The sequence below is a fragment of the Rousettus aegyptiacus genome, unplaced genomic scaffold (assembly GCF_014176215.1).
Source record: "Rousettus aegyptiacus isolate mRouAeg1 unplaced genomic scaffold, mRouAeg1.p scaffold_m13_p_11, whole genome shotgun sequence".
NCBI lineage: Eukaryota > Metazoa > Chordata > Mammalia > Chiroptera > Pteropodidae > Rousettus > Rousettus aegyptiacus.
Genome location: NW_023416286.1, coordinates 78663302 through 78735390, shown reverse-complemented (window position 1 = coordinate 78735390; position 72089 = coordinate 78663302).

Below are 72089 nucleotides of genomic sequence, written 5' to 3'. Positions count from 1 at the left end.
TAGTGCTTTTTGATATAGTGAAAGTTGTTTCCTCAGGCTTTGATGTTTCTTGGTTCTAGGTGGACAAAGAAATTTTCTGGCTTGCAGGGCTACATAGTGCATCCCAGACTTCTTACTTATTGTGAAGGAGTAAGCCATGTCTGAGTCTCCAGGGTGTTTTGTTTTCTCTCAGGGGTGGCAGAATTCTTTGGCCTGTGGAAGTGAAGATTGCTTCCCATTCTCGATTGCTTGTCTCGTGGTATCCTAACTGCCAGTCTCGTCAGGCTATTCAGTAGCTCTAGCTTAGGAATGGGATTCTACGGTCCATGGAGACAAAGAACATTTACCAGACTTCTTATAGTAGTGGATTCCTTCTACTGAAGTTTCCCAACTGCTTTTGTTTCTCTAATTGGGGGAAAGGGTTATTAGGGTCCCAAAGAGGGAATGCACTTCCTAGTTGGGCACTTACTGTGGTAGAATTCCCCTCACTCTTGCTTTCTGACCATCTAATGTCTGAGTGAGAAAGGATGCTTGTAGCTGTTTTTTTGTTGGTTTGGCTTTTGATTGATCTATTTTGGTGGTACTCCTGTGCTTTTCAGGACACCCATTCAACCTCATGAAGGAACGAGCCTACCTAGGCCACCTTCTGGCTAAGTTGGAAGTCAGGAGATGTTTGGCCTTCTGCTGTTGGATGAAGACTATAAGAGACTCTGCCTGAACATTGGTCCTCCAGTCCTGGGGTCCTTAACCAGTGTGTCTTTCTTCTTCTACTTTTCAGAATACCACTTTGGCTGCCTCTCACATTGTCTCACGTCGTTTACAGTGATGCCTGCTAGTTCAAGGGTCAGAGATGGCAGGCATAGATAAGTCTGTCAATTTGTCCTGATTGACTTTTTAATTAGTTTCCTCAAAATTTTTGCTTTACCTTTGCTTATATATTTTATATCAAAGCAATATTTTCTGTAATTTAAAAATATACAAGATATTTTGATATTTAGTATTCTAAAAGAGAGGAACAAATCCCTTTACATTCTATATCTTTTACAATAGTAATTACTAAATTATTTATGATATTCTTAATCATTTAGGTAACAGTAGAGGTTTCACATGCTCTAATAATATGCAAAATAATCAATATCTCACATGTTGCTCATTTAAAAATCTAGTTCCTCACATTCTGTTGTTTTATATGACTTGTTATCCAAACATGTCCCCTATTAAATTATGCCATAATATATTGCATTTAAATTGCTTCATATCAAATTATACTCCTTTTTTTAAATTTTGTACTCCATAATTTTATTGATAAAATATAGCTTCTGGGTGCTTCTATACTGTCTGGATATTTAACATTCTGGGACATAAAATTGTCCTCTATGTAACTTATGAATCAATCTGATGATCTATTTATGCTTGGATTTATTACATCACAGATGTCTGTGTAGTTAGACACCCTTATAAATACTATATCCCATGGCTTATAATGCTTCCAGGTGATCAATTGTGATTGAGACTAAAACATTTTAGTTTAGGAGATAATTTATAAAAAAACATTAATAATGGCAAAATGATAATTTTGTTTTTCACATATTGGTGATTCTAAAAAAAATACTTTATGCATATGTATGCAAAACTAAAGTAAAAAAAAGCAGTCTGTACTACTTTTATTATGATGATCTAAAGTGCTAGAGTTTAAATGACTGAGCACCTTCGTACATCTGATACTATCGTCACTATTCTACATGCATTTTTTTTATTAATATGAATTTTACATAACAGCAAACACCAACTATTAAGCAACTACATTTAAAAAACATCAGTACCATCTGCTATTGAAAAATATAGGACAATTTAAATTTTATGTTAATTTATTTTATTCTAATTTTAATTTTTAGTTATTGGCATGAAATTCTGTGAGGAACGAATATAGATTTTCAAAAATTATTTAGGTAGACTAAGCAAATCAATTTGAAAACAACTGTTGGCACATTATATCCTTAGCTAAGTATGTATCTCTGTGGTTTGGTACATGGATGAAAATATCCTAAAGACAAAATTGAATCTAAATTTGGAACATAGTAATGTATGGAAGGAAATTTTTACAAGAAAAAATGGGCAAAATTGTTGAGATTAGAATAACCATGTTTGAGGGAAACATTTACTAAAATCTATTTGTCTAGATTGTGTTTGACTTATTGCTTTTGAGCACAGTGTGAGGATGATATCTGAACTATAATGTACTGTGGAGATTATAGATAAACTACTATGCCAGATTGCTAATAAATTAAATTGAATTTTAAATTTCATATCTAATAATTAACTTTTATAATTAAATATTAGAGAATAATTTAGAGTCCATCAGGAAAGACATGATAAAAAATTTTGCTTTAAAATGCTAATCTTGGACATTAGCAAGATGGTGGGCTAAGAAGCCCCAGACCTTACTGCCTTCCATGGAAACATCAATTCAACAACAAAACACAGACTGGTTTCCTTTGTGAGATATTCAGAAATCCACTAAGAGGCTCTTATACCCAAGGCAAGTGTAAAACTAGTTTTTTTGAATTCTGTTAGGAAAATTCCTGGCATCTTATCACCATAGTCTCTCACCATAGTCTCTCCATGTGATCAGAAGAAAACTTTTACCTCCCAACATAACCATGGGATGAGAAAAAGAAGACTAGACCATACATCAAATATTCTGACTTTTAAAGGGCTTGCCCAAGAGATCTGCTTTTTGTCTTGTTTCAGATTGTGGATGGGATCCAGCATATTATAAATGCTTATTGTTCACTGAGAAAAAGTAAAAAGAACTGGACAGCACGCTGGGCTCCAGTAGACTGTAATGGAGCAGACAGAACTTGACACAGTTTGAGGGTCTCTCCCTTTAGAGAAAAGAGTACATGTGTCCAATGTTCCAGCTTTTCAGGAGACTACCCTCGGGACTGATTTTCGACTAGCCCATTTTAGGCACTGACAAGACTCAGCATACTCTAGATGCCTGATAATAACAACAATGAGAAGAGCGGGGTGGTGTGCTGCTGCTTTAGGGCACCCACGATACAATAGGCACACACCAGAGGGAATAAGATATTACAAGCTCCTGGAAAAAAATTAAATTGGCCAGTCCCTCTACGGACCTACATGCACAAGTCTAGAGAAGACTCGTTCACAGAAAAGGTTTGAGAGGCCCCCAGAATCCTTAGCTAAGCTAATTGTGGAGGATGTTTCCTGTACCAAGCAAGTAGCTTCTTTTTTTTTTTTTTTTTTCAAATACATGGATACCGAAACAAAGTTATAAGGAACATAAAGAAACAGGGAGAGATGGCCAAATAAAGGTACAATATAAATCTCCAGAAACCAACCCTAAAGAAACAGAGGTATATTAATTAGGTGAGAAATAATTCAAAATTATCATCACAGAGATGCTTAATGAGCTCAGGGAAACAATACATAAATAAAATAAGAATTTCAATAAGGAGACAGAATATATTAAAAAGAACCAGTAAGGTTCTGGAACTAGTAAAGAGATTGAATCAATAATCCAAAAATCTCCCAACAAAGAGAAGCTCAAGTCCAGATGGCTTTAGTGGTAAATTGTACCAGACATTTAAAGAAGAATTAACAACAATAATTTTTAAGCTATTCTAAAAAAACTGGAAATAAGAGAATAATTCCATATTCCTAAGGCCAGAAATACTCTGATATCAAGACCAGCAAAGACATTGCAAGAAACAAAAACTACAGGCCAATACCCTTGATCAATATAGATGCAAAATCATCAACAAAATATGAACAAACTGAATGTAATGCAAGCAAGCAAGGGGGATTTATACCAAAGATGTAAGGGTGATTCAACATCCCAAAATCAATCCATATGATACATCACATTAGCAGAACAAAGGATAAAAATAATACGATCTTCTCATAGATGCAGAAAAAGCATTTGACAAAATCCAGCACCCTTTTATAATAAATACACAAAAAGTTAGAATGTAGGGCATTATCTTAACATAGTACAATCCATATATGACAAGTCCATAAAACTGAAAACAATTCCTCTAATATCATTAATAAGGCAAGGATCCCCCCCCCCCCGCTTTGCCACTTTCATTAAACATAGTACTAGAAATTCCATCCAGAGATCATTTTACATGGCCTTTAATAAAACGCAGTGCCACATGTCTTCATGAAGTAGGTCATAACTCCTGCTGCCCTGAGCATCAGAGGTTTATGTGACTCAGGTAGCAGGAAACTTGCTTTTAAATTCAGTCTCTGTATTCTTGTATTCAATATGGGTTGTGCAATGGAAACCATCTGGGTCCAACTTCTGAGAGCTTCCTTGCCTCCATTTATTATCCCTTAAGCTATTTCGGTGAGGTTTCAGGTAGAAAGTATCATCTTAAAATGAAACAATTTTTATTGCATGGTGCTTTAAACACATAGTATGTCCTGAATGAACAAGATATGAAATTCATTTTACAATTTATATACCAAAATGTGGATTTTTCAGTATTCAAAATAGCAGGCATCAGTTGGTACTCAAATATTTTGAAACAACTTCCCTTGATCACTACCATTCAAAGCTTTTTTTAAGACATGCATCTCTAAATACACGTGGGATATATCTTGTACAAGTAAATTCGATTTAACCCACAACCCTTAATAAGGTTTCAGCTGATTTTTTAAGACTGTAATTTTGATTTGGTTTGCAATTTGTAGAATATGCAAGCTTGAATTTACAGTGTGCTACCAAGATTATCAAAAACTCAAGTAAATATTGTGAGGAGCCTCAGATATATACCATTCAAGACCAAAAAAAAATAGACTTAGAATTGTAGTTTTAATTTTAAAAAAAATTTAAAATTCTACATAATTATTGAGTTAAAAGAATTTTTTAAATGACTTTAAAAATCTTGTAAAATTAAATTACATAAAATCTGTTCTTTATGATTTTTAAATATTATATTGTAGGATTTATCAAAGTCTTTGATGAAAAGTTTTCAACTTATATGTGCTGACTCAACAGCAATCTGTACATCTCCTTTTGGCATCTCCTTAAACATGGAAGTTAAAATGATATATGATTATTTGGCTTTTATTCTAGGACGTAAATTGTCTCCCTTATTCAAACAACGAAACAAGAAAGTCATAGTGTTTAAATAAGTATACATCAGTCTATTTATTTATTTGATAATTTTATTATATGATAAATTACACAGTTTCATTTATGATAATCTATTTCTTAATAAAAGAAATAGGGGCTTATAGAAAATATGCTTTGTAACTATTAAGTTCAATATCTATTAAATACTTTTTAAAACGTGATATATATTACAATAGTAAATATTTCTTAATATTAAATATTTTTAAAAGAAAAAATATGTAAATAATGCCAAAATATAGGATCACTGTAGAAGTCTCCTCTACTCTCCATTTATTGTCACATATATGACATTCATCCAAAGGCATCGTACTTAGAATACATCCACAATCCAAACAGTGGTCTAGAAGTATTTAATATTCCTCAGTTTGTATGTAGATTTTATTTCTATATTTTGACATTAAATGGCTTATCTTTTAAAGAAATATTTTTTCTCTACATTATTTACATCTCTGCCAGGAACTTAAAATCTTGCCATGTGTAAATTAGGCAAGTTGAGATGTTAGAAAGTCTAGGTCATGTCTTCAAGGAGTATTAAGTTTTGTTGTCCTTGTGTCATAAATATAAGGACATCTAAAATATAAGCATTAAATTACCAGACCTACTTGCCTAGTTTTCAATGTATATAAGGAGATGGGTCAGTGGTTATAGGTTATAATATACATTTTTATATTATAGGTTATAATATATATTTTTAAATAAACCTCAAATATCACAGAAATCCATAATCTTTGTTGTTCTATTTTTTTTGAGTTATTACTAACAAAGTATGTTAGCTAGGGATACACAGAATATAATGATTTCTTGTAGGTCAATAAGTAAAATAAATATAACATAACAATAAAATGTTACAGTTACATGACAAATATTATGTATAAGAAATATATATCATCAATAAAATATATAAAATGTGCCTTCTATAATTCCAAGTCAAACTTTTATCTATTTTTTCTTTTATTAGGGACTGATATTCTAATTTTCTGTTTATTCACATATTAGGTAGAGTTGTTCAGCAGCAGAATGCCTTCTGGAAAATCAGATAGTCACTTCCATTTTTATAATATAATTCTCTAGGAAATAACACTGTATACCATTTATTGAATAGTACATATATTAGTTTCAACAAGATATATTTAGAGGAGTTTAAGGGAAATGTTTTCAGTTTTAAAATAACATTAAAGGGAGAGAAACAGACATTTTTAAAAACGATGAAACAATAGTTTAATATTCTTGGAAAAGCTGTACACATTTTCTAGTTTATCTAATTCTACTACTTTCGGAAGATATTATTTTCCTTAGTAACAGCAAACGTGTTATCAATAATGGCAGCTATATTACAGGAAATTATGGTGTAACAGGTAATATGAATTTAGTAATGTTACAAGGAAATAGGCCTTGGTTAATTTAGGTCGTGTAGAATTTTTAGTGTCTTCAAAATGCTGACAGAAGCAAACGATGTGTCTCTGACCTTCTTTACTCATTCAGCACAATTAATTGCATTTCTGCATGATAGACTGTTACATTCTCTATTTATCTAAACATGAATTTGCCTTATAGTTCATCTGACTTTGGAAATGCTTTTAGCACTGAAAATTTAGTGCCGTGCTGGTACTTTATTATCAGTCTGAGGAACTTAATTAGAACCCCAATAGACCAGATTGAAGGCTGTAAATACTTTATATGATGAGATCATTTCCATCAACATATTCAAGACAGTCTTACTTTTTACATTATCACACTGTGTGTGTATCTGTATGTGACAGAGAGAGAGAGAAAGAAAAAGAGAGAAAGAGAAAGAGAGAGACAGAGAGAGAAAGAGAATATGAAAAAAGAAAAAAATTTGACTTTCGACTTAGATTTAAACAATCTTTTTGTGAGTACTCACCTGAAAAATGCCATAACATTTTCCTAGTTCTTCTCTGTTTATGAAGATGTGATGATGTGATATCTGGTAGAAGTTAGACTATATGTATTTGAAATTACAATTCATAAATCGATAACATTAGTGTATGGAGAGCAATAAATGATAAGGAATGAATCTTTTTGCAATCTAGAGAGAAAATATTAATAGAATTCAATGGAGAAAATATCAGCTAAATTGGTCAAACACAACAGTTTTCCCATTAACTCACTGTAGTACCTAATCAATAAAGTAGAATGCTTCGAATAATTACTTCACTTTAAAAAATATTCTGAAGATGAAAGTGGATAATAGAGAAAGTCTTTAAGGTTTTACACTAGTGTAGATATTGCAGGTTTTAACACCTTCAACATTCTCAGGTTTAATTTTCTCTAAATGCTAGACTGCCAGGATCCCCAAATATGTTATCAATTTTTTAAAAAAGAAGAGAAACACAGTATCACATATATTTATAGAATATATATATTCTCTCCATATTTACCCAAAGTTTGTTCTTATATTGTTCCAGTTACTCTTTAGGGAACTCTAAAGAGTCTATTACTGTGTAAAACAATTTTACAATAATATCAATAATATTACTTTTTTGCACAAGAACAAACCACAACCAAATTAGCAGTTGTGATTGCAGACTCTGACCCATGTCCCATTGTCAGAAAACAGTGTCTTTATCTGTTCATTTCTCCCCATGATAGATACATTTGATTTCATTTATATAGAATATTTTTCTTATTACAGTTCTTTTTAAATAAGTATAAGGTATAAACTAAATGAGATCTTTAGTATTAATCATATTTTCTAAATAAATAGTTTTCATATATCAGCAAGAGTAACTCTTCAGTAGAATAAAGTTACATAGTCTAAAATTAATTTGTACTCGAATGTAATATTGGAAAAATTAATTTTAATTAAAATTTTATTGCTTTAAAAATTACTTGTATTTAGGAGTTAAGAATAAATCTCATTTTTTTTTTTGTATCTCACATCTCTGACATTTCTAGGAAAAAAGTTAATAGCCATCTATAAAATCAGGAAATATATATAAATGTTTCACTATTTGCTGATGAACAGTGGCAGAAAATGTCACCCTAGAATATACCATTTCAGCATAGGTACTTGAAAAATAGCAATTGCAGAAACAAACAAACAAACAAACAAACACCACCCTGACCTTAGTTTTCAAAGCAGAAGTTGAAATTCCCTTGTGTAAAAATGTCCTCCCTGTTCCAGAAGAAAAATAATAGTCTTATCAACAAAGACAAGGATCAAGAAAATTTTATACAAAGAAATCTATACACACAGAACTTGTTAAAATGATTCTGATCTTTAACTTCTTCACTTAGATAGTTTGATTACCTTTCCATTGTTCAAGCTACTGTAAAACCACATAAGTTCACCATTTCTTTGGGTCTTCTTTCCTTATGAGGGCTCTGTGACATGCAAAACTTATATGAATTTGTATGCTTTTCTCCTATTAATGTCTTATGTCATTTTAATTCTCAAGCCTAGCTGAAAAAAAACTTAAGAGTTTAGGTAAAGGTACAATTTTGCCTCCCCTACACTAACAAGCTATTATTTTGTTGATTATATATGGATTTTTTCTTATGTCAGTTATTGGTATTTTTTTCTATTTAAAACAAGATTGTCCAGTATTGATGAAACTGATATTTAATTGAAGTTCACGCTGTGCTGATAAATTAGAAGAAACAGTATTTTATAGAACCATGTTTATAGAATATCTATGGAAAAGTAACAGAAAGAAATCCTCAAAATGTGTATGCATATATTGTTGAAATATTTAAGGCTCATAAAGCTTTATAAAATGTTACTCTGGCCCTTCTGAAGTTAGTAGAAATCATCATGAAAAGGGATTAAGGGTAGATAAGGAATGGTGTGAAATCAGACATTAATCATGGAACTAATATAAAACCTTTCTATTTTACCTGGCAAGAATTCTAATAATATTTATTCATAATATTTCAGAATCTCGTATATTTTCATGACTAGGTGTATCAATATACTGATATATCACTTGAAAAGAGAGTATCAGTTGTTTTCTTATTAAAAGTAAATTAAAACAACTAAAGTTAAAACTTTTTTTTTAATCTTAGACTTCCTATAACTTCTTGCATATGATGGACAATCAGCCAATTCTGTTCTTTTGTGTGAGGAGGCATAGATTTTTTGAATAAGCAATTTCAATTTTTGTCATATTTTCATTATAATGAAAGATAAAATAAAATAGAAGGGATTATATAATTTTTTCTATAAAAATATTGCTAGAGAAACATTCTATCATTCTATGTTGTAGAGGTAATAACTCATAATTTGTTTGAGCAACTGCAAATTGCCAGCATAACATTTGCAGTTGAATATTTATGATGATACTGCCTGATGAAAAGTCTAAATATTTGACATACTTACAGATGTATAATGGATTGTTAGAATGCTTTATTTCCTCCACATTCTGGATTTTTAATTAAGCTAAAATCTTAACACTAGACGAGAGATTGTACCCAGGAAAATAAAGAAGAACTTAGTAATACTAAAAAAACATTTGAATACTTACTACTACAACCTATGATCATTTAGATAACAACAATTCAAGTTATTTTTAAATGTATTTTTTGAACAACATTATCAATATCACTGGAAAACTAAGCTCATTTATTTTTTTTAACTGAAGATTTTAGTTCGGAATCATTTTATATTTGAAGAAAAACTGCAAAGATTGAATAGTGAGTTCCTATACACCTTTTACCCAGTTTCCCAAAGTTATTATTTTATAAAACTGGAATACTTAATCAAAATGAAGAAAAATTTTGCTACATTACTATTAACTGCACTCAAATCTTTATTTTGATTTCACCAGGTTTCTACATTATAGCCCTTTTTTTCTGTTCTAGAATCATCCAGGGTTCTCTGTTGCATCAGTTAGTTATCGTTATCTTCACTGGGCTATGAAATATTCCCATTCCTTTCTTGTTTCTCATGACCTTGACAGTTTTGAGGAGAACTCGTCAGGTGTTTTGTAGAATACCCCTTAATATGGATGGATATGCCTGTTGTGTTTTCATGTTAAGACAAAGGTTATGGGTTTCAAGAAATAATGTCACAGAGATTCAGTGTCCTCATTACATCTTATCAGGGTTTACATGATACCCACATAAGAAAATTGGTGATGTTAGCCTTGGTCATTTTGTTAAGGTACTGTTTGCTAGGTTTCTCCACTATAAAGATACTGCTTTTCCATTTCTTTATTATTTGGAATTACTAAGTCAAGCTTGCATTAAGAAGAAAGGAGTAACCACACATATTATTTGAAATTATGTAAACTTTGTCTCACCTTGTTCATTTGTTTTTGTGATACTGTATTCATGTCAGTATGGACTTTTGCTTATTTACTTAATTTTGTGTCATTATCTAATACTATGTTATTTATTGTTTGCTCAAATTCATTCATATTTGACCATTCGGTGCTCTTAGAGTATGGTGCCTGAGTCCCTTTGACATGTCCCCCTTGTTTTACTTTTTGAGCACATCTTTATTTCGCTCCAGCTTTATTGAGGTATAATTGACAAATGAAAGTTGTATATATTTAAGGTATACAGCATGATGAATTGGTACCGCTTCCTTATTTCTAAAATGACAGGATTCTCCAGAATCATCTATGTTTCCTCCACCCTGCCCTAGAATCTGTTGTTTCTCCAAGGAGTAAGTTTTATCTTTGTAGCTTATTCATTTTGAACACACTTTCTGAAAAAAAAATGTGAACTATAATAAAATCCATGAGTATTTACTAGTTAATGAGCATTAAGTTGATTTTATTAATAGGAGAATATCTTCTGTAACTTGGAGGATTGATGGAGACACTTTATTTATTGAAAATAATATAAATGAATGAGAACACAACCAAAAAGTTCAGTTATTGATCTGCATTTTGCTGGACATTTTTAGAAATAGAAATTGTAAACCAAGTTATTTTTTGAAGAATAGGAATAATACTAATAATGCTATTGATGATGATACATGATATAACAAATGACAATTAATGACATTGAAAACCTGGTTTGGCAAAATGGATAAATGGCACATTAGTGTATGAATGGTTTATTTTGGATAATATGGATTATAGGGTCATATGATACACCTGTACTATATAGTGATATAACGTCCCCAGAAGGACAGATATTCTTCCATTGCCATGAATCAGTTTTTTTATTCAACAAATAATATGGTAAGACTCTAATATGCACCTATACTGTGCTATAATCTTAAGATCTTACTGTGAATAAACAAGCCATAAACCTCCTTCGCATAGAACTTAAGTGTACTGAAACAAGGAGTCATAAAATAATAACTCAAATAAATATAAAATTAAAAATGATATAAGTGAATCAGTGGAGATATATATTTCCAAGTCAGGGAGATCAGGAAAGGTATCAATGATAAAGACTGACCTGATAAGGGATGGTGGAGAATTTGTAACCCCGTTTCAGTGAGAGATTCCCAGCAGCCAAAATAACAAAGGTCTATAAGGGGCATAGGAGGAGACATAGTAGTTATTATAACGAGAAGGAAATCAGAGTTTATGGAGAATGAGGACATATGATGCTAGATAAGCCAAGGAAAAGAGGTTAGGTTGTGTAGGACCTTGTCGTCATTTTAAGAACAGTTGACTTTTCTTGGTTTTTATGACACATTCATTGTTTTGAAAGATTAGTTATATAGGTGACTACGATTTAGAGAGGCTACAGAAATTATGTAATAAAACCAGTTATCAGACAATTACAGTAGTTTGAAAGATGATGGTAGTTTAAGCTAGGGTAATGCCAAGGAATTATGAAGCAGTCGATGGACTGAGAAGTTATATAGAAGGCTGCCTGACTGATGACAGCTTCATTATGGGAAACTGTGATATCAAGGATAACTCATATTAATGCTTTCAGTAATTGGAATTTGGAGAATTGGTAATATTGGCACTATTTTTTTTTTTAAGCAAGCTACTTCATTTTATCACCTCTCAGCCTACTTGTGGCTGGTAACCCTGCTAAAATCATTGTTTCTTGGGCAGATTTTTCTTTTCTTTTATCCTAGAAGAGGACCACATTTTTAAGGGTTAACATACTATGAGGCTTTGTGTGAACATTTTGATGTAAGGTAAATTTAGAACCTCACATGAAAAAAATCAAGTTAAAGTTGTACATACAAACATGAAACCCGAGGGATTTTGAATGTCTAGACTAGACATATTTTTTCTGGGCATGGTATGGTACTCAGGAAGAGGGTGTTGAGTAAGGAAAACATTTGATAAGTAATGATTCATGCCAGTGACAGGAAGTGATATCAAGAGTTCAGTCTCATATAAAGACCAGAAAGCATTGAAATTGCAAGTTTGGTTTTGTTTCTAATTATTAATGATGAGAAATCATTTTCTGCAACTTTTGGCTTTTTTTAAATATAGAATTTTTAATTATGCATGGTATCTAAGTGAATTTATCTTTTTTTTTATTCCATTAGTTATAAAGTTTAATTATTTTGAGGTTCAGAGGGATCCCATTTTCTTGGAAAAGATGATCTGCGTGAAGACTGCCATAAGCAGGAGTCTAGTGTCCTGTGTGCTCAGAATACAGAATTTCTGTATCCCTGGAGACACTTGCCAGCAGAGTCCCATAGCTCTGTGTGCTTCTGGCAAGACACCCCACCCTTTCCTTACTGCAACACTCAAATTCTTTCCATTAATATCTGTTAACAGAGGACTAATTAATCATTCCCTTTATCATGTTTATGTCAGTTTATTATAAACTTCCCTAGAAAACCGTAACAGTTATCTGCCCTTGACCAAATGTGGTCACCTGTATGAGTTCATGTGTCCCTATTTAAAAATATTTTCTAGATAATATTATTAGAAGAATTAAAATAATGAATGCAAATGGTCCCTTCATGTGGGGTGTTTATAGTAAAAAGTTATTAATATGGTCCTATAATCTTGACATAACTGTAATATATCAGTGTGTATCTCAGTGTTGCATGTATGTATTATATATGTGTGGCTGTTGATTAAATCTTATTTAGGGCTGTATTAACTGATTCGCATTTCCATTCCACCACACATAAGCTATGTGATCTAAACCCACTCTGCCTCAGTTCTCTCGTCTGCATAATGAAGATAGTTTCCATCTCAAATGATTGTTGGGGAAAATTAAAGTGTGTGTGTGTATGTGTTTGTGTATGCATGTGCACACATATATAGTTGTAGCAATTAGGTAAGAAAGTTTATACACTTAAGTTAGAATGATACAATGTCGATGTAATAAAGGAGTTATTCAAATGTCAGAGAGGGATGAAAGAAATTTACAAGAGATATTTCAGCACCCTATGACCAGTAATACCAGTGCTGTTACCACGTCAAATATGAAAGCTCCAGGGGAATGTACAGTGACTACAACAACTACAACTTTATAGAGTCATATAGACTTTTCACAGTTGTATAGACTGGCAACCTTGAGAGGATCTCAGAATTAGAAGACCCACCAATTCCAAAGTGATCATATTGGAATGAAGCTATTGGAATAAATACTCTCTCCTTACTGTCTTAGTTCCTTTTTATATTGTGCTGTACCTTCCCATGGTTGAACCAAGCTGGAAACCAAATGTGACTAAGCCCACAGATATACTCCAAGAATCTTAGGTTTCCAAGATAGAGATTGGAGAATTGATCTAATGGAAATGCATGATCAATACTGGCATAAAAGCACTGAGAATCTTGTCTGCTTTATAGTAAGTAATTTAAGTGTTAACTATTATTCAAATTCACCTACACTAGAATTATAGACCTTTATAACTTGTCTGCCATTCTTCGCTCTACCTCTATGTAAATGTTCAGAGACATTTAAAGTATATGTGATTAACATTTATATATTAACTGTGTTATATCATTTCATAACCAACTTTGATAATCATATAGATTCTAGTTGAAATAATTTTCCCATGGATGCTAGTAATTTAAAAATAATAGCAGTAAAAATGATGTAAGCTTTCATTTGTGAGACAGTCTAAACATTTCCAACTCAAAGAAAATTAGAATTTATTGAATTTCTAATTTTTCCTTTAGAAGTTATTAAAATATTTAATAGCATTAAATGTACAGAGGGAAAAAAAACAAAATCAAATCAAATTGTCTATACATTTTATATTCCCATACTAATTATCTATGATAGTGTTTTTAGTTTAGAGGCATTAGTTAGCTGTAAATCTAATACTTTAGAAACATTGGATAGCTGTAAATCCAATATTTTAGATAATAGAAAAGGAATACTCAGTTGAGAAAATGGATATATCTCTAGGAAGTCTTCAGGATGAAAATTATACTTATGTTGTTTTATTCAGAATAACAATTAACTGTTTTTGTAACTGGCTAAGATAATAATTTGGATTCTAAATGATGTATTTTAATATCAAGATAAGCAATTTAATACTAATTATATCGATTGCTTATCTTGATATTAATATATTTAATATTAAATTACTTCTAATTTTCACCATTGATGGATTGAAAATGTAATAGTACAGGCAGTCATATTAGGTTCTCAAGCCAAACACTAAGTACTAGAAATTTCCATTAGGAGAAATTTTACTTTATAACTTTCTGAAGGAAGATTTTCCTTTCTTCTTTTTTTATTATTTTATTTTAGTCATGTGAGTGAATTCTCCGTAATTGTATGTGGATATTATGGAATTCTCTTGTGTATATGTGAAGAGTAACAGCCCACAGGTGGCATTTACATATCTAGGAAGTGTAGAGAGAGAAAATATGAACTTAAAGGATAGAGTCCTGAGAAATTCAGGTAACGAAGGAAAAAACAGCATATGCTAGGAAAGCTGAACTATTTATATATGGAAAGCCAACAACAAACCACACACGAGATAGTATTGGAGCTACCAAGAAACGAAGGTGGTTTGTAAAGAACGGTTTGATGAACCACATTAAAAAACCCTGATAGTAGGAGTAGGAGATGACAGAGTGGGTCCGTTGCTTTTAAAACCTGAATATTGTTGGTGACATTGGTGAAAAGAGCTTTAGTGGTTTAGTAGGTGCAAAGTCAGATCATGTTTTGTAAGATGATCTCTAGGAAACTCTCAACCCAGCAAATTATTACAAAGTGAAGTACTAAACAGAACTTGTAGCTACATAGAGACGTGTAGGTAAGTTTTAAGAGATTTTTGTTCTTTCTATATCATTATACTAATGGGGATTATACAATAGAAAAGTAAAACAAGTAATACAGAGCATAGAAAAAGTAACAGAGCAAAGTTCTTCAGAAGGCAGAGGGTAAATTCCTGAGCATAACTGTTAGGCGCTCTGTCCCTTGTGAGGGAGAGAACACTTTCTCCCTTGAAAGAGGAAAAAAAAGATAGAAGTACAGTTGGTGACTTCTAAAGCTTGTCGAGAACGAGATGAGGATAGTCTATTAATTTTATTTTAAGTTTTTGATAAAATTTTAAATGTTAAAAAATATATTAAACTTTTAGAGACTTAAAGAAAGTGGGAAAGTATAAAATTGTCTTTCTCAGATGTGAAAAATAGAAGCTATATTTAATTGATTGAATAAATCTGAGAGCCAATCTCAGTACCAAGGTAATGTATGTGTGCAAAAACCAGTCTGCTTAAAATGGAATTTTTGCATAATTTAACAACAGTTAACTCCTTGGATGAAAGAGTCAACAAGTAAGGTCAGGACTAATTTGATATTAAGATATTTGGAGAAACCCTATGGGTGCTAGACTGGACCAGAAATGTGCTTATAGATAGAGATATAACAGATCCATTGAGCTATGGTTGAAAAAGTGCACTCGTGATCAGTTGAGCCAGTGGAAAATATCAGTAAATGGTCAAATATAGGCTGTATCAAAGATGGGCAAATATAAGCTATGCTAGTTAACATTTTGGAATTTTTCAAGTTACTGGTAAAGACAGAGATCAGACGTGCTCATGAGACATGTAGCACATGGATCTCAGAAAGTAGCAGCTCCTACAGAAAAGTTCAAGGATCTTATGTTGGGATATAGCAGAGGGATTTTAAGATCCTGTCTAAACAAAGTATTCTGTTGTGATTCAAGTTATTTGAAGAGTAAAAGAATTGTAAGAATCAGCTGTTTGTAATCCATACCCTAGGAAGACGCGGTTGCTTTTCTAGTCTCTTTCTTTTTTGGTAAATGGTTCATTACTTCAAATCATTCACCCGTTCCTGTTGCCACATGATTTTGCTTTGAACAGAATTAGTTTTATCTTTGGACTTGACCATCTGACTTATTACGGCTAGCGGAATATTAATAGATGTGAAGCAAACAGAGGCTGTAAATGTACATTCACATTTTATCCTGCCCTCTTTTGCACTCCTGTAGTTAACCATGTAAACCCAAACAAATAGCTTTGTTTTCACTCTGCTCAAGCTTGAGATAGGGCTAATAGTAATAACCTCACAAGATTCTTGTGAATTTAAAAAATGTAATTTATATAACACTATGTCTCAAAGAAAATAAGCGTAAACAAAATAGTAGTCATAATACTTATAATTCTTGATATTTGAAAGGAATAGTCAACCAATCAGAGGACTCAAATCCTCATTGCTTATATAGGTGATAAATTTAGATACAACTTCCAACTGAAATGCCTGTTTACCTTTTTGCTGATTTGCTTAATGGAAGAAGTCTGTCTAAATTTAGGAGAGAACAAATTATTGAGTATATTAGTCTGTCCCACAGATTACTTAAGCGAAATATGCCAAGTAAGAATCTTTATTTCCAACTGATCCTTTTGCCTAAAGTAGATCAGTGATTGTTACTATCACTCACAAAGTTGCCAAAGTCAGAAATCTGGGACTTATCTTTGATTTTCTCCTCCCTTATGACAAAAGCCAATCACCAAATCTTACGTATGTATGCTTTACAAGGAGTTATATTACCTCAATTCTTTGCACCCTCTTTCCATTCTTTCTGAACACACTCATGTTTTCTCATCAGGATTTTAACAGTTACCTCCTAATGGTTTTCTTTGCTTCCATTGTTCTTTTCTTCTAATTTATTCTTTAATTTTAGCTTTTGTGGTCCAGTCTCTCCCATGAAATCCATTGAAACAATCATTTGATGAAAACTAACTCAAAAGTAATTTTTATAAGCAAATTTTGTCAAGCCACTTCCTACACAAAGTTTTTCATAATTAAAAGTAACTTCTCAACATTACTGAAAGACTTATTATGGTGTTATTCAGTGTCCAACTTCATCCTTCAAATTTATTTTTTTCCCTTTACTAAAATTATTATAAACTATTTTTCTCTTCATTGAATTTACCTGTATAATGCTGTTTTGGGTTTTTTTGTTGTTGTTTTGTTTGTTTGTTTGTTTTACAAATTCTCTGTCTATAAAACATTAGCCTCTATACTGGGCTTCCAGAAATGAATGTGTGCCCTACCCAGCAAGCAAGCAGGTTCTCTAATTCAAAAGTTACCATATTACTCCTTTACATAAATTTTTAAACAATTTTTTAATATTCTTGGAATATAGAATATATTTCATATGGCTTTTGAATACCTGTATAACCTAGTTCATGCAAACTTCTCATTTTTGTATCATTTTTCTGGATTTCTACCATTCTTCCATAATGGCCTCTTTTAGCTTCTCACAAATTGCAAGCTCCTTGTAAACTTTGAGCTTCCTTTTACCTACTTCAAGCTTACCTGTCTTTGCAACCTCAGTATTAGCATCACTTTCTAAGAAAACACTTTTGTGACATGGCCAGAAGTTTATATAATAGTATGATATTGACAATAATGAGAAGTAACAGTTTTATAGCACTAACTCTGTGTTCCTAGATGTGTTCCATGTACTTTACATGTGTTGTTTAATACTCACAGCAGCCTTGTGAAGTATGAGAAAGTTGATGCAGGATGGGAAAATCAGGGCATCAAGTGATGTAATTACTTGGTCCAAAGTCCCTCATTTAGTAAATAATAAAGACTAGATTGAAACCAGGCCATATAAACTTTTTTTCATTGCATACATATAACTCATAATTGATTTTGAGATCTATGAGAGGATATATCCAAATCAGGGTAATTACTGATACCAAAGTCAGACAAGGACAATACAGGAAAAGAAAATCACAGGTTAATATCCCTAATAAATAGATTAAAAAATTCTCAACAAATATTAGCAAATTGAATACAACAGTTCTTTAAAAAGATTATACACTATGATCAAGTGAAACTTTTTCCTGAAGATGCAAGGATGGTTCAATATAGCAAATCAATCAGAGTGATGCAACCACATTAACAGTAGAAGGGAAAAATTCATATCATCATCTCAGTAGATACTCAAAAAGCATTTGATAAAATTGAACATCCTTTCATAATAAAAATTATCAACGAACTTGGTATAGAGGAAATATACTTCCATATAATAAAGTAGCCGAACATATTTTAAAGAGACTGGCCTTCTTTATGTTGACTTTAGATCAAACTAGGTTGTACCAATTTGACATTTGTCTTTTAACTTTGCTTTTAGTGATTGTCCCCCATAAAGAATTTTTAAACTTGTAAAAAAAATTAAAATAAAGATGATATAAGCCCACATCAAATGTCATACCTAATGATGAAAAATTGAAAGCTTTATCTTTAAGATCAGGAACAGAGTAGGATACATGCTCTCATCACTTTTGCTCAACAGTGTCAGAAATCCTAGCTAGAGTAATTAGCAAGAAAATAAATAAGATACATCCAAATCTGAAAGTAAGAGGTAAAATTCTCTGCTTACAGCTGATGTGATATTATATATAGAAAACTCTAAAGACTCCACCAAAAGCTGTTAGAACTAATAAACAAATTCAGTAAAGATTTAGACTATCAATAAACAAAAATTACTTGCATTTCTATAAACTAACCACAAACTATAAGAAACAATTTAATAAAATGATCTCATTTACAGTAGCATCAAAAACAATAAAATATATAGAAAGAAATTTAACTAAGGAAGTGAAAAATCTATACACTGTAATATATAAAACATTATTGAAATAAATTGAGAAGAAACAAATAAATAGAAAGAAAGTCTTTGCTCAAGGTTTGGAAGAATTAATATTGTTAAAATGTACATATGACCCAAAGCCATCTATATGTTTAAACATAATCCCTATGAAAATTACAATGGCATTGTTTTACAGAAGTAGAGCAATCTTTAAATTTGTATAGAATAACAAAGGACTTCTAAGCTGAAACAATCTTAAGAAAGAAGAAAAAACCTGGAGCATCATCTTTTGTGATTTCAAACTATATTTCAAAGCTATAGTCGGAACAGTTGGCATAAAAACAGACATATAGATCAATATAACAAAATAGAAACTCCAAAAATAAACCAGCATGTATATGGTCAATTAACTTTTGACAAAAGAGCCAAGAATATGCAATGGGAGAAAAAATAGCCTCTTCAATAAATGGTATTGGGTAAACTGGCTAGCAACATGCAAAAGAATGAAACAGGATTCTGATCTTACACCATACACAAAAATCAACTTAAAATGGATTAAGACTTGATCATAAGACCCAAAACCATAAAAGTCCTAGAAGACGACATAGAGGGTGAGCTCCGTAACAGTGGTCTTAGCAGTATATTCTGGATTTGACACCAACAGCAAAGGCGATGAAAGCAAAAATAAAGAAGCGATTGCTAGGGATGTGGCAGGTTTGGGGATGGAAATGGGCAGAGGTTGGTAAAAAGCTACAAAGGTTCAGTTATAAGATGAATAGGGTCAGAGATATATAATGTATAACATGGTGATTATAGTTGATAATACGCTACTGCAGCAATCCTTTTTGGCACCAGGGATCAGTGCTCCTATGAGAATTTAGTGCTCGATGATTTGAGGTGGAGCGGAGGCGGTGATGCTAGTGCTGGGGAAGATTTGCTCACCTGCCCGCTGCTCACCTCCTGCTGTGCAGCCTGGTTCCTAAGAGGCAACAGACCAGTACTGATCTATGACCCAGGAGTTGGGAACCCCTGCTCTACTGTAATATTTAAATTTTCTGTGAAGCAAGCTAAATATGTGAGATAATGGATGTGGTAAATAATTCAATTGTGAGAATCCTTTCACAGTGTATACATATATTAGAGCATCATGTTTTACAATTTGAATATTTTATAATTTTAATCATCAATTATACTTCAATAAAGCCGAAAAAAATTAGGGTAACTGTCAACCTCATAAAACTCCCTCAGGATGATGTCGGTGCTATCTGTTCCTTTCTTCTTCTCAAAACAAGTTTCAACGCCCCAAGCCAAGGTTGCTACCCATGACATAAACTGGGCAAATCATAACTTCTTACTTCTCTGACACAGTGATTAAAAGAAGGCATATGAAAGTGACTCAAGTTTTAACATTCTAAAAAGTTTTCCAAGATTTTCTGAAATGGAAATTATTTTTTTAACTTCCTCTTTGTCTTCTTCTTGTCTCAAAGAAGACATATATAAACATGAAGATTCCAGCAGTCACATGTGTTTGTGTGATTCTAACAGATCTGAGAAAATGAAGCCGAAAGGCAGATAGAAGCAGAGAAGAAAAATCAAGATGATACTTGAGATTTTGTTTGAAATGATTTATAAGCCAGTGACAGTGTGCCAGCCTCAGATGTGCAGGGCAAGATCCTTTCGTGAACAATAAATTACCCTGCCCTTTGTTTTCATTTTATTTTGTTAAACTATGTTTCCAACTTTTAGGGAGAGTCGTGATGTAGATCCTTATGTCTGAAGTGTATGTAGTGTTTTGAATACTAGAACTAAAATATGATACTTCCTAACTGAGAGTGGGATAAGAATTAGCAAGGTTCTCTCCATGCCAGGTCAAGGGAGCCATGCTTGTTAGGTCACAGTGACGCACACTGAATTATTACCCATTATCTCAGAATTCTGACCATGTTCTTATAATAGAAAAGGTTATAGGTACAAGAAGATGTTGGCTATTTCTTACAGCTGTAAAATGTAATACTGAAAAAAAAAATGACACACACACACGCGCACACACACACACACGCGCGCGCACACACACACACACCTTTTCTAACTTTGCCCCTTGGAACGAAAAGAAAGTAACCTTGTTAGGAAAGGACTTTGTTGAATATAGACTGTGATCCAAAACTAATGGGATTCAAGAAACCATGTGCTGTGCCACTTTGCAAAAGAAAAATTTTTGTTCCTTGCTGAACATATTATGCAAACTAATAATGTGGATAATCTAAAATAATAAGGGGAGTGGAGCCCTTTAGTGCCACATTTAGGTCACTTTTGCATGCTTTTAGTTTGTCATCCTCTTCCTGATGTCATCTATTATAAAGAGAAACCAAATAGGACACAACCCGAGGCCAATATTAGATATACATAAAGGTGTTAAGGCATGTGCACGTAAAATAAGGGCAGTGTAGTGCAGTAAAGCTCTTACAGCAGAGGATAATGAAGAATAATCAATAAAGACCAAAGAAAAAAATGTTCCTAATAAATAAGATTCTGAAATTGATACTAGTTAAGAGCATTCTCAGAATTGAAAGGAAAGGGCAGCTAAATGTGGTTAATTTCTGAGAGGTTGTAAAGCAGATTGGCTTTTAATGGACTATTAAAACTTCTGTAAAGTTTTTCCATAGTCACTAGTCTTAGATATCACCATGGAGAGCCGTGAACATAGAACTCTCTCCCAAGCATAATTAGGGTCTGTCAGATTTTCCATTGAAGGATTTTACTTCACTGCCAACAAAGTATCTGTGTTCCTGACTATATTCTGTGTTACCATAGACTGACTTGGAGTCTGTTATTTGATGCTTGAATGAACCTTTATACTGTTACTTAATTTTCTTTCACCATTGTATATTTGGTTTGTTTAGCCTGAAAGATAAGGATCATGAAAAACTGCATCAGAGATTAAGAAAAACGGTTTCAGCCAGAAATCTTAGCACCTGGGGAGTAATGTCCCCTGACACTTCTTTGAATTCTGTAGCTAGATGTGAAATTAGTTGTCACCTATTGGGAAATCTGTTGGTATACATTTGCCCATGTATATCTGATTAGCTTATAATATTAAGAGATGGAAATTTCTGATTTGCAGATATGCAAACAAGCTTGTATATGACTTATGCATGTTCTTGTCCCCATATCTGGCAACCAACATGTATGTGGAAATGGCAGAGATGGGGGCTGGTACTCAAATTAACATGTTTGGCACATTCACAGTGATTTTCCCTAGGGACTAGGGAAAATCACTGTGAATGCACCTCTCATTCATATATACATACACACACCCACCTCTGGTAATATGATAGATGCTCAATGTTTACTTGATGACTGACTTAATAGAACCTATTTCTTTCACTGATTTCTTATTTGCAGAATTTCTTACCATTCTCAAAACTTATGCAAGATTTTAACATTCTGGAAAGACCCGACTTTTGGAAATGAAGGTAGTACATACACATCCTTATCAAATAAATGCTTGATTATGGTTAAACCATTATTTATAGGTTGGGTTCTTGTTTAGCATAAGCTCCAAAAAGATAAACTGTGCATTCTTATCTTGTATTTTTAGTCAATACAAAGTCTGGCATAAAAAGCACTAAAAAATGTGTATCTTATCAATGGATGAATGTCCGCATTTCCCAAACACAAGGTGTTTGTACCTTCCAAAGAGGATAAAGATATAAAAATATAAAACTAAATTGTTAAAAATTAATTCTCTTGTATTTTTAACAGAAGTCATTCGTATGCAAAATTAGCTAGTATTGTCTAAGAAGAAATGATTACTTCTTACATATATAGAGAGATATAGATTAGATATAGATAGATATAGATATAGGTACAGATGTTACAGATGATACAGACACAGATACAGACAGATATGGAAAGTTATAATGGGAGTGATAATTCAAGAAAAATATAAAAGTACTTAAATCATAGCTGTTAACACTCAGCTTATTGACTAATTCGAGAATGCAATATTCAGGGGAAAATATTTAGTCAAGTACAGAAAAGGTTTTACTAAAATATTAATTACTTTGTTCTTTCCAAATGTAAGAAAATTGAAAAATAGATGTATACAATTCCAAGAAAGATTAAATGAATATAACAAAATATCTCTCAAATACAATTATCATTTTGGTACTACAGATTATAGATCTAAGGTGGGAACAAAAGCCTTAACTACTGCTTTTGAAGCTTATTTGAAACAAATCATTCCTTCTGGCGTGAATAGAATCTAATTAGTTGTGACCCATGTCAAAAATCTAGTGCTTTTATTAATATATCTTCAGATAAATGTAGTCTCTTTATTCTTTTCTTACTTTGAAGGTATTAGCCAAAATATATTAATAAATTTGATGAATATTTATGGACAACATGTCATTCTTAGGCACATCCATAAGAGGTGTGCTATATTATGTGTCACCACAATATATATCGCCACTTTTAATGCTAATGGCTTCCATTATTATAGGACAGTTGTAGTGCATTAAATCTGATATACATGCTGATTAAAAAAGGAACCAGGCATGTTAAATCATGTATGGAACAAACCAGAATATGCGTAAATAAAATAAAAAAATACTGCATTTAAAGCACTTATCACAAATTGATTCTATGTTCTGACAAACATGATCATCATAAAGTTAAAACAGTAATGTCACACAAATAACCTACATAAATTAAATATTCCCGTTAAATTTGAGACAAATCCTTTAAAATATATGACTTAAAATTTTGAACCCTAATAACTTGAAATTTTATTTATCGAACTACTACTATATGAAATGTACTATTTTAAATGTTGCAGATGTTTTATTGTGGTCACTTTGTTTCCATGCTAGTAGACTGCCTATTAATAGTCATTGCTCGCCACACACAAATCGGAATGTTTTTTCATAAATATTCATAAACAATGTTTAATAAGAATCTTTAACTTCATATTAGTCAGTAAATTACTTACATGTAAAGCTAATGCCATTCAGGATATTGTCTCATTTTAAGAATTTGTTGTAGCTTACTCAAACTTATTGATGTGCTGGGTTTTTTTTTAATGCAAAAGTACAAGTGATATCAGTAACTAACGCATTAATATTGTAGAAACAGAAGCAACTAAGTAAACTTTTAATTTATTGCATACATTTCTATATTAGCAAAACAGTATGCACATTTGAAAAAAAACTTTGTACAGTATTTTCTTTATTTCGTATTAAGCTGATAACAATTCATGAAAATAAATTGTAATACTAGTTCTGTTCTAATATTGAGTCACTCAATGTTTCGTGACCTTCAAAAACTGGTGTGGCCTGTATTATTCTGCTGTATTTATGTACATGAAATACAATCTAAGTGATTAAGCACTCATTATTTTTCACAGTATTTGTAATGTACTTAATTCCTTAGGGTGTTACTTGCTTGCTATTGATAAGACGTTAACAGAAACCACAGTGGAGGAAAGTGATTATAAGGAATAATAATAATCATAATCCTCTGGACAACAACCCATGTGTATGTAGATGTTAACCTTGGGTAGAAGATAATATGATAGGTCTAACTTAGTATATAACATCAGATTACTAGTCAGCAAAGGGTCATGATATTTCTTAATTTATTATTTGATAACAAATTTCCTTTCTGTTGCACCATAAATGGTTTTAAAATAATCACATGGTATTATGCAGTTTAGCAACAAGCACAGGGTATTAAAATAATAAATGATTACTACAAAGATAATAACACGAGAAATTTTTCAGTCTCAACATTGTTTTTTTCTTTTCTAAATTGTAGCTTTTAAAGAATGTGCAGCTGAGTATGATGATTGTAAAAGAATAATATTTCTATAATGTAGTACATGAACAATATCAGTAATTAATTAAGTATAATTGAAAATAATTTTTCAATATGTTTTTTATGTATAAGCATTTTTATTATAAAATAATGTTAAACATAATGTAATTTGAATTTCATTCTTGATTTCCCTTGTAATCAAACTTCTAATGGAAATCATTTTGTGGTAGCAGTTAGAACAAAGTCTAGAGGGCCTTTTCATTAAATACTTATTCATAGTCATGAATAATGAAAATTGCTCACTCAATTATGGTTTTATGGAGACAAGGACATTAAATGACTGATTCATTGAACTTAAAATTCTTATTTGCTTTTGACATATTAGAATTATTAGCTATATGAAATCTATTTTAGACATGTCCAAAGACTACAGTCCCCCACATTTTATTTTTCAAACAAATACAAAAATAGCTAGACTAACGATTTTCAGTGACATGGATGGACCTAGAGGTTATTATGCTGAGTGATATAAGTCAGACAGAGAAAGACAAATACCTTATGATTTCACTCATATGTGGAATCTAAGGAACAAAAGAACTAATCAAAAACAGACTCACAAATATAGTGGACAATTTGGTGATGGCCAGAGGGGAGGGGGGTTGGGGGACTGGGAGAATGGGGTGAAGAGTTAAAGAAGTACAAATTAGTACTTAATAGTTGGACACAGTGATGGGGAGCATGGCACAGGGAATGCAGTTAGCATTAATATTTTGGCTAGGTGAAGGGCCAGGGGAGGGAGGGAGCAATTGGGGGGATTGTTTTATGAACTATATAGATGTCTAACTAATGTACTGTATACTTAAAACTAATTTAAATAAATAAATTTATTTTAAAAATAGCTGGACTATTGGATCAAAGTAGTAGTCAATTAAATCTGTTAAAAGATATAGATAAAAACAAGATATAGATAGGTGTATCTATCTAATCTTTGTGTGTTTGTGTGGGTGCATGAATGCACATCATTTTCTTTTATATGAACATAAATATTTGGGGGATTATTTTAAAAATAACTACCAAAGATAATTTAAAATTATTCTATAAATATTTAATAGACCACTAATTTATTCATCATAGATGGCTATAAATATATTTGAACAGTTAATGTTGTATTATAAGTACTTTACAATAACAATAACAATCCCTCCAGGGTGTCACAATGACTAACAACAATTTTTGTTTAAAATCTAGGTATTATTTTAAAATAGTTGCCTGTGGAACAAAATTTTAAATTGAAATATTTAATAATGTTATTAATTTATTGATATTTATATGATTACTTTATTGGAAATTTTAAAATTTAAAAGTCTTCCTCTGTTTTTGTCCTCAAATTATCCATTTATCTTACCTAAAATCAATCAACATAATTAGAGCCCAAGGGACAGATCATGAGTCAAATGCATTTATAATACATTTGACCCTTGAACAATACAAGGGTTAGAGGAACTGAGCCCCAAGCAGTTGAAAACTACTTGTAACTTTTGACCCCAAAAACTTAACTACAGTCACCCTGTGATATCCATGGGCAATTTGTTCCAGGATGCCCCAAAGATACCCAATCCACAGATGCTCAAGTTCCTCATACAAAATTGTGTAGAACAGTCAATACAATCGACCTTACCTTCTGCATCTGCAGATTCCCAGTGCCATATCAGAAACACTTTTTTTCGATCCATGCTTTTGATCCATGGTTGGTTGAATCCATGGATGTGAAACCAGGTGATATGGAGGGCTGACTGTATATTTATTGAAACCAATCCATGCATAAGTGGGCCTACGTAGTTCAAACTTGTGTTATTCAAAGGTTAACTGTATATGGAATGCGGTAGAAATTATCATACTCTGTTCACAATTATAATAGTAGCTAACTTTTGCTTATTGTCCTGTGGCTCATCTACTACATGAAGTACTTAAGGAAATCATTTCTTATTCATTTCTCACAAATAATTCAATTTTGTAAATACTTTAATCTCATCCCATAACTGAGGCTACTAAGGACACAATAGTGCCCAATTTTCTGATGACATACACCATTGTAGCCAAGAAATGGCAAGTTAATGGAGTGACTTTGCTTATTCAGCCCCACTAAAGAAGCCATGTGTTTAGCCACTGTAATATACTCCCTTCCCTAAGGTATAGTAGTTAAAAGGAAGACCTTAACATGTAATAAATGTCAACAAATTACTTTATGTAAACCATTTACTTAATGTTCATACATTTAGATTTGTTGGAGAAAATAATTCAGAGAAGAAATCAGACTTAGAAATCTGACCAAAAAATTAAACATCGAGTTAGAAAGTAGTAGAAAGTAGTACCAAGAGCTAAAGAACAGACTGGGACTTGGGACAAACTCATATAATTCTGCTTCTTGTAGATCTACACACATGAATAAGGGTTGTGCAAGTAAGTTTTAAGCCTATAGTCTCTCCTAAGCAGAAAAATAGCAATATGTTCAGGAATGTCAAGACAGCCAAGCACAACTTCCTCAGTAGTGGTCATCAAGAACAAGAATAGGTAGTGCCAAATCAGTGAGTGGAACAGACCTTTTTACTGTGACAGTTGTTTTTGTACTGTATAAGTACAATAATATGAAACAGTATAATACCTTCACTATTTATTACAGAATTATATTACATTAGTTAAGTATTATTTAATAATTTAACATGCTTATGTACAATATATACAATTTTAATGAATTTCCATTTTTGGTATTGATAGAGTAGGCGGGGCTGAACTTTTTATCCCATTGTAAACAATCAGAAAACTAGACAAAATATATGAGACACCTGTTTTCAGACATTGGATATAGGCATGGCTGGTTTGTTAACACTAAGAGTAATAAATGAAATAAGTTCCATGATAACCCCGGCTTTTTGCCTGAAGATTCTTTTGGAACCATGACAAGGCACCCAATCATGGTAGGGAACTCAAGCATAGCACAGTATCTTTCTGAATGTATACATGAGTTTGGAGAGGTTTAGATTACTGGAATTTAGGAACAGTCTGATTGCAAAGAAACCTAGGCAGAAAAGATAACAAGTAACCTGTATAAGTAGCCCCTTTAAGTGTTTTGATGAAAGTCTCTGAAACTGGATAGTTGTAACCTAATTAGTTCTCTCTGAGCTTTGACCAACCAGTGGCAAAAATTCTGATAACACCTGAGGCATTCAGGAGATACCCTCTGGTAATACTAGCACTAGTAGCACTAGCAGTACCAGTATTAAACTAACCTTTGAATAAAGGCTATATTAAACCTACCTTAATAAAACTTAGAACTGTTGAAAGATTTAAGCTCATCTTAAATAACAGAGTCAGGATAGCATCCAACAGCCTTTAAATAAATGGAACGAAATTCAGTGTCATCAACATCATATTTATAATGCATAAAATCTAATCACAATTTACTATATATTAAAGATATAGTAATTTGTGACCTAAAACCAGAAGTCAATAGAGACATGCTATATAATGACAAATATGATGGAATTAGTACACAGAACATAGGGATAGATAGTCTAATTAGGTTATTTAATGAAAAAGAAAAAAGAAAAAGAAAAAAAAACAAATGCAATATTTTGAGATTGAAAATACTTTCTAAATGGAAAAGTCTTTAAATGGAATTAGTAGCAGAGAAGGTGCTGGAAAAGGGGAGAAAATCTGAAAGAATTGTAGAATAAAAGGAGAAATAAATGAACAGAAATACAGTTACTCATGAGAGAATATCACGTATTTTCATATTTATGTGCATTAGTCTAAGTTTGCCATAACAAGTTACACAAAATTGGTTGGCTAAACCAACAGAAATGTATTCTTTCATAGTTCTGGACTCCAGAATTCGGAAATCAAGGTATTGGCAGGATTGGTTTCTTCAAGAGGCTATGAGAGACTATTCATTGCAAGCGTCTCTCCTGGACTGTGGGGATTGCTGACAATAAATGGTGTCCCTTGGCTTGTAGATGCATCACTTCAATCTCTGTAACTGTTTTGATGCCCTTCTCCTTTGTGCATCTTTGTGTCTGTCCCTCTTTTTCCCTTGGAAGAACACCTCTCATTGGATATAGAGAAGATCCTTAATTTAGTATGACCTCATCTTGAGATCTTTATTATACCTTCAAAAAACCCTTATTCCAAATAAGGTCACTTTTTGAGCTTCGGGATCACTGCGTATTTTGAAGGCTACAGTCCAACCCATGAGACCATGTAATTAGGATCTCAAATAAAAGAAGATTAAAGGGAAAAGGAAAAATAATGTCCCCTAAAATTTCAACTTAATAACTTTAAACTCACATAAACAGGCAGCTCAATAAACTTCACACAGAATTAAAAACAAAGAAAATTCTACACAGGCACATCATAATCAGGTTATAGAATTTTTTTAGATCTAATATTGAAAGCATAAAAGTTGTGGTGAACATTAAGAAGGAGATAAAAGGAAGTTTCCTAAATTCTCTTTTCACCTTATATGCCTTTCACACTTGTTGCCTCCCACCTCTGAGACATGTGTACTTTTCAAGAAGTGAGTAAATAGAGATCAATAAGAACTGCAGGGAATCTATGAATAATATTATTAAGAGAGAAAGTAAAAAAAAAGAATGTACAGAATATTTGGAAAGGGGGAATGCATTTTATAATTTTTGAGTCAACTGAATTCTAGGAAGCATCTCTCCCTTTCTGCAACATGACAGATTCTGTGGGACAGCTTCATATTGGTTTGGGAGAGGTCAAGTTTGATTGCAGGTGGTGTGTACATCAAAATATAAGAAAAAAAGTTCAAGCTCTTATCGATAACATATATAACATATTTATTCTAGACAATAACATATGGAATATATTCATTACCATAGAGGTAGTCAACTTTTTTCAAGGGAGCAAAAAATACCAAATACTGATTAAAATGTGAAAACCTATATTTTATTTATGGAGTTTCTCCAATATTTTTTTTATTAATATACTCTTCAAATGACTTCAGTAAGAAATTTTTAAGGCATGTTATAGGGTAGGAAAAGATTTTGAAGTACCTGCTTTCTTTATGCTCTCATATCCAGAGAATATAAAGAACTTTACAAGTCAATAAAAACAAAACAATTCAATTTTTAAAATGGGCAAAACTTGAACAGGCACTTTAAAAAGAGCAATGTCTAAACAGCCATTACGGTAATGAAGTGTTCAACCTTATTTGTCATGCAGAAAATGAAAGTAGTACCATGGTAACAAAAATTCATAAACATACTGGCATTTACTAAAAAGTAAAAGAAAGAAACCATCAAGAGTTAGCTATGTTGTGGAACCTTTCAAATTTTTATTCACTGCTGCTGGTATTGTAAATTTATATAACTATATTGAAAAACCATTTGACAGGATTTACATATTGAAAATAAACATGAATCCTATGAATTCTCAATGCCTCTATAGGCTATATAATATACAGAAATGTTATCATAATAAGTTCACCAGAATACAAAGGTAAGAATGTTTACAACATGTTCTTTGTATTAGCTCAAACTGAGAACAACAAAAACTGGAAATGACACCAATCAGTCATAAAACTGTTAACTAAATTGTGGTGCATTCATGTGATGAAATTCCATATCATATCAACAAAAAGAATGAACTGCATACAACCGTATGAATGATTATCAAAAATATGTTGAGCAAATGAAGGCAAGCAGAAAAGAAGGCATACCGTATGATTTTAGGTGTATAAAGTCCAAAATATAAACAAAAATACTCTATGATAACAAAAGTCAAAATAATGGTTCATTTGAAGAGGAGTGTCAGCTTGAGGCACGCAAGGAGGATTCTCAGGTGTTCTTTGTGTTCTATTTCCTGATCAAAGTGGTGCGTATATAGATGCATTTGTTCTGTGAATATTCATAAAGCTGTATGCTTATGATTTCTGTTAATTTTGCTACGGATATTGAGCTTTTAAAAAAAAGATTTGCAAAACCTCATAGATATTAGAAAAAGTTGAATTTAATTAAATATAAAGATACAAAATGTGTAAATGTTTTTATTTATAAGAATTAAATGAAATAAATGAGGAATATTTATATTAGGGTTTTTTTTTAACAAACAAATGAAAGCAGAGATAACATTAAGAACAGATATTATTTTTTAGAAAATATTAAAATAAAAATTGGTATAGATATATAATTTCAAGAACTTTTTTTAAAAATAACTATGACAAAGCTAATGATAAAGTACAAAGTGACAGCACAAGAAATTATAAAATGGAATTCAAAATACAGAGGTAAAAGAGGTTAAAAGTTACAATAATGTATTATTGATGTTAATGTATTTAAAATTATTGACGACAGATAATGTTATAATTTGCCAAAATTTGACCCAAAAAGAGATCAAAAGACTTTGACAAAAAATACTTATGTGACAAAGGAGGAAAAAGATCAAAGAATTAACCTCTTAATTTGGCACAGATCCAGAAAGCATTAATACATAATTAATCCTATGTAAAACTGCTTTTAAAGGATAGGAAAAAAATGGATTTTTCCAAATTATTTTGTACAACTAGAATAAACCTGATGTCAACGCCTAAAAAAGAAACAAATGCTTTATTTAATATATATAATTTCATACAATAAAATTAAATATAGTAATAGAATATATTTAATTTCACAGTATGCAGAAGACTGATATTAAAATTTATCACAATGAGGTCAATTGAGAAAAATATAGATAACAAGATTATATATTTTAGAATATATTATAGTATTAACTTCTCATGAAAAACATTAATGCAAAATAAAATATTGTTTACTTAAGAAGATAAATAGAAACTATCTGAAACCAAACATCAATGAATTTCAGAGTAGGAATAGTAGATTTTTCCCATTATAATCTCTTACAAGATAAAGATGACTGATCCCAACTAAAATTTATGTGGGTGTTTTTAACTAGTGCAGTAAAAGAAAGTGTAAGTTCTAAAGAAAACAATGTTTGTAATCATTTCACTTTAACAAGAAAAAAAATTGAAACCTATTATAGTTAGGAAGATAATTTATATGGAAAAACATAATGTACATGTAAATGTACAGAATCTGTATAAGATATTGTAAACCATGAAATAAAAGGCTTAATTTTATAGTAGCAAAAAACATAAATCTTTATGGAATAATCTTAAAAATAAGAAATTATTTAATTTAAGAGAACACCCTGACCCTTGCATAAGCAAACTAACTAAATGTTTTTATGAAACAAGAATAATTCAAACAGAGCAAATTCGTGCAGGAATTAAGTAAAATATATTTAAAAATTTGGTAGATGACAATTAAATTTAAAGTTATTTTTGGAAATGTTTATTTTAAATGAATTATGTCTTTTTTAATTAGTTAGAACTTAACAAATGATTTTGAGTTATTGCTGGAATGAGACAGCTTTCATCATCAATCCTCTCCCTCTTTTCCGTTCTATAGATATAAATCATAAGGCATGCTCACGTAAAATGTTGAGTTGATAGTTAAAATAAATATATTCAATAAAGAGATAAGTTGGAATGAATTAAACTACTTTTTTCAATTCTTTGTTGTACAATTCAGTTGTATTTCATAAATTTCACGTCCTAACATTGCATGTATCACCCTTTTTCTCTTTGGTTATATGCCTATGCACAAACACACATACATACGTGTGTATACATGCTTACATACTTTTGATGAAACATCAATTAATTTCTTCTTTGAATTGAAGAAATCTGAGTGCAACTAGAAAGCATCTGTATTGTAAAAGGTTTTTATAGTCAGTCATTAGACATGTTACTTTATGTCTTGGAAGTGTATCAAAGATCTTTACTAAGATTTAACACATTTATACCTGTTTCTATTAACTTAAAGTCATGCGTATAACCTAATCTATTTATAGCAGGTTGGAAAAGTAACAGCATTGTTTATTTTATTACTCCTTTGCCAATGCAATATTGTTATAAATATTTTTTTCTTACCATGTGTTTTAAATACATTATCTCAAAAGTTTGGAAGGGAATTAGATTTATGGAAAATGTTTTGCTGTATAACCTTATTACCAAACTAATTTTAAAACTCAAATCAGAAATCTAGAATATATGTAGATATATTAAATAATGCATATAGTTTGATCATATTTAAGAAAAAGAAACCACAGGGAAATAAATTACATTATGAATCTTATAAGATAAATTAATCAAATAAATTCATGGTTAAATCAATTTAGATATAAATAACGAATTTATTTTTAGAATATATTATGAAAAGATAATATGCAACATTTGGTTCTTGTTGTTATTTTCTAATAGTACAACATAATATATAGGTAAAATTATAAGCTATTTATGAAGTAAAGAGGATACAAACAGCTTTAAATTCCCTCTTTTATATGATATATGTGTGTGTGTGTATGTGTTTATTTATGGAACTATATGCGTGGATTTGGGGAATACATAAATAATGAACAAGTATAATTATTAAAACAAACTCTGTATGCATATGCAAACATATATGCACACACACAAATACACTAATTTGTATGTGTATATGTATAAAATTCCCTAAACTATCTAAGAAAACATTTAAACATGAAGGTAAGTTTGGGGAATCTATTCATGTCTAAATGTATCTTTTTTGGTCTTAACACTTGATTGAGGGCATCAAATTATAGATTGATATACGTTGTCATAGTTTGGAGATTTTCCAGGTACTACTAATCAAAGTACATATTTTAAAATTAGCTGGTCACTTATTTTCTTGTATTTATTACTACAAATATATTTGTGTAGATAATTTTTAAGTATTATTTTTACTTTGGATTATCTGTTTTTACAAACTTTATAGTTCTACTTTCTTAAGCCATAATTATGTATGTTATTTCCCACAATAGTCGTATTTAAGCGATTAAAAGTCTATCATTTCATAATTACAATCTCATTACTTGCCAGCTGGTCTCATTTTTTCACTTCAGATAAATATGGCATGATTTTTATGAGCATTCAGTTGAAACATGTACAAAATGAGCTGCTGTCAACAGTATCAAAAGATATTACTGTTTACATATTTCAGTATATTTGCAAAGCCACAATCACTTGATAAATGGTATTTGTCACTATAAATTATTTTAATACATTATACAGGTGTCCAATCTTAATGAGAGTGATAGTTTCACCTAATGGAAGGAAGAAATATAGGATATTTCATAGAGAAATTATTATTTATGATAAATTTCTATAATCTATTATTTTTACCATTTATATTTAATTTAGTTACACATAAAAGTACCAAGCTATGAACATGTCATATTGTGTTTACAAACTTCAGAGTCCTTGTCTCCTTGTCTTTCATTGCTATATTCTCTCTTCATTTTTCTTTTTTTATGTCAATATGTTTGAACCTTTTCTTAATGTCAGAAAAAATTTCATGTCATTTGTATTATTTTGGGAAGTAAAATGTTCTGAATTTGTTCTTTTCCTATTTGCAGTATAAACAAATATTTGTCAGTTTCATGTTAAAATATAAAAATGTGTATATTTTATCTGCATATGAGATTTCCCATTAACAATTTTACAATACAGGTGATCTGAATATTCTACCAGTCATAAAACTAAATGTTTAAGACAGAGACTATTTTCTCTTTTCCTCTTAAATAACCACATTCTTTTGGAACAGCCTAATGCCCTGATACAATCTAACATTTAATATTCACTCTTATAGCTAAGAAAGGTCTCTGGCATACCTCTGGCCAATATTATTCTAATATACAGGGTGAGATTTCTAGTAAAGCACTTACTAAAAGGCTGATTTTGTTGCTATGTGCCCTTATGTTTCTTGTTTATTTCTGTTACCTTCTGTTTGGATCAATGATAAACTGGCTCAATCTCCAAGTTTTTTCTAATGATAAATATGTGGGCTGCCAAGAGATGCAGTGAAAAATTATAAAATTCCATTAATGTGATTATACCTAGTGATAGTAACAAGTATGCAAAAGACCAGAATTTACCTTCTATTGTAGAAGAGCAAACATTTATCTTGGTTATACTCACTAATTTGATTTTTTTTTTGTTACTAACCATTTATTTCCTTTCTGAACCAAGGTTAATATTATATACAGATTTGTATGGATATTATTCTCGAATACCTTTAAGAACACAGTGGTCAGTAGGAGATGTTTATTCACGCAGTAAACAAAAATGTGTATATGTCTGTATGGGGGGAGTGAGTGTGTGTGTGTGTGTGTGTGTGTGTGTGTAGATACATTGGAAAGAAGTAGACTGTCTTGAAGGACTAATGATTTCAGAGTAGAACCTGGGGTACAATCCTAGAACTCCAAAAGTATTTAAATAGTACTTTAGAAGTAAGTGAGCAATTCGATAGTACAGAATCCAAATGAATTTGTTTTGATTTAGAATATATAAAACCTTTCATATATAAAAGTGGTGGCACAGAGTTGGCAAGGTAAGTCTGAAATGACGATAAATAGTACTGAGTTAAACAATAAATGTTTGAGAATAATAAAGTGAAAGTGAGTCTTAATCTCAAACCATACACTGAAAATAATTCCAGATGAGTTAAAATTTTGAATATAATAGTAAAGTAAAATTTTAGAAGAAATCATTGAGGATTTTTTAATGAGGGGTGGATTTATTTTTCCTTTTAACACAAAAATGCAAATAAGATATCATAAAAGGAAAAAACATTAATACGATAACATTAAACATTTTCAGGTAAAATATGACCCCATTAACTTTTTAATTAATATTAAAAATGAATATTTTATTATAGTATGTAAAACATTTCTCAATAATCTTTATTTTTTATTTTTTATTTTAATTACAGTTGACATTCGATATTATTTTATATTATTTTCGGGTTTACGGCAGAGTAGTTAGATGCATAGAATTTACGAAGTGATCCCCAGGTTAGACCAGTGCTCTCCTGACACTATACATAGCCATGAAAATATTATTGACTATATTCCCTGTGCTCTGATTTACATTCCCATGACTTTTTTGTAACTACCAGTTCGTACTTAATCCTTTCACCTTTTTCACACAGTTTTCCAACACCTCTTCCATCTGACAACCACCAGTTTGTTCTCCAAGTCTATGAGTCTGTTTCTGATTTGTTTTTCATTGTTTATTTTATTCTTTACATTCCATGTATAAGTGACATCATATGGTACTTGTCTATCTCTGCATGACTTATTTCACTAAGCATAATTCCAGCTAGGTCCCTCCATGTTGTCACAAATGATAAGATTTCATTTTTTTTATTGCCAAGTAATATTTCATCTTTTATATGTACCACATCTTTTATTTCCAGTCATCTATTGATAGACTCTTAGATTGCTTTCATTTTTTGCCTATCATAAATTACACTGCAGTGCACATAGGAGTGCATATATCTCTTCCAATTATCGTTTTAGCTTTTTTTGGATAAATACTCAGTAGAATTACTGGGTCATAAGGTAGTTCTATTTTTAATTTTTCGAAAAACTTCAAAACTGTTTTCATAGTGGCCACATCAATTTTCAAGTCCACCAACAGTGCTTGAAGGTGCCCTTTTGTTTTTAAATTTATTAATCATAGCCATTCCTGATAGATGTGAGTTGATATCTCATGGTAGTTTTAATTTGCATTTCTCTGATGATTATCTTGAGCATCTTTTCATATATCTTTTGGCCTTTGGATGTCCTTTTTAGAGAAACATCTATGCAGGTCGTCTGTCCATTTTTTAGTTAAAATTTTTTGGTATTTAGTTATATGAGTTCTTTACTCCTATTTACGCCTATTTAGTAGGTTGTCTTCTTGTTTTATTGATGGTTTTTATCCTGTGCAAAACCTTTTTAATTTTTCCCTTGCTCAAGGAGTCGTATTAGAAAAAAATATATATTTATAAGAACAATGTCAGAGAGTTTACCGCCTATGTTTTCTTCCAGGAGTTTTATGTTTCAGGTTTTACATGTAAGTCTTTAATCCATTTTGAGTTTTTTTCTTGTATATGAAATAATAAGATCCAATTTCATTTTTTTTAATGTATCTGTTCAGTTTTCTTAACACCATTTATTGAAAATAATGTCTTTACCACACTGTAGATTCTTGCCTCTTTTGTCCTAGATTAAATGACCATATAGATGTGGGTTTATTTCTAGGATCTTTATTTCGCTCCATTGATCTATGTTCATGCCAGTATCATGCTGTTTTGATTATAATAACTTTGTAGTATAGTTTGATATCAGATAGTGTGATACATCCAACTTTGGTCTTCTTTCTCAAGATTTTTATGGCTATCTGGGGTCTTTTATGGTTCCATATATATTTTAGGAATATTTTTTTTAGTTCTCTGAAAAATGCCATTGTCATTTTTATGGGATTGCATTGAATCTATAGATGAACAGATGGCATTTTAACAATGTTAATTCTTTCTATCCATGAGTCAATCTATGCTTCCATTTATCTGTATCTTCTTCAATTTCTTTCTTCAATGTCTTATAATTTTCAAAGTACAAGTCCACATTAACCTTATAAAAAGGAAAAAAGCAATTTAAAAGGATATCTGCAATATATATGGTCTACTAATTTTTATTAACTGTAAGGGGTACTAATAAACCAACAAAGTTAAAAACTATTTTAGAGAAATAATTATATGTGTGTATATATCCAACAAATGTGTAAAAGTGATTAACCTTGTGCATAATTATGAAATTTCTGTGTTTTTTAACACTTCTATTTTTATTAATCTGTTACTCTGAATTATGAGACAATTAAATTTAACTTCTATTACACAGATTCAGTTTTCTCAATGATATAATTATTCTTCTCTACCTCTATAGACATTTTTAAATTAATAATAGTCATCTTTATCTACTTGGATGATTCATGTACTTAGAATTTTCTTGTTCTATTTTTATAGATGCACTCTTGATGAAAACTAAAATCAGACCTTAATTTTTAGCGATATCTATTTACTTGTTATCATTACACATTATTCCTAGGAATTATTGTAGACATTCCATTATTTTAATAGACATTATTATTTTAGTCATAATCTCTTCATTTGTGATTTTATTTATCTTTTTATGTTTTTAGAGGGATATCTATACCTGTCTGGTATACAACAGAAAGTAAACTTATCTCAGGTATTCTAGATATCTCCAAATATTTAGGTCCAGATAAGAAGAATATAATTTCAGGTGTATTATGGTTTAAATATTTAGTTAGCAAATCCATCCACATCTTAAGGAGAGATGCATGGCTAGAGGCAGCCATGTGGCATGAACTTTCATAGCTAATTCAAACATCCCCATCACAGCCTCTATGTACTATGCTGATAACTAATAGTAGTATTAATGCTTCTGCAATAACAACAAAAATATCATGTAGTAAGCACTTATTATAAACAGATTCTTCTTAGTAACTTCCAAGCATAAACACTAGTTTTCCTAATTTGGTGGTCTCAACATTGCTTCCACATTAGACTCTCCCAGGGAGAATGCCAATGCCTGTACTTTCTTTAAGACAATTCAATAAAAATCTCTGGGGAGACTTATTTTTGAAAGAAAAAAAAATACCTAGTGATTCCAATAATAACTGTGATCAAAAGCCCCTTGAAAAAGTTACTATGATTCTCATTCTATATGTCAAGATACTAGGGGCAAAGGAGGATTCTCGTGAGCATCAATTATCTCTGTACATTGATATTACTTGTAATCAGGGGAGGGGTCCCCTTATTCACCTTTGCCTGCAGTTAGACTCTTAACCACTAGGTTGTATTACTCTGTGTGTTTTGTAGAAAAAAAAAAAAAAAAGATACAATTTTATTGATTCTAGGACTCTGGTCTGGTGTAGTCATCTGTGCTGTGATATTGGTGTAAATACCAAATTGAGTTTCCTACTCTGTTGCCTTTCCTACAGAGCCTGGACTGGAGACATCTTTATTTTGTCTCCTCCCGCCCCTACCACTCACCGTCACCATTGACAGCCTGGACTCAATTTTCACCCCTCTATGTTTTGTGGATATTAGTAGTATTAAGGTAAAACAATTACTCAATATCTCAAATAAAAGCTGAATTATATTCCTCCCTTATTATGTAGCGAGATCTTACCTGGGCACAAGTGATTTCATTAAGCAAAGTGAAGTCTAGATCTTATATTGAATTTTCGGAATGCATTTCTTTTGCATTTCTCTTTGTTACAAAGCCAGGGACAGGAGTGAGTTGATGCCAGCCTTACTAACTGGTTCACTGTCATGAGTCTTCTGCTAGTTGTCATTGATTTTTCAGACAGGTTTTAAACTAGTTCTGGTGTTGTTTTGTTACCATGACAATAAAATCATCAGCTTTTCTTTTTAGCTTTTTATTCTTAATAAAATTCACCTAGGATATCTTCTTCAACTTACTTCTAAAGGTATGTAGATAGTTTTCAATAAAGACAATCAGGTCACATCTATACCATATTTGGGGAAATTTGTGTTTCTTATATAAAGATGATACTCTTTCTCACTTTCTTAAGACTTCATGGTAGCTTTTAAACATTAGTATATTTACCTTGAGCATAAGTTTAAAGTCAAACACCTTCATTTAGGTATTAGTTCCAGCACTTACTTGATAGGCATCAGAAGGGAAATTCATTATTTTCTAATACGTATATATACATATATATGTATGTATATATATATATCAATAAAATGGGAATAATGGAGGATAAAATGTCAAATTCATAAGCTTATCATGAGTATTAAGTCAAATGACATATGTTGTAATAATTATTCATTTTTGGTTTAATATTTATAATGCTGTGTTTTAATTCATAATTTAATAAATACCTCGTTTGACAACAATTTCAAATTTATTTTTATAAATTTTTGTGTAACTGTTATTTACTGGTATTTTTTTTTTTTACTAAGTAGCCATTAGGATTGTTAATAGTCATTTAAAAATGGCTAGATTTTATGCTTAAATATGTAGCAAGAAGACTATAAACCAGAAGCATATCGAACAGAACCACTCATTAATCAAATATTTATTGAATATCAGTTGAAATTACCCTTGCAGAGCTTATCTACACTACCTTATTTGATAATAAACATAAATGGGAACGATCTTCATTGTTATATAAATCTGAAAAGTATTAGTGGTAATAGTAATAAAGATCATAATCAGTAACACTATTTAGAGTCAGTTCTTGAGAATGTACCATCCGAGTCACTGTTTTTATATGCATTATCTTATCATGCCCTCACATTAAAGATATATAATTACTCTTACCCCAACTTACATGTAATGAAACAAAGATGCAGAATTTTCCCATTTGCAGATCACAGAATTTGTTCAATACCTCGTGGTTATTAAGAGAAGAAACACAATTAAAAACAGCCCTAAATCGTTTGGCTATAAATTATGTGTTCTTGACCACTCCTGGGTGTTTTTTGTTTTTCCCTTCTGTTCTTAACAGGGTTACTCCCATTACATATTGGTTCAAAATATATCTTTATTACCTTGAGGAGATCCTGATCCTTCATGTCTGTATGACAGCATCCTAATAACGTTAGACGATTACCTGGATTTGGGTCACATAATCTCATGTGAATAGATTTTAAAATCTTTATTCACCCTCCTGGAGAGCAAATTCAAAATGAGAAAGGGCTATTTCCTTTTGAGACAGAGAACCTGTTTTCCAAAACCTTTACCCTCAGTGGCATACAGCCTTCCCCCGGAAAGGTATAATGTTTTAAATACTGAAGTAGTATCCGAAGACTTCCGGGAAACCTCGTTACCTCCAGGTTAGAGATGGGATTGCTTTTGTATTATCTTCCCTAAATCATTCAAGCAATGTGTTTACTTTCCCTATTCCATAAAGGACAATATGGCATCAGCATTCTTCTGCTTAGTGCCTATATATGGATCAACACCTTATGGAGTGTTTGGAGGAGAGTGCAAATTAGCATTTATGAACTTTCATGTGTTGAAGGGATGTGTGTGTGTGTGTTTGTGTGTTTGATTGCAATGTGTGACTGTGCCTGCGTTATTTGAAAAACTGCATTGCACTGTGATTATTTCAGCTGTTGATATATCTAAGTTACATTGCATTATTGACATCCAACAGTGAAATAATCTATGACACTTAATAGAATACAGAAAGATTTTAAATCCATTATTCATGTATATGTTTCTAAGCGTAATTGTTTGAAAACTAGTTTTGCTTCATGACTTTAATCAAACAGCTTGAAATTCTGTTTATATCTTTGACCAACACTGGAGTCATTTTTATAAGTTATAGTCACTCAATCCATGGAAAGCCAAGTCAATTTTTTATATACTTAATATTTGTTTACCATAAATCTTATTTTCATTTTTGTTTGTCAGTATTTTTTTGCCTTTTTTTGAATGGTTGGTCAATATAAAGTTCTCTAAAGTGTTGGTTTAGTAATTTTAATTTTAATAGAAGTCCTGTGTTCTATTTCTTCTATAGTAATAAAACATTATTAAAAATTTAGAAATTAAACATAATTAGTGATTTTGCAGTTAAAATATTCAAGTTTTGCGTGACTGCTTTTCATGGTTTATCTGATAATATGATATGAACATTTATTTATTTTTACCAGTAAGTTACTCACACATACCAAATGTTGATAACTTTTTAGTTTATGATTTTGTGAGATTGTGCATAATTCCATTTAAAACATTGTGATTAACTAAAGATATTTGCATTAGAGACCGATTTTTTAATTCACCAAGCAAGAGTAATTTGGAACATGAATCTAATCTTTTAAGTAAAATCAAGAAGGTTAACTTGTATTTTAAGGGGTATTCACCATTTAAAAAACACTAATGAAAACAATACTGGATATTGGGGTGAATTTTAAGATTCTAAAGTGAAAAAGGTCTATAGAGGATGGAAATGTCCCTGTAAAGGAGGAAGGACAATACCTTTTGTAGTGAGTTAGTGATCAATAATATGTGTTGGGCTGATATTTATTTATTTGTCCTTTTATGCATTTATCATGTTTTTGTGAAATACAGGGTAATATATTAATTCTTATAAATAAAGAATCTGACCTAATCTGTGGAATCATTTAAAATTCGAAGAATTAAATTTAAGCTGATATACGAGTAATGCATATTTAGATTAGTTAAGAATAAAGAACAGCTTTTGGAGAATACTTGGTTCAGTACATATGACATTCTTTCAGTTAGACTTTGTGTCTCGAGTCTTAATTGATTTACATAGATATTACTCTACAGTTTTTTTTCTTTTATGCTTTGACTTTTCTTTCCTCTCTACCTAATATAAGCATGCAAGTTTAATGTTCCCTTTCTTCATACAATTAAAACCTCTGCCGAAAAAAAAGAATACCATCTATCAATGCATTTCCTTGTTGCTCTTAACAGCAGCAATATTCATATATTCATCTAAATATCATCCTTTTTCTTAAGCCTCTCATGCACACAGAATCCTATCACCACTCTGTTTGAATCTCCAGCATGATGTATGTGTTTAAAAGTATGTTATTTTTATCTGTTTTTTTTTTGTTTGTTTGTTTGTTTTAGCTTAAATACAAGTTTCATGAGAAAGAGGCTTTGTTTTGGTCTCTTTCTAACCGCATTCACCCTTTGTTCTAGAAGAGCACACATGAAATGGCAGGAATTATATAAATGTTTGTGTATCAAAAAAAAAAGCAGAGAAAAATACATATATGACAGTACAAATATAAGGAAGCTAGTTTCCTGACAAAGCAGAAAGGAATTGCTCTTTTTGGTGGTGTCGGCCTTGAATGAAAGGACTCCTTTTGAAACAGGGAGGGAGAGTGATATCATGTTTATCAATACTAGAAGGTTTGGGAGTTTTCTTGTGGAAGATTGCTATTCTCTATTTTCTCATGGTTTATTAAGAGATAAGGACATGTGCTATAGGCGGCATGTAGTTCATATATCCCATGACATAATACTGAACAATGCTCTAAAATAACGTGAAATGATTCTTAGATGAAAATTCACCAGTCAGTTGATCTCACAGAATATGTCTCTTATTGATCAACTCTAAACAAACCATTATCATTCCTTTCTTCGGGAAATATTTTCACCAAGCATGAGGTTTTTTGTTTTTTGTTTTTTAAGTTGAGTGTCTCTACTTCATCCTCTTTCAGACCTTTCTTTTTCCTGCCACCACCTGTATGTTTTAATTCTGATTATAGTTACACATTTATGGCCCCTGTAGACCACAGCTGGCACTTGAGGATAAATAATATTGGTAAATTTGTAGATAATTTCTTGTATATATTTCAAAATTTTAGTAATTTTGGGAGGGAAGGTTGTACATAGATCATTTTACAAACGGTTATATGAGAAAAACTTTGGTGTCACTGTGTTCCAAGCACTGAATTGAATGATAAACATCTAAGTATGAATAAGGCATGGACCATTGTTCTCAAGAAATCAATTATCTAGTGAGGGAGATAGAAATCATGATACAATTTAATGCTAACCTATTTATAATGTAGGATCCATAACAGAGAGAAGACGAAAGCACCGTTGCAAATGTAAATGTTTTATTGGTGTGGGATGAGTAAGATTTCCTCAGCAGAAGATATTAAGAAGGGCTGTCTGACACAAGATATAAAACATGGAATAGCACCAACCATGAATGATATTGGCATGTCATAAGAAAAACTGAAAAAGTTTTCTAAGTATTTGTTTGCATAGAATTTGATACCTAGAATTTAGAAAGTAACTTTCAGACTCATTGATTGAACTGATGTTAATAATAATAATAGGATATACTAGAAAAAAGAAATGAGTGGATATCAGTGTCAGGCAATATCTTGAGTCCACCAAAAATCTATTAGAACTGATCAGTGAATTCAGTAATGTAACAGAATACAAAATTAATATTCAGAAGTCAGTTTCATTTTTATATACCAGTGACAAACTTTCAGAAAGAGAACAATCTCATTTAAAAATGCATCAAAAACAATAAAATACCTCAGAATCAAATTAACTGAGGAACTAAAAGACCTGTTCTCAGAAAATTATGTCATTGAAAAAAGAAATTGAAGATGATATGAATAAATGGAAGCATATACCAGGCTCTCGGGTAGGAAGAATTAATATTGTTAAAATGGCCATGCTACCCAAAGCAATCTATAGATTCATTGCAATCTCTATCAAAATACCAACGGCATCTTTCATAAAACTAGAATAAATAATCCAAATATTTAAATGGAACCGTAAAAGATCTCAAATAGCCATGGCAATCGAGAAAGTAGAACAAAGTTGGAGGTATCACACTACTTGATATCGAACTATAGTACAATACTACAAGACCACAGTAATCAAACCAGCATGGTACTGATGTAAAAACAGATGCATTGATCAATGGGACAGAATAGAGAGCCCAGAAATAAACCCACACCTATATGGTCATTTAATCTAGGACAAAAGAGGCAAGGATATACAATAACGTAAAGACAGTCTATTTAATAAATGGTGTTAAGATAACTAGACAGATACATGAAAAAAAGAAACTGGACCACCTTCTTACACTATATATAAGAATAGACTCGAAATTGATTAAAGACTTAAATGTAAGATCTGAAACCATGGAACTTCTAGAAGAAAACATAGGCAGCGAACTCTGATATTATTACCAGTAATTTCTTTTTCGATATATCTCCTTAGACAAGGAAAACGATAAATAAATAAATAAATAAGCAAATGGGACTACATCAAACTAAAAAATTTTTGTACAGCAAAGGAAACCATCTACCAAACGAAAAGACATCCTGTGAAATGAGAGAATTATTTGCCTATGAGTCATCTGATAAGGGGTTTTTTCCTTTGTAATTATTTCCATACAAGCCATTATATTTTTAATAATTTATCTTGTAAATAATCACTGTTCCCTCAGTAAGAATGCGAGCTTCATGAGCATGTGGATTTGTTTGTTGTGAATTAATATATTCTGTGTGCTGCGAATGGGACCTGAAACGTGGTTGGTGCTTATTAATTATTTGTTGAATGAGTAAATATTAATTAAAACCAGGAAGTAGCCCAAAAGTTCACTTAACATGATCAGTATAATCCTGTTCTAAGTAAGAAAAACTAGAAAACCAAGTAATATATTTTTTGACTTATTTTAATTTGCGTAACACTATAAAAATAAGATGATTTTTGACAAGGGATGACGGATGGTGTTTTCCTTGATGTGAAAGGGAACTTCCTTTGAAAGGAGAAAATGAGGGCATCAGTTCAGTAATGATAGGGTTCAGTTCAGAAGCTTGTTTATGGAAAACCATTACTTTTTTTCATTATGATTTCCTTAGGGTTACTAGAAAGATTAACCTGGATCAGTTCTGTGGAACTATAAATAGCAAAGAGGCAAATATAAATAGGTTATTAAATCTTGTTTGATAATGATGAATATGCCCTATCAACAAAATTATATCAGATAGCATTTAACTATCGTTCTATAGGTATTACATATGTGTTAGTTTGTAATATGATTTTTGTCTTTTGTGACTCACCTTTATTTGAAAGCTTTCGTTGTTTAAATGTATATATCAAGCACTATTAAGTGTTAAAACTTTGAAATGTAAAGAAATATATTAGGGACAATTGAGTTTCTCTTTTTAAATATAATGGGATCTTAATTTTCCTAATGAGAAATCCTAATTCACACTTTAATGCATTGACATACAAGAATTATTTTTTCATATATAATTTTGTTCCAGAATAATTTTTATCATTTTCTGCATTGAATTAAATATGGTTTAATACTTACTTGTATGTGTGGGACAACTATATAATCATTGGCAAGAACTTCGATAAAGAGCTCCTAGGATAAATGATTCTATCTGTGGATTTATAGAACACATATGCTTTGAGCAATGCTATCTTTGCACCGCAGACACTAGCTAGTTCAATCTCACTGGCTAAGTATGTGAGAGGACAGACTGGATAAAAAGGTAATATCCTTCCTAACTTAATCAGTCTTCCATGGTGAGCGGCTAAGCTTGTAACTGCTATTCAGAAAGGTGTTCATTAAGGTTTCTGAAGCGTCCTTCACCTTGCAGGAGACAGGCCAGTTTATCGGATTGCTTAAATTATCAGGCAGGATGTTATTTGCAATACCTTTTAACTGAAGTTCAGGAAATTTACTCTCTGCCAGCCAGGAGTCGTATTCGGAGAGTTAAATATGTTTTTTTTTTTCTTTTACCCAAGATCTCTTTTATATTTAAATTTGTCAGCTTACCTTGGAAATATTATGGGATGCCCACGGTATTTTAGGAGTTAATTAACAAAAAAAAAAAAAATGTGATTCTAATACCAGGACAAGTGGGGAAGAATTTTGCCACATATGTTAAATATGATTTATTTTTTAAAGGAACTATCAGGACATATCAATCAGCATTACCCTAAAATCTGTAGTACCATTTGGGATATGAAATATCATTCTGAGGGGAAGGGAAAGTTATGAATGTATATCTAATTATAGATAAATCTGCAAAGAGGAAATGGGGGAATGACTAAAAGATCAGCTTTCAAAATATAACAGTAAACATCTTTTTGTTACATGATTTGAAATAAAATACAATGTTATAATTGCCCTTAAAGAGCAAAATCAAGATTCTGTCCTCAGTTTTCCCTCTGGCAACTAACTGTATTAACAGAGTGGTGTTATTTCGCCATCCCTCTGTTCACTTAATAAATTTTCACTGAACATGTACATACTTCTTGTGGGCACTGGCACTAGCCGGGAACAAAAAAATAACGGAGAAAGATGCATGTATTCTGTCCATACTGAATCTAAGAAGGGACTTAAGAAAATTGCTCCCCTTTTATTCTCCCAGAAAATTGAGCTTTTCTTAACTTACTGCTTCTCTCACCAGTAAAACTGGAATAACAGTAGCTAAATGCCATGCCTATATCCAATTTTAGATCAACTTTGCCTGCTTTCTCTCTTTTCCATCTTAAGCAGATCAGTTAATTAATTAATTTTAAAACCCTACAGTTCTGTCAGTTAAAGGCAGAATTTGTAGACAAAAACTTAGAAGTCATTATGCCATTGCATTAGGCAAAATATTTTTAGATTTGATAACAAAGCAAGCTCCAAAAAAGAAAATATGATAACTTAATATCAAAATCCACTTAATAATGTTTGCTCTTCAAATATAGCATTAAAAAGGAAAATTTAAAAACTTTTCTGGTTGTTATATGTTCTTCACTATAATACATTATTTTCATTCTCTCAGTGCAAAAACTAAAAGGCAAATTTTTTATTATATTTACAAATAAGGAAGCATGTTTAGGTATTTTCAAAGTCATTTCTGTGTAGCCACTAAAAATGAAAAAGGAGTTTGAATGTTGCTTTTCTGATACTCGGCTAAATGTTCTTTTCCATGTTACTTATTTTAAATGTGAAAAATATGAATTTATATTTAAATATGGTATGAATAAATATAATTGAGCTCAAAACAACCCGTTATAATTATAAAATGCACATTTGCTTAAAACATCAATTTTAGCTACATAGAATATTTTTTTCCTATTTTTGCTACCTTGAATAATTTCTATTACCAAGAAAATTACATTTTCCTGTTCTTTAATGTGTATTTTTGAGGTACATGAGGAGAATTATTATGCCTCAATAGATGAACAAGTGACTCTTGAAAAAAAATTCATGTTTATGTTTTAATTAGAGAAATCATATATCTACCTTTAATAGAAAATAAGATTTTATCTGTTAAGATAAATATATACTTTTTATAGCAAGGCAAAAATTTGCACACAAGCATCAAAACTAAAATAGATAAAAATTTTAAAAAGACATATGTATTCTAAATACTGAAATTTGCTTAATTATGTTTTCAAATAAGTTAATAGGATTTTGTATTGAAATATAACAACACAACCAATTATTGATTATCTAAATACTTAGTGAACTTTTTAGTATATGATGCATTCTCTTTTAAAATCTCCATATTTTGTGTGAATTCTTACGGAATGAAATTTTCAAATGTTGTGAAAAATAGAAAATAAAATTTTCAGAAAAACTGAATCTCAAACATGTACCATTTTATGGATTTTAATTTAAAGTAATGTCACAAATTCTTTAAATTATTAGTGTAGTATTTTAATTTTCTTCCTGTGAATTACTCAAAAAGTACACATTCTCATGTAAGTAGTGGACATTTCTTAAAGAATAATATTATTTCTTGATGAATTTTGATAATATATTTTCAGGAAGATTTTCAATATTTTAATGCTGCCTCTACAATTCTTAAAAGTGAAAACATAGTATTAACAGCTAAAACTGATAAAGTAAAACTTGTATTTTCCTTGCAGAAACATCTGTCTGAAATTCATGACGTTGTGTGCAATGTATTTTTATTACTTGAGTTTAGTGAGTTTTGCTAGATAATTCTTACATGGACAATGTCACATATACATTTAAGGTAAAGACAGATTTGATATGCAACAGATTACCATAAATACTACAATAGCTTCACCAGGAGCATGATTAAAATAACATAAAAATCAAAGAGTATCTTAAATTCATGTTATCAAATTAACAATAATTCGCTTAAGTTGTATATGGAAAAGTACTCATAGAAATATACAAAAATGCAGGTGAACAAAACATAAACTTAGGAATGCGATATAACAATAACCTCAAACAAAAAAGGCAGCCTATGGCATTCAGGTCACAAATATGAAACAGTGCTGAACAGTTCATTCGGTGTCAATCTGGGACCATGAGACTCCTAAAATATAATTGTTTCAGTATCATAATTACTATACCAAACTGATTATATACTTTAAAAAATAGCTTATTTACTATTCTGATTCACAAAATGTTGTGAATTTTGAGATTTTCTTTTTTGGTTTTGTAATCGTCTTTCACAGAGTGTATTTATCACTTTTCTAATCACGCCACCATATGTTCATCATCCTAGGCAAGTGCTGAATGAGGATCTTCCCAATGACCACACGGCTACCACTGGCAGAGAGGACTATAATTGTGTCTGGCAGCAGAGGTAGGGTACTGTTCTACCTATTTTACCCAGATAAGATCACCATAGCTCAGCTGTCCAGTTTCTCTGACAGTCTGTGTCCCTCCATACAAGATACAAGATGGGTACCAAGAGGGAAGATGAGCAATTAGAAAATATTCAGGTTTATAATTACTAGTTATGACTTTGAAATAAAAATCCTTTTTTCTAACATCCCAAAAGAAAATTATTTAAAACAGCAGATTGATTTTTGACAGTCTTCGGCCTACCTACCAACCTTCTCAATACCAGATCCTCTAACAGATATTTTAGAATAAATATTGAAATCAATCACCAACAGAAATTTCAGCTTTTCAAACTGACTATATTCTTTTGACCTGTTTATTTAAAATATAGAGATAGGAAACAACTAATTCTGTTTTTAACAAGGTCAGTTTAGTTATAAATTACTGTTTTTAAAGATTTAGACTAATTTTTTATTGTACATTATAAAACCCAAAGTAATTCTGGACTCTAATTTGAGTAGAATAATTTATTTTTATGATACTTCCTTATAGCAAAATAAATTCCATAGTTTCACATATTTCTGTTTTACGATTTCGCCCCATATATTCCATTGATTTATTCACGTATCCCAACTTTTTTTTTATTAGTTAAGTGTGAATACAGCAATCTAATGTAACTTGCAGTATAATGGGAGAATTTTAAATTATTATATTGATAATGCTAACTATAATGAGTTAAAATAGGTATGTGTACATATATCTATTATACATCTACCATCTATCATCTATCTATCTATCGATCGATTGATCTATCTATCATCATGTTTATCTATCTACCTACCTACCTGTTTACCTACCCACTCACCCATTCATCCATCTACTCACCTACTCACCTACCTATCTAATCTTCGTGAAAGAGACTAAATTGTGGTTCAGGCAGGTAAATCTGGAGTAAATCACAAAATCACAGAAAATGGATATCTCTGTTAGAAAAGGAAGATCACGCATTCCTGGAAAAAGAAACAGCTCATTTATGTCTTTGTGTGATTTTTTTTTTCAGTTTGTTCTTTAATTTTCTTTAGCATTTAAAATGAAATTCTTTAAACGTTGCCCCCACTATTAAGTTCATCTGGCTCTGTTTTATCTGAATCATAATGTCCTAACCTTCATATGCTGCAACGATATGCTTCTAGCTACACAGAATTGTAATATGGTATGGAAAGACTAATATTGCATTTTATCTGACACTTTTTATTACAGTAAGACTTTTTGGATAATCTCAAAGTTATTTATTTTATGATGTAGCAGGTTTGGAGAAAAAGTTTTAAGGGAAATCAATCTTAAATATCCAGACATTTGGGTTATTATTTTATGAAGTAAAAACTACAATTAATCTCTCCCCATTTTGGCTGCAGCTGATCCTATTTTTAGAGGGTTTCAGCAGAGTTTATGTAGACTCTGAATATTGTAGATGTTTAATGAATATTATTTATAGTTTTGGGTTAGTCATTTGCACATGCACTTTATGTATTTAACATTACTGAAATCAAAACTATATAAACATGAGTTATCTGTATAAGATGTTCTGTGTGCTTCATCCCTTATGGCAACTTAATGCAGTGATGCTTTATACCATACCACGCTGCAAATGTTTGTTAGCTCTCAATTATTTTATTGAAGTAAGCAGATTTCTGACAACCATCTGTTTAGAGTGTACTCAATCCTGTTAATAAATCCATTTGAAAGTGAAATAGTCATTAAAGTGAGGAAGTAAGCACAGCATCTCTGGGAAGTGGAAGCTATATATATTTTGTGACACATCCTGTGCAATGTTAGTTATAAAGGCATAACATGAGTGCAAAATTTCTGCTAAAACACAAAAAAAGCTTTATTTATATTGTGCTAATACAAATATCATCTTTAAAGCAAACCAGTTAAGAATACATTTTAGTCTTTAAAATTTACATAATTTGCATTAATGTCAGAAGAGTATAATGAAGTATTTAACAACATTTTTGGCACTTCATTACTCTGGATATTTCACATTTGCCCTTTTTTTTTTTTTTTTTTTTTTTTTTTAGCTTGGAACTTTTTTTTGGTGTCCCCAAATGATATGTTTTTCAGTAACTGTTTGAACATGGCTAATTAATTGTTTTGAGATAAGACATAGCAGCTTTGCTACCCTGCTTTGCCCAAGTGAATCATCAGTGTTGTAAATCATGTAAACACCTGAGTACATTCACTCGGAAACATATGACATAAAGTTGCTTGGTGGGAATCAACTCGATCATAAACCAGTGTCTGTAATTCTAAGTGTCAGCCTATTCTTTTTCTTTTGTTATTTTTTCTTTTGTTATTTAAATTTGTTGTTTTGTTTTCAATGAAATCTTTGTGTAACTCTTGCCTTTCCTAGTTTGCATTCAAATGCATCTCTTGTTATACCTGGATTTCCTTCTTTGTTGATGACTGCCTAGGTCAGCTGTAAGGTGATCTTCAGAACTTGTCAAAGTGCATTTTTAATGCATTCTGTATTCTATACTTAAGGCTAGATTATCCTAAACATAACCCTCGAATTTGATGGGAAAACTATCCACGCATTTTTGTTTCATACATAAGGAAATTAAAATAATTTGCCATCTTTTCGTTAATAGTTTAGGCAACATAGGATGATATGATAAAGTTCTGTTCAGGGAAACATGTCGGATGAAAATAAAATGGCTTCTCAATGAACAGAAAAAGTTTAAAGGGATGGTCACACATCCTAATTAAAACATGTGCCTAAATCCCCTCACAGAGATGTTACATTTGTCTAATCACATGTCAACATGTATCAAATCAGGAAAGAAAACCCACCCCTTGGTTCCTTGACTATGAAGACAAGGCTAGACTGGGAAATAAAAGAGGTGGCAGCCGAATTCAACTAATGTCCTTGTAATTAAAGTATAATTATTTGTAATGAGGAGTCAGTGGGAATATCAAAGAGAATATCAAGATTGTCCTAGCATCTTCAAGAAACACGATAGTTCAAGGTGCCAACCAAGGAAGGAAATCATTGCAGAGCTTATGCTCAGTTTATTCTCGGGATGAGAAGCCATGCAGAGTAAGAAGCAGTCTCAGTGGCACAGCAGGATAATAATACAGGGATGTACCAAATTAATATCACTCACAACACGAAGTAGGTATGAGATGTTTTTGAGAATATAATTAAGAAAATACTATACAAAAGTTGCAACAGATTTACTTTTTGGTGTAACTTCGCCTACCCTTTACCTCATGGAGAGAGAAAAGGAGGATCCATATGCCTCCTTGTCTGTGGATGTCAGCTCCTTTGATACTCTAATGAAAAGCAATGAGATTGTTTAGTGTCCTTTTTCCATATATTGTAATATCTAAGTTACCGAAATTATATATAGTATGTGACAAAATGTACAGTCATCACTTTTTATCAACTACATTCTGGTTTTTAAAGGACTATAATAAACTTTTTTTTCTAGAAGATTCATAAATAATAAAATTATTATATCATTATATCACAGTAAATGGATATAAGTTCAGATTGTCTGATAACATCTTTTATTTCCCAGGCCAGCCTTGGCTTCATATTCAAGAATCCAAGGCTTATACATTACTGTTGTGAATTTTAAAAAGTGCTGAATTGACCATGGGAAGCAGTTTCATAGTTGCTTAATAAGGTAAAAATAAAATTACCATATGACCAGTGGTTTCATTACTAAATATATATATATTAAAAAATTGAAAACAGGAGGTCAAACTCAACTAGTGTGTGTGTGTGTGAGATATATATATCTCACACACACACACATATATGGAAACTATTCACAGTAGCAAAAAGATAACAAATAAACAACAAACATCTGTCAGCTCATGAATGGGTAAACAAATTGTGATATAGACATAATTGAATATTATTTACTAATAAATAAAGATAATGAAGTATTCATTTCTACAACATGTATCTATTATAAACATTATGCTTAGTGAAAAAAGACTGAAATGGTTACTTATTATGTGATTCCACTCATATGAATGAAATATTCAGACATGGCAAATCCGCAAAGGCAGAGAGTAGATTAGTTATTGCTTAGGGCTGGGGGAAGGGAGAAATGGCTTATCTGCTTTATGGGTACAGCTTTTCCTTTGGAGCAATAGAAATATTCCGGAACCAGAAAGTGATGATGGTTGCACAACACTGTAAATGCTATTGAATTGTATACTTTAGTAAGATGATGAATTGACTATTATATATATTTCACCACTTACCAAAAAAATCAATCATATTTTCCTCAGGGTTAAGGAAGGTTCATAAGGAGGTGTAATCATCTTCTCAGTGTGCATGGAAAGCTTAAACACAAGTTTAAACTCTAATTCTGATATAATCTCTTTCTAATGTGCGTTTCATGAATCATCCTAATTGTTTAATGCTATTTTAGATTCTGCAATAATGAATTTTTTGTTAGAAATTAAGTTTGTAATCTATACAACCAGAATCTATTCATCCAGGACAGTGACTTTGCAAGGGGAAAAATCCCCGAGTGAACCACATTGAACTACATGGAAGGCCCTACTTTCCACCCCCTTTTTTTTTTTTTTTCTTAAAATTCATAGATCTTTTCCATTACATTTGAAATGTTGTCATGAGTTTATTTTTTTAATGGACTAATTAGTTGCATGTGGAAAAAAGAATGATCTTGTTTCTGTGAGGGGTACTTCAGATGCATGATGTGACAAAGAAAAGGAGGCCAGAGTAAAGTTATCACAGAAAGGTAGGATATTTTTGAAAAGCTTAACTTTTACAAGCTTAAAGGAAGTATACACAATCCAATTTTCTAGAATATTCTGAGAAATGTCATGTTCACCTTGCAAAACTTTCATGATTTCAAATATTTTTGCCAAGCTTCATTTTAATTGTCTTCTTTCTAGGTCAAATATGCCTAAGATTTCTTTTCTTTAGTGATGTTAATGTCTCAATTATTTTACTTAGCTTTATCACATCTCTTCCTGAGTTATTGAAACTTTTTAACACATGCATAAGAAATGTTCAGATAACCCAAAAGAAGACAGGAGTGGAAAACCAAAAAGGAAAAAAAGCAGAAAGAAAAAATTAAGACATAAGACTAATATCAAGCAAATCAATAATTATATTAAACATAAATTTATTAAAAAGCCAATTAAGAAAAAAGTTTGTAATAATGGATTAAAAAACTATATGTTGTATGTAAGAAACCTGCTTTAAATATTATGACATTATTAGGTTCAAGGTAAAAGAATGGAAAATGATAAACCGTATAAATGCTAATTAAAAGGAACCTGGATTTGCTCTGTTAGTATCAGACAACTTAGGAATAAAATGAAAACATATTATTAGCGCTAAAGAGGGCCATAAAATAATGATATAATAGTCAATAACCAGGAAGAAGTAAAAATTCAAAATGTGTATGCACCTAAAAAGAAAGCTTCAAAACTGATTAAGCAAAATTGACAAACCAACAGAACTTAAAAGACACAGAAAACTCACAATTACGGTTAATGACTCCAACATTTCTCTCTTAGTAATAAATACTAGAAGATATAAATTTTACAAAAACATAGAAGATTTAATCAACATTATCAATTTACTGGATGTAATTAACATATATATAGAACACCACAAAAAGACAGCGAAATACACATTTCTTTCATGTGTACATAGAACATTCACCAAGAATAATCATATTCTAGGTCATAAAACAATAAGTTATAAATAAATAAATAAAATTTAATGTTTATGAAGTATATATAATAGTTAAACTAGAAATCTATAACATAAAAATAGAAAGAAATCTTCAATTACTTGGAATTTACACAGTTTACGCCTAAATAATTCACAGCTCACAGAAAAAATCTCAAGGAAAATTTAAAAATAATTTTAACTGAACAAATTAAATATACCAAAATTTGTGGGATACCGGTAAAGCAGTGATTAGTGGGAAATTTGCATCATTAAATTTTCATACTGGAAAAAAAGGAAGGTTTCAAAATAGCGACCTAAACTTTTCACTTAAGAAACTAGAAACTAAATAAAATAATCCTAAATAAAACAGAAGAAAATGATAGAAGATAAGAGTACAGTCATTCGAACTAAACTACTCTCCCTTAGAGAAAAATCAGTGAAACCAAAAGCTGAATCTTTGGAAAGGTCTTTAAAACTGATAAACCTCTATCACGTCTCACAAAGAGAAAAAAATAAAAGGACATCAACTCATGAGGAATAAAAGACAGGAACTACCTGCATTCATTAAGAGCTTAAAAATGAAATACTAACAACTTTGAATAGAAATTCGAAAACTTTGATTCAATGAACGAACTTTCCAAAAACACACACACACACACACACAAAAAAAAAAACTGGCAAAACTGGTACCCAATATAAAATAATATTAAAACTCTTATTTATATTAAATTAATTAAATTTATAATTTTTTCTAAGAATGTCTAGGCCCCATTGGCTTCATTGGTTTATAAATTCAATTAAAAAATTAAAGAATTAGCACAACATTTACAAAATTTTCTTACAGACAACATAAGAGAAGGGGACACTATCCATCTAGTTTTATCTGGCCGGAATTAGCTTGATAACAAAACTGGACAAAAACGAGACCAGAAGGAAGAAATGGAGAAAACTTATAGAACAATATTCTTCATTAATGTAGAAGAAAAATTCTTAGCAAAATTTTAACAACCTATATCCAGCATTATATAAATAAAGCAATGCATCATAATCAAGAGGGTTTTTATAATGGGAATATAAGCCTGGAATAATGTTCAGAAATTAATCAGTTTAATCCAGTCTAAAGAGAAAAAACCATATGATCTTACTGATTTATGCAGAAAATTATTTAACAAAATGTAATATACATTCATAATAAAAGTTCTTAGGAAACTAGAAATATAAAGGAACTTCCTTAACATATTATTAATAAAAAATGATGTTTTCCCATAAGATCAACAGGAGGGCAACAATGTCCACTCTTGATATGATTGTACATCATACCGAATATGTTAGCTACTGCAATAAAAAAATAAATAAAAATAAAATGATTACAGATCAAAAAATAAGAGCTAAGATGTTCTTTTTTTGTAGATCGTCTATGTAAACACAATTTTCTATGTGGAAAAGAAGTTCATACAGTCACAAAACTTGGATAACTAACACACATGTTTAGCAATAGGGCAAGCTACAGGTTCAACGTACAAAACTGATCTCATTTATATGTATAAGCAGTATACATTTGGAAACTTAAAAATTAAAATATCACTTATAATAGCTCTAAAATAAGACATGTTAAAGTGTAAATATTAAGTATATGTACAAAACCTATATATGCTAAAAACAATAAAACACTAATGAAAAAATCAAAGGTGACTTAAATAAATACGTACTGTATTTATGGACTAGAAAACAGCATTGTAAAGATGCCCAAAATTAATTTACAGATTTACTACTATTACTAAAAAATGCAAGCAGCATTTTTTATAGATATAGACAAGATGATTCCAATTTATGTGCAGAGGCAAAGGTACTAGAATAAATAGTTTTGGAAAAAAAAAAAAGAATACAGGTGGAGGAATCATACTCCCTGATTTTAAGACTTACTATGAAGGTACAGAATTCAAGATGTGTTATTGTGACAGGGTGAACACATAGAAATACACTCACACAGCATGTATGACCAGTCAATTTTTGACAAAGGTGCAATGCAATAGAGAAGAATGATCTTTTTCAACAAATAGTTTGGCAATTTGGATATTCATATGTAAAACAAAAATAAATAAATAAAACAAGACAAACAAACATGCAAAAACCCTGACTTCATCCTCACGCCGTACCCAAAAATTAAATCCAAATATATGACATGAAAGTTTTCAGAGTCATAGATTTTTAACTTCCAGAACTAAATATAGAAGAAAATATTCACAGCCTAGGTTAGGCAGAGAGTTCTTTGACATGACACCAAAAATGGATCCATGAAAGAAAAATATGATATATTGTGCTTATTAAAATTTTTGTTAGGCAAAATACATTTTTAAGAGCATGAATGGACAAATATACGCTGAGGGAAAGTATTTGCAATTACCATATTCGTTGATTATGAAAATGTTACTTGTACTATAATTGGCATCCCCACCTCCCAGTGTAAGAATTAAGGCGTCGATTGGCCCACATCACTAAGTGTGACTATTATATAGCTCATTTTATATGAATTTGCCTTTTTATAAATCATTCTTTTTAAATATCATAGCTCATATTAGTTTTCCCTGTCCTAAACATTAAATCTTAGTTATTCTCTAAGGATCTGAAATTCTCTATAGAGTATAATTTTATTAGAAACCAAAGTGTTGTAACTCATGGTACTTAGGGTACAAAGAATGATTCCAGAGAAGAGGTTTCTTTAAGTCACTGTGCTAACAGAATAACAAATATCGGAAATACTATTTTTTTTTTAGATCATGAATTATGAGTTTACAGTGTAATTAAAATTATTTTTACCTACTCCTAAAAAAAAGTATTAACCTTTTATCCCATACGTTGGATGTGCCAGGGTATATGTATTGCCATATAGAAAAAATAAGTTAAATTGTAAAAAAAAAAAAAAAAGAAAAGAAAAGAAAAAAAGAAGAAGAAGAAGAAAAGAAGAAAAAAAGATCACATTTCGATCTGTTGTTCTCAAAAACTGAAGTATCTATTTATTTTTTGATCTTTCCAGTATTTGTTTCAAATGCTCTGGAACTGGCCCCACAGTTTGTGGTGCTCATCACCTTCTCAGATATTGTGCAAGGCTGTATTTTGAGATAAGAAACCAGAATTTTCATTACTTTTAGCAAAACAGAGTGGTAGGTGACTTCCACAGGAAGAATTTTAGTGTAGTATGCAAGTGGAAGCCAAATTACAGTATTTGGAAGTGTTGATTAAGAAGAGAATTTAGCTTTAGACAACACTTTAAAAAGTTTGCCTGTGAGATGGGAGAGAGAAGGATAACGAGGAAAATCCAGTAGGAAGTGAGAGGTTTAAAACGGAGAGACCATGAATAATTAATAGTGTCTTTTTGCTCACTGATATAATAGCATCTTGCATATTAGAACTATTAGCCTTAGAAATGAGCCAACAGCTTTTCAGTTGTAAGAGGGACGTCTAAAAATACAGGTGTTGATATTGGTAAGTTATTGTTTGAGTGGAAAGACATGAAAGAAGTCCTTATCTGATTCCTTCTGTTTTGTGTGCAAAGTAAAAGATAGGTTTGGTGGGAAGTTTTAGAATTGCAGAGAAGTTTTGAAATAAGAACAAAGAAAAGAGAGAGCTCAGTGAGAAAACTGATAGGTTACTGAGCTGCTTTGAAAGGCCCACGTGATTTTCCCAATCACCTAAGCAGCCTTTTTAAGTATGGAGAGGACAATTTATCTAAAGGAAATATTCAGACACAAACAGAAGGTTTCGGATACTGTGATTACCCATTACAGTTTAACATTGTCACGATTTCCCAAATTAACGTACATGTTTGGTTCCAACTGAAAATAAAACAAAAGTATACAGGAGTAGAAAACTGTAAGATTGTCAAATATTTAATAGGTTTTATTACTATTAGGACATAAACTCCAATGAAGGCAAGGATTCTTCTTTTCCACTAAAACATGCCTGATATTTGGTACAGAACTAGGTATATAATATAAATAAATGTTAACTAAGTGATGTAAATTCATTCTAAATTAGTGAATGAACCTGAGTTCAAGGAGATTGTGCCTTTTAAGTATTCTTATACATTTATTTTTTTGAATATTATGTTCAGTGAACTTTTTCTGTTGGTGAGCAGCAGAGACATGTAAGGTTAAAACATATTTCTTGATGGTTAAAGATAAATGGCCAAGTTCCTAAGATATATAACATTTAAAAAGGTAATATGTTTTGGGGGAGAAATATTAAATTTATGATATGAACATATGGGTTAGGGTGAGTTATACACTAGCATTAGGAATAACTCGCAGATAATGGAGTAGAAAATCAAATGACATATGCAGATACTGTTTTTCTTCACCTGATTAGAAAATAATTTACATTAGGCAAAAAATAAATCATTTAAAAAAAATGCCACCTTCGTTTATAGCGTTTACACCAAGGAACTTCATGCCTTTGGACAACTTGTTTAAATTTATAAAATATAAATTAGACTGTTAAATGAGTTCTAGTTTTTGCCCCTTTATTAAATGCTGTAAGATAGACTTCATTTTTAAAATGTAGGGATTTTGTAATTCAAAATCAACATTTACCATTGAAAATATACTTGAATGATTTTTGATACGTTTACTTTCTTAACAAAGCTTTATCCTTATAAGGGTAAAGTCTATTTCTGACTTTTGCATGATCTATCACCAGCGCTTAGTCCAAGTGACAAATAGCAGGTATTCTAAGATATGTTTACTGAATAGATGAAATAATGAAATAAAATTTGTTTTCCTTTTCAAACATTTTTTAATGTATACTATTCTATTCTTCTAGGTCTTTTATAATTTCAAACTATTTTACTCCTCAATAATTCATCTCTGTTTTCATCTGATTTATTTGTATGTATTCAGCTTTTAATATTTTGATAAAATAATTATTACATCATTCAACAGATTCTTCAAATTTTTCACATTTTTATTATTATAATATGTTGAAAATTTACTATTAAATTACATTTTTAAATTATTTAAGAAAAATATCCATAATTTTTTAAATGTTGTATAGAATATGCTAAGTGAAAATTTTCTTTCATCATAGCCAGAGAGAGAATTTTTAAAAGTCATTTACGATCTGATTTTTCTAATATATAATGATAAGTTTAACTTTTGAAAATGGCATTAACTCTTTCTGCTCAGCATAGTGATGTAATATTCAGTGCCCAAGTACCTTTAAAAGTCTAGTACAAATCTTGAATGTGTCTTTTCTCATTCATTTTCCCTTACAGGCTTTGCAAAATGGCTATATAGTTAGACAATAACAAGGCAGTCAAATAAGCCATCATGTTTAATTATTCAGTAGATATTTATGGAACACTATTATGTGTCAGCAATGTGATAGGCATTAAGAAAAAGTCAAAGAAGAGTAAGTCATGCTCTTTGCCCTTGGCATGTATTCAATCTCTAACAAGAAAAGCACATGATGAAGAAGTGCAATCCATTGTAACAAGTGCTGAAAGAAGGACAAAGGAAAAACAGTTTTAACATCAAGGGAGAATCTCCAGAAGGAGAGGGATAAAAGCTTTGACTAAGTAATATTTATGCATATCCGTAAAGGATCAGTATATCAGTCAGAGATAAAGGAGAAAAGCAATTATGGTCAGAGCCAGAAAGGACAGAGACTTATAAGGGAGTGGGGTGGGAAGCACTCTTCAAAGGTTCCCAATATAGCTGAAGTGAGAGAGAGTAAGATGAGGAGAACCATTTAGATAGTCTCTAAGTAATATATTTATGAAAGACATCATGTATATCCAACAGGAATGAAATCCTGAAGAGATTTCTATACTCCCATGTTGTTTGTAGCTTTATTCACAGTAGCCCAGATATGGAAACGACCTAAATATTCACTAGCAAATGAATGGATAAAGAAAATGTGATACAACAAAATATTATTCAGTCTTTGAAAAGGGAAATTCTGAAATTCTGCTATTTGGGACAGTATGGAAGAATCTGGAGTACACCATGCTAAATGAAATAAGTCAGACAGAGAAAGACAAATGCCACATGATATCACTTGTATGTGGAATTTGAAAAAAAAATTTAAAAGTCAGACATAAAAACAATAGAATGGTGAGTGTTTGGGACTGGGGGCTGTGGTAATAGGGAGAGGATGGTAAAAGAGAACTCCAAAATTTCACTTATAAGATAAAGAATAAGGTCCAAAAATCTAATATGTAACGTGGTGACTATAGTTGATAATATTGGATTGCATAATTGAAATTTGCTGAAAGAATAGAACTTAAGTATTCTCACAAAAAGTAAATATTTGAGTTGATGGATGATGGATGTGTTAATTAACCAGATGATGGGAATTCTTTCACAATGTATACCAAGTTATCACACTGCACACTTTATATTACAATTTTATTTGCCAATTATGCCTCAATAAAGTTGAGAGAAAGAGAAAGAGTGAGAGAGAGAGCGATCATATGCACATACTGACAATTTTTCTCCCACAGTTTCTATACCATTTTCTGTTCCTAACCCCAATGTATCTGTTCCAGTTCCTCCATATCTTTGTCAGAACTAGGTTTTATCAGTCACTTTAATTTTAGCCATTAATGTTAGTATGCAGCAGTATCTCATTGTGACTTTAATTTATGTCCCCCTAATTACTAATTGTGTAAAGATTTTTTTCACATTTTGGATGTGGTTCCATAGTGTAGCAGTTAACATGTCTGATTTACACACAGAAGATCCTGGGGTCATGTCCCAGTGGAGCCAAAGTCCATGATCTATGGCCATGCCACCCCTGAATAAGCCCGATGTTTGATCTCGGAAGCTAAGCAGGGTCGGGCCTGGTTAGTATTTGGATGGAAGACCACCTAGGAAGACCAGGTGCTGCAGGCATAAATAATAATAAATAATAAAAAAAAGGATTTTTTTCACCTTTCATGTGTGTGTGTGTATATATATTTGAAAATATTTATTCAGATTTTTTTTTCATTTTGTATTCTGGATAGGTGTACTTTTTCAGTATATGATTTGCAAGTATTTCAGTTTGTGGCTTGCCCTTTCATTTTCTTAAAAGTGTCTTTCAAATAAAAATGGTTGTAAATATCTAACGAATTACAATTTATGTTTTAAATTATATAGCTCTTTACATAGCTGATAAATTTTTGCCCAATATAACATCACAAAGATTTGCTCTTATTATTATTTCCCGGAGGGTTTATGTTTTTAGCTCTTCACTTAGGTCAAGATTCATGTTTATTTGTGTTGTATTTATGGTACGAAGTAAGGTTTGAAGTTCATTATTTTAAGGCATATATAACTAATATTTAGCACCTTTTATTAAAATACTAACATTCCCCATTGAATTACTTTTGCACCTTTGTCAAGAAATAGTTAACCTTTTAAATGTGGGTACATATCTGGACTATCTATTCAGACTTATTGGTATATGTTTTCTGAAAGTTATATATTATTAAATCCACATTGTCTTAATTGCTAACACTTTCTATTAGGCTTTGAAAGATATTACAGTTGACCTTGAACAATATGAGGTTTAGGGCCGCTGACCCCCAGTGCAGTCAAAAATCCAAGTATAATTTCGACTCCCAAAAATCCAAGTATAACTTCGACTCCCAAAAACTTAACTACAAATAACCTACTGTTGACCTCAGTGAAGCTTTACCAATAACACATAGTTGAACACATATTTTGTATGTTATATGTATTATGTACTGTACTCTTAAAATAGAGTATGCTAGCGAGAAGAAAATGTTAAGAAAATCATAGGAGAAAATGCATTTACAGCACTGTACGTATTTATTTAAAACTATGTTGCTCAAGGGTCAACTGTATGTGTAATTTAGAAGCCTACTGCTTCATAATATCCTTAATATCATATTGATAATAGCTTTTATAAAATGCTAGATGGGACAAATCGAATGGTTGAAAAAATGCCATAATCCCATTTTATGGATGAGAAAACTAAAATTAAATCTGAATACTTTGTCAATGATTTCTCAGATAGCAAGTAGCGTATTTAATCTAACATGCAGATTATTCAGACACCCAAATCTATCTACAGAAACAGAAAATTTTTCTACATATTCTAAAATATTTCTAGTTACATTCGGTTTGCTGATTCATAATGATCAAGGTTTCATAGCACATTATTTATTTGTATCTGTAATGTATTAGCTTTTAAAAATATCTTATTGCACTTAATATGATTTTACTAGCTAGGTGTTATTATCCCCATGTTTTACATCATAGTAGAAAAAAGTACACATTTTGATGTCAGACATTGCTAGGTGAAAATGCTACTAAGCCATCTAACCCTTATATTGGCCATTGGCCTATTACTTTACTTAGATGCTACTCTATTTCTTTAATTGTAGAACTTAATGTCAAAGGATCGTGATAAAAGTTAAATAACATAGAGAACCTAGCGCCCACTTCCTCTTTGTTGCTATGGCTACCACAAATGAAATTGAGGATAAAATTTATTAAATGATCTTCCCCAAATTGCATTAACATGGATGTTTGTTGTTGTTGTTGTTATTGTTTTTAATTTTACAGTGAATACTCACATTAGAGTGTTAGCTCCTTGAGGGAAGAAACCTCACTTTTTTTACGTCTCACGGGGGATAGGCACCTGAATCAATATGGAGCAGAAAATATTACCAATATTAAAGTGCTGTTTCAACTCCCTCATAAAGCTGACAAATTACACATTCGGCTGTAGAATGAGGCAGTAAAGCATACTGATGAATAAACTGTTAAAAAAAAAAAAAAACTTAAGCTCCATAGTAAAAATAATCAAAAAAAGTCAGGGAAAATGATGACAGTGGAGTTATCCAACCTCTTTATTTGTGATTTATGTAATCAATAAATTAGAGAGGCACCTCTGTTTATAATATATACTTCATGAAGTGGTGGTGGCGGTAAACGTGGCGATTGAAGAAATCTATAACAATGCCTGTAATCCAGGAAAACTGTTAAGAATACTTTTGTTTCTGTTGTTGCTAATTTTTTGTTACTGTTATCTAGATACTTTGACAACAATCACACAGAAGGAAAAACAATTTACATGAAAAAATTGAGAGGTTACCAGAGGGCTTGCTGCATGGGGGCTTTGTGGGAACTTGAGTATAAGTTATGGAAAGCTCTCAAATGTGGGATCCGAAAGAGCAGAGAAACACGTTTCTGAGTTTTATGCTCAGAAAAGTTTTTGTTCATTTGTTTTTGTTTTTCCCTTGGAAAAATAAAAGGAAGAAAACTATGAGGGACTTCGAATGCACTATATTTTTCTCCATAAGGAATCAGGTTCAGGTTTCAATATATTTTTAGAAAGAATGAAAGAAATTTATAGAAAAGAAAGTGAAATACTACCCCTCTTTTCCAAGGCTGTTCACTATTAATATAGCCTTGAAAAAGGAATTCAGAACAAAAGGCAGTCACTGGCATTGTGGAGAAATACAGACTAGTGCAAACTTTTCTCCCAACAGGTGTACATATTGAAAGTCCTGTCAGGACCCCCATTGAGTCAGAGGGCCCTGTTGCTGGCATAATGGTCTCTGTAAATCAGACAGATGTATTTGTAGTGACGCAACACGTGAGCTGGTTTCTTTCGTGATTTGGTCAGTGTCTGGCAAATGTCTCCGTGTAATTTGGCCTCACTTTTGTCTCTGTAGGCTACAGACCACTCGATGTCTGATACCTCTCACTCCATCTTACCATGGAAATGGAGTCACATCAGCCCTCACTATAGCAGGCTGCATGGAAGGCCAGGTGGCACTCAGCTCATTACGCACAGAGTTTAGAAAATGATTGAGACTTGGGAGCAGCACTGTCCTTAGACCCAGGCAAGGGACACTTTTCTCAAGCACCTAGTGCTCCTGGGGTCCCACACTTCGGAGAACTCTCCTTGTTATTTCCTATGTCCCCACCAGGTCCTCACACTCACCCAAGCCAGCAGTGCTATCAGGACAGGATTCTTGAGACCAGATCTGATCCCTCACAGATGCCACACCCTGGATGCACCTACTCAAAGTCATCTAAGCTGAGACCAGTCAAGACCCACTGTCTGTCTACTGTCTGTGTGGGACCTAAACCCAAACTGTGACTTGTGTGGGGTCCAGTCCTCGTTTCTCCCCTCGGGAGTTCTTTGACCCTGTGCTCTGAATGTGGGAGCCCACTGGTTTCCAAGAAGCTCCAGTACTTCACCAGGAATTAGGTCCTGTTTCTAGGCAGATAGCATGGTGAGCTGATTGCATCTCCTGGCTGGTGTTGTCTTGTTTTTTGTTTGTTTGTTTGTCTTGTTGTTGTTTTAAGGTATCAACAGATTGGACAGGTAGATTTGAAGGACTCGAATCATTTATATAGACAGGAGTCTTGTGCACAGTGAGGGGGTAGGACTTTCTCACGGCCTGAATATTTGAAACTAGATCAACCGTGGTAAGTGGGAATTCATGACATAGTGCCCATGGATAGCTTCTGTCCCTGATACCATGACCAATTCATTCATGTGCCCATTATGCTAGAACAGAGATTGGCTGATATCAAACACGTGACTTTATTTGTTGTTCAGTGCCTCTTTAGTTATGGATGCTCCCTGGTGGGTGTTAACATGTCATACTACCACATGTCCATCCGCATGCCTTTGACCAAAATGCCACTGTCTGTGAGTCTAACCTCAGTCCTTTTGTCCTTCAATATAAACTGCACACCGAAATCCATTGCCCAGAGCTTTGCTCAGTGAGAGAGTTTTTTCTTAACCCCAATCTTTCAAGGCTACTTCTGTTCTGAAGGTTCAGTGCAGCTACCATTTCTGTTTTGTTTGCACTTGCTAATATGCCAACTTTTAGGGAAAACAAGCTTGGCTTTTTTTAACTTGTTCACTCATTTATACTGTATCTCTCATGTGACACTTAAGTATGACCTGAGGGTATTGTCAGGAATGGAAATTCCAAGCCTTTCCAGAAGTTCAATAATGCTACAGTTAAGAAGCATCTTCCAGGTAGACATCAAACCCAGGACACTGTCAGGAAAACATGATCTTGAGATGAAGCTAAGAATGTGATAATAAAATTCACTTCTAAGGCACAGGGGAAATTTTTTGATTGAATCAAAGGCACACATTTCAACTTTTTTATAAATACGCAAAATACAGAGGGATTTTGTGGTTATTCGCATGATAGGATTGACCTTGTATCCAAATAGACCACTGAGTTCAAAATGGCACTTTCCATGCCTTGTAAAGCTCATTGGATACTTTTTTGTCATGCTTTTGGGATGTTCTGAAACTTACATGACTCAATAATTAACCGTTACTTAATTTTTTTTTATCCTCTGGGTGTGTAATAAATATTGAGAATACAGGGCATTATGAGAAGACTCTGCTTGAGTCCTGTCCTGAGTGATAATAAAATGGCTGTCATTATCGCAACCTGCAACAATTATTTAAATATTTGAAACACCTTAAAGTTTTTTGGTCGACTTAACCTACTGATATCTTCAGATGCATGATAAGTTTACAGAGATTCCTGAAAGCAGAGTCCTCCGAAATAGGTACAACTGACATTTTCAGTCACCTTGATGCCAAGGTCTCGCTGTCTCCCCATCCACTACGGTGTGAATATTGAGCATACATAAATATGGCTTTACCATGTTTATAAATGTATAATGGAGGAATTGCAAAGATGATGTTAACCTATATATGCATAATTTTGTGTTTTTTATTTACTTAGAAATTAAAAAAACAGAAGTATTTGAAAGGAGCATGTGGTTCAGTTATTTATCGACAGAGATTACTTTTGATGACAATGCCATTTTCAATAACATCTTAATTTTAAAATTCATATTAAATATTATTTGTTATCATTCACTACAATAAAGCTTGTTTTTTACCACATACCAACTTATATAAATAGTTGTTTTCAAAATTAGTTTTCCTAAGCCATAGTATTACATCAATATTCTTAACATCCTTGAGCTGTATTTCAAATATAAATACCTGAGCACACTAGATTAAAAATAAAACTCTGAGAATTTTTATAAATTCATTGAGTATGATAAGTCCATGCAAATTAAAATGTGTAAACTGTATGGGTGGTGGGGAGATGACATTTATGGAAGTCTTCAATTAGCTATGTTTTTTTTTTCTTTTCCTCACCAGGCTTGTCACTTAAGCTCAAATGAACTATATTGAATATAAAAAGGTATATCTTGTACTTCACTGTTGCAACACACTTTATGAGTGGGAAAGTCTCAGGATATGATATTTATTCTTGCTGAGTTGTGGAATATAACAGCATGATGCAAAATATATCTTAGTAAATTATGAAATATGCATATTTAGCTTTTCTGGAAGTTTTCCATATGAAAGTTTTACATGAGTCTGGGAGAAAGTATTTTCAGTGCTCAGGAGGTTGTGATCACAGCTGCTTTGCAGTAGAGTAATAGCCAAATTAGCAGTTTTTTCCCTGCTATAAAGCAGCAGCGTCACCAGTTTACGATCAACTGATTGATCAGAAAATGGAGGTTCTGGTTTGGACATAGTACCTGGCATTTGCACTCCACAAATCATCCTTAGAAACCAAGATGTTAGGATAAACATAATGTAATTTTTTTTTTTACTGCCCATTGTAATATGGTAAACATTTTATCTTAGTTTTAAACTGGTACTTTGTGATGTTTTTGTTTTGTTTTAGCTTTGGTTTTGCTGATTTTTTGGCAGTTATTTCAGGATACTTAAAAATCTGCTGATGTTCCACATTAAACACTAGTAGAAAAATGTAACTAATGGGCAATCTGCTGAGATAACATATTGGTTCTCTATTTCTTCTAGTGCCGTTCTATATTTTTTGGTGCTTTCACATGAAAAGAGGGTAGTATTTTGCTAAGAAACCAATCTTCTGTTCCTATTTATTTTCTCTCGTTTGATAATTTTACTAAAATCGCATTTCAAAAAGGGGATATCTTGAAACAAATTCCTCAAATATAAGTTTTATACCATTACCTCCAAATTCACTTTATTAGAATATTATTTCAATAAGATCATGTATACTGATAAAATACTGCGAATACCCACCCTCTTGAAACCTCTGTACCAAGTGCCTTATGTGCACTCTTTCTAATCTTTACCACAACTTTCAAAATTTTTATGTTCTTCATTTTAGTGATAGATGCTTCTGTAGACAGCTTACACTTGATCAAGAATGCACTGCCTACCGTCTAATGTTTAACTTTAGAATTGGAGGTTTTTGGAAATTTTGAGTGCTCATTTAATTCAATAAAATTGATTTGTTTTCCTTCTCTAAGTTCTATGTGGTCCAAACTGCCACAGAAGATTAGAGGAAGCAGAGGATCAAATCAGTGATTTATAAGACAAGGTAGTAGAAAACACCCAATTGAAACAGCAAAAAGAAAAAATTAAAAAAATATAAAACAAAATAAGGGTAGTTTAAGGGACCTCTAGGACAGCATCAAGTGTAACAACATTCACATCATAAGAGTACCAGAAAGAAAAGAGAAAGAGAAAGAGATTGAAAACCTATTTGAAGAGATAATGACTGAAAACTTCTCTAACCTGGTGAAGGAAATAGACATACAAGTCCAAGACATGTGGAGATGCCCCAAAAATATGAACCCGCAGAAACCCACACTAAGACACATAATCGGTATGCCAAAGGTTAAAGAAAAAGAGAGACTCTTAGAAGCAGCAAGAGAAAAGCAATTAGTTACCTACAAGGGAGTTCCCATAAGACTGTGAGCTGATTTCTCAGTAGCAACTTTTCAGGCCAGAAGGGATTGGCATGAAATATTCAAAGTGATGAAAAGCAAGGACTTCCAACTAAGATTACCTATCAAGACTATTAGAATTGAAGGAGAAGTAAAGAGCTTCCTTGACAAAAAAAAAAAATGAAGGAATTTATCACCAGCAAATCAGTATTATAAGAAATATTAAGGGACTTCTTGAAGAAGTCAAATGTAATTACAACTGGAAATTAAGAGATACACAGAGATACTCACACAAAAGAAGTAAAAAAATATTGGCCAAAAAACATGGAAGGGGTGAGTAAAAATGGTAGTGATTATAGAGTATGTTCAAATTTAAATGACTGTCAACTAAGAATAGACATAGCTTGGTATTTGAAGCCCATGGTAACCACAAATCAAAAATTTATAAGAGATATACAAGAAATAAAGAGAAAGGAATCCAAACATATTACTGTTGTTAGTGAACAACATATAAGAGAAGAGAGCAAGAGAATAAGAAAGGAACAGAGAAGAACTACAAAAAGGATCAGGAAACAATTGATAAAATGGCAATAACTACACACCTATCAATAATTACTTTATGTGTAAAAAGATTAAATGCTCCAATCAAAAGATAAATCAAATAAGTGGTGTACACACACACACACACACACACACACACACACACACACACACAGTAGAATATTACTCAGCCATAAAAAAGAATTAAGTCTTACCATTTGCAAAAACATGGATAAACCTAGAGGGTATTATGCTAAATGAAATAAGTCAGATGGGGAAAGACAAATACCATATGCTTTTACTTACATATGTAATCTGAAAAAATAAATGAAGACGCAAGGTAGAAACAAACTAATAGATGTAGAGAACAAACCGATGGTTCCAGGTGGGAAGGGGCTCAGGGAGGGGAGTTGAGAAAGCCGAAAAGATTAAGAAATACAAATTGACAGTTAGACAATAGTTATGTGGATATAAAGTACAGCACAGGGAATATAATTAACAATATTATAATTATATTGTCAGATGGAAGCAAGACTTATGGGGGAATCACCTTGTAAGTTACATAAATGTCTAACCGCTACACTGTACAGCTGAAACTAATACAGTATTGAATGTCAACTGTAATACAAAAAAATAAAAATAAAAAGTATGTGGTCAAGACTTGTGATGAATCATTTTAAAAATGCATTTTATTAGTAAGTCATGCTGCATGTACTAAATGTTCAATAAATATTATTCATTTCTTATACCTTAAAATTGTGTTAGATGTGTATTGGGTATAGAAATGTTTTTGGTGACCACCTTTGAACCTACCTTCTTCATAAGAACAAGATTTATCATTGAGAATCACCTCTTGCCAATTTCTGAAATCAGGGTAGGATGGTATTTCCAGGTAAACAGGGGAACGTAAACACTCTTGCTTTTTACATGGTAAAACTGGGATATACAACCAATCAGATGACTATCCTGGAGACTAATTGTACATGGTATGCATATGAAGAGAAGAACTTCTTGGAAGTTTTTTATCAAAATTTGAGCATCATGAAGGGACCACCAACAGTAATTGCAGTCTATCAGACTGTTCGTTCACGCATTCATTCATTTGGCTAACAAAAATTAAATGCTCTATGTTTAAGATAAGATTCTAAAAGCTACAGTTTAACTAATAAAGAAGAGACAGGTAAGGTAAATCAAATAGTGAAAGTTATATGAACAGGGATAAGGAAAGCCAGGGACTTAAAATTTTGGCAGGGTCAGAGAAGAGCTTACTGAGAAAGTAATGTGTAATGAAAGACCTAAGGAACATGAAGGACTTCACCATGCACACACATAAGGGAAGAATATACCAGAAAAAGAAAGCATGAACTACAGTGATCTAAGGTCACAGAGTTAGTGGGTGAGCTTATGTACATTTGGGTATGGTAAGATTTAAAAGCAACTGCAGAGACCTCAGCATTTATCTTAGACTGAAGCAGGAAGCTTTGGCAGGGTTTCTGTGAAACGGGGAATGATATAATTCATTGTTAAGTGGGCATTCTCCGCCTTGTCTATTAAGTAACAGTTGGTAAAAATGTTAGAAACAGTGGGACCCATACGAAAACCAAATGTAGTGGTGATCCAAATAAGAGACATCAATAGGTGCTTATATTTAAGAGTATGTTTTAAAGGTAGAACAAACATGACTTCTGACAAACTGAAAGATACAATCAAGAATGACACCTAATTTATTGGACTAAGATAATAAAAGTTATTATCTGTAGGAGACAGGGATCTGGAGGGAAGAACAGAAGGTCATTTTAGGACAAGTTTGAGATGTTCATTAGGTGTCTAAATACAGAAGCAAATTATAGACCGGGTCAGTGGTATAATTTTATGACTTACCTGCACATTGATAGTATTAAAACAGTAGGAATAGAGGAAAAAGAATAAAAGTAGATAGGGAAGCAAAGCATTCTAGAAGTAAGCCTAGGGCATGTCTACATTTAAGACAGTGAAAATCATTCACACAATGTGTGTGTGTGTGTGTGTGTGTGTATGCATTATTGTTAAATTGTACACCTGAAACAATGGATTTTGTTAACCATCGCCATAAAAATAATAATAAAATAAATAGAAATAAAACAAACAAAGATAGTAAACATAAGGAAGAAACTTTAAAAGAGAGCATGAAGGAGCAGAAAAAATAAAGTTTTACGAAAACAAGGAGGGACTGATATCCTGGAGGCCAATCGAAGCCAAAGTGTTTTTCAGAGAAGATGTAGTTAACTGTTGCAAGTTCTTCCAATAGAACAAAGATGAAAATGAAGAATCGATATTTATTAGTAATCTGGAGGTGACTAGTGAATGATAATTTTGATGACGTGATGGAGTAAAGGCCTCACTAGAGAAACAGGGAAAGGTGGCGTTGCAGCAATGGAGTAGTCGGCTTCTGGTTGGGAGAGGCAACGGGTGGTGTTGCGTGTATATGTCACTTTCAAACATTTTTACAGTAACATGCCTATCAGGATCCATGCAAATACCCAGACTCATAGCTTGGAACATAACTCGCAATTCATGCAGTGATTGCTCCCAGACATGTTCAGGAGAGATTGAGAGGCCGAGTCTCTGGTGAAAACTGAAAACCAAAACCAACATAAATCCTTATCCCCGGAACTAGGCAAAATTTCTCTCCTTTTGCTACACAATACTAAGTCCAAACATAAATAATTTAGCTTCTTGCTCCAGGAAATTCCTGCTCTAGAAGACAGAAACGTGAACCTACTACACAACTTACTTTTTAGAACTAATATCATTCTCATTAGGATTCCTTTTAGGACCCTCAACTTTCTGGGCCACCAATTCAAAGCTATTATGCCATAATCTGTCAGACAAAACCACTGCCTTTCCTCACGGGTCTACTTTAAAATCTCTTACCCCAGGCCTTAAAGCCTTCTCCAATTTTCCTATTTTCCTGTATTCCTAAGACTTTGTTAACAGAGTGTTGTCCCTTTTTCTTCTAGGTCTAAACACTTTAGTTTTGCTTAACCAACATAATTGAGGACATTTAGGGAGAGACACTGGTGAATTTATAAGACCCTAAGCTTTGCGATGAGATTACACTCTTCTCAGAGTTAGGATTCTGTGATTTCTCAAGCTATCTC